General features: G+C 41.1%; 1 protein-coding gene across 1 annotated transcript; it reads right to left on the bottom strand.

The window, feature by feature from the left end:
- Positions 1-17,690: 17,690 nt before the first annotated feature.
- On the bottom strand, positions 17,691-52,110 carry fgfr1a (fibroblast growth factor receptor 1a). The gene is made up of 17 exons (XM_037681171.1): positions 51,934-52,110; positions 37,946-38,182; positions 35,312-35,401; positions 34,015-34,187; positions 30,787-30,910; positions 29,644-29,834; positions 29,257-29,407; positions 25,297-25,487; positions 24,770-24,915; positions 23,853-23,974; positions 23,350-23,460; positions 22,200-22,390; positions 20,140-20,262; positions 19,955-20,025; positions 19,731-19,868; positions 19,032-19,137; positions 17,691-18,933 (listed from the first exon to the last, which is right to left on the bottom strand). The coding sequence occupies exons 1-17, from the start codon at positions 52,085-52,087 to the stop codon at positions 18,757-18,759; spliced, it is 2,496 nt and encodes an 831-aa protein (XP_037537099.1). The 5' UTR covers positions 52,088-52,110; the 3' UTR covers positions 17,691-18,756.
- Positions 52,111-72,089: the final 19,979 nt, after the last annotated feature.

The following is a 72,089-nucleotide window of genomic DNA, read 5'->3' as shown; positions in this document are numbered from 1 at the left end:
TGACATTAGTCCTCCAAATTCTCTCTGTGCAACCACGCTTCTCAAACCACAGGCCATGGTTTTAAGCACAACTTTAGAGAATACACAGTTTGAAAGATAGTGTTTGTGACATCGCAGCTGGATGAGCTTGTTGTCTGAGTTGACAGCTTTGTATTACGAACACAGACCTAGACAACAAAAAAAGAGAACATACCCTCAGTAGCCCATTAACATCAAGTTACCTGTGTCAAAACTAAAAACAGAGAGAAACTGCATTTTCTGCAAACACGTAGTGTGGAAGCTGACTGCTGAAGACATTTGTGAAGAAATGGAAACTGGGATGTTAAAGCCAAAACACAGTGTCTTGTTACACAGTGTGTAAATCTTGGTCATACACCAAAGTTAGTCATGGAGTTCCTCAGGGTTCAGTGCTTGGACCAATATTCTTTACTTTATATACGCTTCCATTAGGTAAAGTTATTAAACAGCATGGGATAAATTTTCATTGTTATGCTGATGATACACAATTATATTTGTTCATGAAACCCAATGAATCCAATCAGCTATTTAGACTACAAGCATGTCTTAAAGACATAAAAACCTGGATGACCCTTAATTTCTCCTTTTGAACACAGACAAGACTGAGGTTTTGGTTTTTGGATCTGAGCACCTTAGGAATTATTTTTTCAGTCTTTCTCCCTCCTTAGATGGCATTAATCTGTCCTCCAGCTCTAATGTTAAAAATCTTGGGATTATTTTGATCAGGACATGTCTTTTATCCCCCACATTAAAAAAGTTACTAGAACCACCTTCTTCCACCTGCGTAGTATCACTAAAATTAGAAACATCTTATCTAAAAATGATGCCGAAAAACTGGTCCATGCATTTGTTACGTCTAGACTGGACTATTGCAATGGTTTATTGGCTGGGTGTCCAAATACTTCTTTAAAATATATTCAGTTAATCCAAATTGCTGCTGCCAGAGTCTTAACTGGAGTTAGTAGGAGAGATCATAGCTCTCCAGTTTTAGCTTCTCTCCATTGGCTCCCTGTCAAATCTAGAATAGAATTCAAAATCTTACTTCTAACCTACAAAGCCCTCAACAACCTAGCTCCATCTTATATTATAGACCTTATTGTTCCATATTTTCCCAACAGAACACATTGCTCTCAGACTGCGGGTTTACTTGTGGTTCCTAGAGTTTCCAAAACCAGAATGGGAGGCAGATCCTTCAGTTATCAGGCTCCTCTCTTGTGGAACCAACTTCCAGTCTCTGTCCGTGAGGCTGACACATTATCCAGTTTTAAGCCTGCACTTAAGACTCTCCGTTTTGTTAAATCCTATAGTTAGGGTCAGCTTGGGTTTCCTGAGCTGTCCCTTAGTTATGCTGCTATAGACTTAGACTGCTGGAGGACAAACTGACCACAATTTTCACTCTACTACTGTCTTTACTTCCTCAAATGCAACTTCCAACAAACGCATATGAAGCAGACGACAAATGGTATTTTGACTTTCAGAAAATTTGATCTTGTCTTTTTATTTTTCAGTCTCCTAAATATTTGGATGCCTCAGTTATGGACTGATCGAGCCTTCCTCCTTCATGGTTTTACCTGCAAGAGCTGCTGCACAAGATGCAGTTTCTGTTCCTATTAGAACAAATGTTCAGTTTTGCACTATGCAGTGCTTGTTGGTTTTAAATGAAATAAAATGACGTGAGAAAACAAAGTGAAGGAGTTAGATATTCAAGTGTCACATTTTTCTGGAATTAAACCCTCATGAGTGGATGTCTGTGTATGGCACAGCATCCAGGTATGCTGGAATTTGCTCCATCAATGAAAACACTCTATGAACCCTTTTTGACATCTAAACATTGTGTTGATAAGAACACCATCTTGAAGGCAAATATAGTCCGACTAATACAACAAAAACAGCCAAAGGCGTTTTTAGTCAAAGTTTGCTGTGCTCTGCAGCAGCACAGAAGACAAAGTTTGATTATTCATTTGTTTTCTACAAACACCACAACCCTTCACACAGGTCTCAGTCTAAGTAGGATTAGCATATTTTAAAACCTCATTAAGAAAAGTTGAAGCTACCTGTCAGTCTGAGGGCTGAACATTAGAAGCAGCTCTTGTCTGGGTTCAGTTTGGCAAAAGTTAGTCATCAAACATTTGATGTTTTCCTGTTAGCCTCCAGACATATTTATATCCTCGGCTGGCTGAAAGGTACATTTGCTCTTCAAAACCTTTTTTTTACCTCTTCCTGTTTGGACACCTTTCATCCTCACATTGGCCTTCTGGCTGTGGAGGACAGAGGGAAATAAAATTAAAACAGAAGTAATCTAGTTGAACTTTTCTTCATTCCAGTGATGTGAAGACTGAAGTTAATCATGTAGGTACATGTAGCGGAGCGTCTCTCCCCCTGATGGAGTGCAGCTGCGTGCATTATGTCTGCACGCTCCCTGCACTTCTTTACACAAAGTGATTAACCGAGGTGGACAAGGGCACAGATATACAGGTGATTGTAAGGCAGTAAATCAAGAACTTATTCTTTGTACGTCTCCGGGACCACACTTACCAAAAGAAGCCAATAAATCATTTGTCCAAGTCTGAACACATGCTGACGTCAGACCTTATGAGTCACGACTAATGCAGCAGTGGATCCAATAAGGTTAAGTGTTTGTCTCAACACATCAATCGCATCGGATGAGTCTGTCCTTAACCTTGTGGTGTAGAACTGTAACCATGCTAATAGGAAAGATGGGCAACAACGTTTTTGCTTGTTTCTGTGACAGTGTATATCTGTTAGCAAAATATTTCATGAACCACTGGATGTATTTGAATAAAACCTGCAGAAAGTAATTATTGAATGTGCCCCTACAACTGATTATCTTTTTGAGTCAACCATTTCAAAATGGCCGCAGCAGCCAACTGAACCTAGAAAACACAAAAACGGCCATAACTCGGTAAATTTTCCAGTTGTGGGGCTAAAGCTTGGTGTTGTGGTGGCTGAGCATGACCCCCAACGCATACTCTAGTGCTCAAGTGCTAACATTATCTTTTTGAAGTCAACTGTGTCTGCCTGTTAGCAAAACAACTCATGTACCGCTAGGCCATTTTTAATCAAACTTTCAGAAAATAATCTAAAGCTGCACCTTTACAAATTATTTCATTTTGAAGCTAACTCAATTCAAGTCATCCACCACAGCCAGCTGACCTTAGAAAACAAAAAATGGCCATAATTCAGTCAGTTTTACTGATATCGTGCTTGTATTTGGTGTCATTGTAGCTGAGCGCCCTTTGTGATATACACTAAAAGAAAAAGTACAAAACCAAAATGGCTACAGCTCCATCATTTCTCAACATAAGATGATTTTAGTCTAAAACTCTAGCTTGAAAAGTAGCAGCTGCGCATGCTTGACCTTTACATTTAGACAATCATGATGGCTGGGAAATGAGGCTTCAAGGCTGTCAGGGACTCTTCAGACCTTAAGTCAACTCTCTCATGAAGGTAGCCTATCACATACTGCTCCAATGCCTTGCCATGCCAGGTCATAAGATGGTATTCCAGCCAACACCCCAGGATCAATTCAGTCAGACAGAGTACAAAGACATATGTCGCAGGGCAAGTGATATGATCAGAGTCCTGTGCTGTTTTGATTCATACCCTCCTTTGATTGGGCTCTTACAGTAGGCTGCAGGCTGGTAAAAACAAGCCAAGGACTTCTTCAGCTGGGCTGCTAGATCCTTGGGGGGCTGTAAACAGCTTGCTGAGCAATTTCTCTCATTCAGCATGTCACATTGTCACTGCCTCCGCAGTGGGGAAAAAAAACCCCCAACAACAATACAGTGACAGAGCGAAAACTACAAGAGGGATTCTGTGTTGATTAGCAATGTGACATTTCACTCAAGGGATGAGAAAATCCCTCCAAACCAGCAGTCTTGCAGCTATCTAATTCTTCAGTCTGCACAATGCTGAGGAGCAACACTCCAGTCATTCCTCCAATCACAGGCTGAGCTACCATAAAAGACAGGCGATACGCCTCTTGGGACGGGGATGTGTCGAAGGAATGCGTGTGCAGGTATTCTGCTGCCTGTGGGGACTGTGGAGAAAGGCCCAGCACACCAGTTGATCCTGGATGATAAAGGCCCTGACAGGCCCAGATTATATGTCTCAGCCTGGAGGAGGTATCCGTGTCTCATTCCTGCAGCGAAGAAAGTCGATCTGGTGGGAAAGAGGCGGGGCTGTGCCCACAGGCGTCAGTTATTGTGTGAATGCCAGCAGAAACCTTGTCAGGTGGACGCTCACCCCTCACCACCCCTCCGCTACTTCCACAGCAAACAAACACCCTCAGCCGTCTCATTTAACCAACCACACCCGCCCTGCCAGACACCGCAAATAATCTTTATCAAAATCATCATGGACTGAATAACGGAGATTCTCTGGATCCACTGAGCATTGCTGACACTAGATGCAGGTACATTTATGAACAAATATAAATAAAAATGTTAAAAAGACAAAAAGCATTGTTTTACATTTAGAACTGTATTTATCAATGAAGCCGTGAAAATTATCGTATTGTTTTACATTGTAACGTGTTGTATCTGATGGAGTGTACTTTTTTCTTCCAGGAATAGTTTATGTGATAAAGTTTTCATCAAATTTGATACCTCTTCCAGCCCCTTACGAGGTGAAACAATCCCTCATTATGATACTACCCCTACCCTTTCAGGGCTCTGATGCTGGACTACATCCCTGTCCTCTCTCCAAATACATTCCTTACTCAAAATAAAAACGTCACTTTTTGTTCGACAGTTTGAGTTTGGTGTTTTTCTAATGACGAACTACAATGAGCCAACACATGAGAAGGTTTTATGTGTTTCAAGGTTTTCTTTGTGACCTCATGAAGTCTCTCCTGGAACGGTTTGTGATGGTCGACCACTCCAGAGTGAGTTAGCGGCGCTCTTAAATTCCTGCATTTGCACATACTGCCTGACTGTGTGGACTGAACTGCAAAGTCATATTGGTGTTTAAATTTATATTTCCTTCCAAAGAAGACAGCTTGAACATGTGCAGGAACCTGCTTTGTTTTGAATTGTAATCATTTGTTTTCATTCCTGTCTCAAATCTTATCTTTCAAAGTTTTCCACTCTTGTTTCCCCACAGAGTAAATCTTGCACTGTAATTATCGCAGGGTGTAATATAAAGTGGTGGGTAAATATGTCTCCATGAACTTGTTTGTGTTCTTTGGTGATGTGTTGAAAGGCAGCAGTGAGACATCCAGTGAGTGGCAGGGCGTGCTCCAGGCTCACCCCCTCTGCCATGCCTTCTCCCATGGTGCAATAAAGCACCGGAGAGCTGTCATAAAGACAGCCTTCTCACAAACAGGGGCCCGGGCCCTCTGTGAGAACAGAAACATCAGCAAGCAAAAATCACAGATGAGGACAGGACACCAACTGTCTCCTGCTGTCAGCTCGCCTTCATGAGGCCAACAGCAGGTTCAGTACCAAGACTTTGACATTTAAAGACAAAAAAAAATCTGATTTTTAGAGTATTACATAAGTGGTTCCCCAGTGAAAGCAAAAAAATACACTCAAAACCACGGCGCCCGCATTCAGACCCAAAGCAGCTGTGCATCATCATCATAACTATAGTTAACATGGGCGGGGATTCTGTCAGAGCCAGCAAGCAACAGAAAATTAAAATTCTGTCTCTGTTGTGAAATCAACAATCTGCGGTGGTCTGGAGCTCGGCCAGTCTGCTGCGGTTAAGCCACACTCTTCGTGTCTCAGCTCTTTTCATGAACTTGGCTCAAGGACAGCGTGTCAGGACACGAGACACATCTTCCTTGTGCTCATGGACACTGGCCAGGATGACGTGAGGCTTAGTATTGCAAAGCTTCCCTCAATTTTTTTCATGTTCAATGACAAAACTTTCCTGCAGCCGCCCCACCCCCTCCATAAAATATTAATTTACTGTATTTTTTGAGCAGACGGATGCACAGCTGAACTGATCCATGTTCCCTGACCACATTTCTTCACTCTGCTGTTGTCTTTACTTGCTCTACTCTACCTGTTTGGAGTTGTAATTATGTTTTCCTTAACATGTTTTTTGTCTTTCTTCCAATAGAAAGTACACTTGGACCTACCATTGTGTATCTATTCCTCTCAAAGCCCAGCCGGTCAAAGCAGACGGCTGCACGTCCTGAACCTGATTCTGCTGGTGGTTCCTTCCTGTTAAAAAGGAGTTTTTCCTTTCCACTGTTGCCTTTGTGCTTGTTCAGGATGGGAGACTGTGTTGAAATGAAGACAACACAATCTGCTGGCTTCCATAGATTGATAATTTTTACTACAGTATTTTTTGCCCTATAAGTCACAGTTTTTTTGCATGTTTCATGCCCTGCGACTTATACACTGAAGCGACATATTTATGGATTTTTCCCATATTTATAAACAAATTTTTGGCTGAGATATGACCCTTTTCATTCATTCTGACTGAAAATATTGAACACTACTATTTTCAGCCACTAGATGGCAGTCGAGCAGTATGGTATGCCGTTGTATCATGTAATAGGTAAAAGTGGCTATTAATGACACAATCGGATTGCCATAGCCTACCATCTTTGTCCAGCTCGCCTGGAGCAATCGTCAAATCAGCTTCATTTCGCTGCACCGCTCCGGTGAAATGCAGCAAATTTGACCATTAAAGTACATTTATTAAGTAAAAGTTCAATTGAGACACACCTTTATTGTAAAGGTGAGCAAACAAATAATTGTTTTTAAGTGTTAATCTTGTTCAATTCTTGTTAAAGTCCTCCCGTGCACGCTCTGGTGGCCGCCATTTGGCAGCCAATCTATTTTTGGTACAACACCAGCCCACATTTCCGGGTCGTCAGCGGTGACGCGTACCAAACGCGACGCATCAGTGGTGATGCATAATAGATGCAACGTATTTATGGATTTTTCCATTTTTTTAGACATATTTGGACTGATGCGACTTATAGGGTGGTGCAACGTTTACAGCGGAAAATATGGCAATTGGCTTTTATAACGCATGTGAATGTTTATGTACAGTGATTTGAGATAACATCTGTTGTGACTTGGCACTATATAAATAAACTGAACTGAACACACAGAAACACACACCAGCACCAGTTCACCAACTGCATCCTCTCAAGACCTTTTCCACTGACTGCACCAGGCTGAATGGATCTCTCTGAAGACATGTCTCTTTTATAGGACAGCAGGGAGTTGAAGGACATTTCATCTGGCACAGCTTTCAGGAAATACACCAAGATTAATGGGCAGGATCGGGCTTTCCTCTAGATCCTTAACTGGAATAAATCAAACTATGTCTAGTAAACAAGAGCATGAAGTAATTCATCTAACAGGCGTTCAAGGAAAGATGCATTAGACTCAGCTTGCTTATATAACAAATTTTTAGAAAACCTTTCCAGATAAAGATTTTATTCTCAGCAATTGTGTTACTTCTGGCTGTTATTAGTGTCCAGAGACCTGCTGACAAATGGCAGATGCTAAGACACGGCTAACATAGCATAACCTCAGCAGATGGCCATAATCACTGAGCTCCACTAGATGCAATAATATTCCTGACACAACACAGAAATCTTTAACAGGTTCTCCATGGGTCAAGACCACTAACATTCTTGTGTTTAATAGCTCTAGCTACAGCAGACATCTGGAAAAATAAAATTTAAAAGGAATATGAAAATTACACAATTGCCATAAAGCTGAAGAATGCAGTTAAAATGTTTGGTTAAAAATGGAAAAAACAACCCTAAATGTGCTAAACAAGCTTTTTATTTGTGTATTTTGTTAACAAGGAATTTCAAAGGCAGCACGGTGGCGCAACTGGTAGAGCTGCTGCCTCTCAGTGAGAAGGTTGCCAGTTCAAATCCTGGTCCGGGGGCCTTTCTGGGTGGAGTTTGCATGTTCTCTCCGTGCATGCGTGGGTTTTCTCCGGGCACTCCGGTTTCCTCCCACAGACCAAAAACATGCATGTTAGGCTGATTGGTAACTCTAAATTGTCCCTAGGTGTGAGTGAGAGAGTGACTGTTTGTCTCGTTTGTCTCTATGTGTCCCTGTGATGGACTTGCGACCTGTCCAGGGTGTCCCCCGCCTCTTGCACAGTGATTGCTGGACATGGGCACTGGTGACCCCCGTGACCCAAAATGGAAGAAGCGAGTAAAAGATGATGATGGATGGATGGAATTTCAATGTCTACATGATAATATCATTAATATGTTAACATATAAACAACATAAATTTACACTAATCTGTCAAAGTGTGGGTCACACTGAACATCTGAAGGTTTGTTCCAGTATACCTAGCCACAGATCAGACTTGTCTGAGTAGTTTGATGGGGTTAAAACTTACACAAGTTGTTTAGCATCGTTGCCTCGAAGTGACAGTCACATGTTCAACTCCCAGCTGGAGAGTTTGTCTGATCCTCTTGTGTGTGAGAAGGTTTCTTTAGGTGCTCCAGTTTCCTCCCAGTCTAAAAACAGACATGTTAAGTTAATGGGTGTCCTGTGATGAATTGGTGCACCCCTCCTCTTGCCTGTTGACCGCTGTGGACATGCACCAGCTCCATTTGACCCTGAACAGGACCAGCTGGGTAAAGAAAATGAACGGGTGCAAGGATGGATGAACTGGATAAAGATTCAGAGTATGTTGTGTTCCTCAAATGATTTATTACGGTAATCTTTTATGCAATGTGCCTGACAGGATGTAGTGTAATAATGAATGGTCAGCATTATGTAGAGCCTTTTCATTCTCAGATAAGTTCAACAAAGCTCTTTACATGTTTTTCATTCACCTACTCACAAACAGAGTACTCTTTATTGTATACATGTGCAAAGGATTATATCAGAGTCAAGGGAGGGTAAAGTGTATTGCACAAGGCATCAAACTAATGGGAAAATGATCACTCTAACTTTGAGAAAGGGCTGTATTTGGTGGCACATTTTAACATACATTCACATAAAAGGCAGGACACACATTTTCTGTGCAGAACATTGTTCAAAGCATCAGTCTACTTCTCTACTACTTTTCCACTTCCTGTAGTGCATCACAGACCCACATCCCTCATAGTTATCATTTTGACCCAGCAATTTCCTTAAACTGGTTCCTTTTCCCAATGTAATGCTCTTCCTATGTCTAAGACTAAGTCCGACCAACCTTCTTCACCATGACAGACCAGATGAACCCTGTCATTACTGCAAACAGAGCCCCAAACCATTGATCCATCTCTCACTCCATCCTTCCGTCCTTTGTGAATGTGGCACACAGATGCTTGAACTCTTTGGCTTGAGGCAGAGACTCACATACAGCCTGGAGAGAGCATTATAATTTTTTTGCTTGTTAAGAACCATGATCTCAGACTTAAAGTACATGAGCCAGCAGTTTCAAACTCAGTCGTGTACCACCTTGCTTAAGGTTGTCAGACTCCATGAACCCCAAGGAATCCTCAACAGTCAATCCTCAGTAAACCACACCTTCTCATTTTCATTGTTTTCAGTTAGTGAGGTTAATAAATTGTTAAAAGTTCTAGATTTAAAAAAATCTGCAGGCCCTGATGATCCTCCACCTTATTTTTTAAGACTGGCCACTCGTATCATTGCAGAACTGGTGTCCCACATCTTTAACCTGTCCATAAGCCAAAACTCAGTTCCTGATGCTTGGAAAACAACCTTTATTCTACCTTTGCTGAAGGGAGGTGACCCCACCTCAATGAACAATTATTAGCCAATCTCTAAACTCTGCATTTTATCCAAGGTTCTAGAAAAACTGATAAACTCTCAAATCAAAAAGTATTTGGACTCATTTAACATCTTACTCCCCCATCAATCTGGTTTCAGGAAAAAAACACAGCACAACAACTGCTTTACTGAAGGTTGTTGATGTTGTTGAATGCTAAGGATTATTGTGCTGCACTTTACTTAGATCTGTATAAAGCTTTTGACATTGTGGATCATAACATCTTATGTCATAAACTCTCAGAAATTGATTTCTCATATCACTCAGATTGGTTGGTTCTCTAACTATCTCTCAGATCGGAGGCGATGTGTTCAACATAATAATACTTCTACAGTTATTTGACGGTTACCAACAGTGTACCACAAGGCTCAGTATTAAGACCCATGTTCACAATCTACATAGGTAATGGAGGTCAGATCATCCCTGATGCGTCCTTATATTTTTATGCTGATGATACAGTTGTTTATGGTCGAGCTAAAACAGTTGCTGAGGTTTTCCAGCTTTTACAAACCGTATTGACATCATCCAGTCAGATTTGTTCCATCTTAAACTTGTACTAAATACTGACAAAATCAAAGGGATGTTGTTTTCAAACAGGAAGTCGGTCCCAGCAGTCCTTCCCTCGACTTTATCTTCAAATTGTGTTCTTATCGAGTTTGTCGATTCCTACAAATACTTGCGTATCTTGGTCCATTCGCATCTCTCTTTTAAGCTCCACATCAAAAACTTGGTAAAGAAACTGAAAGTTAAAATGGGTTTCTTTTTCAGCAATAGATCCTGTCTAACTCTGAATGCTAGGAAACACCTTGCAACTACTAGTTTCCGTCCCTCCATTGCCTATGGTGACATTATCTACATGAATGCTCCAACAAGCACCTTGCAGATGTTGGATGCTGTCTATCATGGTGGTCTAAGTTTTATAACTGGCTGTAACTACTGTACCCACCACTGCACCCTGTATTCACTGGTTAACTGGACATCATTAATTTCAAGCAGACTCTCACACTGGTACATTTTCATCTTTAAATCACTTCTTGGTCTGTTGCCTTCTTACATCTCCTCCAATATGTCACTGTGTGAGTGCAGCTACAGCGTGCGCTCTCAGGACATTATTACATAGAGTGTTCCCTCAGTGTGGACTGAACTAGGCAAAAGGTTTTTCTCCTACTCTGCTCCTCCTAGAATATCTTGCAAAAAGATCTGAAGCTCTCGACCTCTCTAAGTGGCTTCAAACAACTGGTAAGTTCATGACAAAACCAATGCAGACATGTTCTTGTTTTTAGTTTTCTATACATTGCTTTACATGGCAGCTGTTTTTGTTTTGTTTTTTAATATTTTCTTTCATTCATTTTTCCCAATTTATATGCTTTCTTTAATGATTGTCTATTGTTGTCTTTGTTGATTACTGCTGTCATCACTCTTTGTTAAAAACAGGTCTCTCTTGTCAATGTGTCCTCAAGTCTCAATGAGACTAACTTGTATAAATAAAAGTTGAACGAATGAATGAATCTGCATGGACTAAGAACTGGTCCATTGATCCATGACTGGGAAACAACTTGGGAGCCCACAGGAGGAGAGAGTGTCGTTTGTGAGACGATTGTCTGGCTTTCCCTCCTAGATCTGTTTTCTTCACAACCTAACAACAGAGTGACAGAAAATGAACAAAAGACTGTATTTGTATCATTTGCACCATTTGTATTTTCCTCGAGTTCCCACAGGCATGAATATGTTAATGATCAAAACAAAGTTTATACAAAATAAACTAATCCTAGGAGCTCTTGTTTTGTGTTGATCACTGAAAAATTGCTTGACATTCTTCTGCAATTGGATTACAAAAATAAAAACTTTAATTATCTTTTTCATGAAGTCAAGTGAGTTGCAGTAGATTAGCGGGACCAGCATTGTGCCATGGAGTCTCCGGAGAATTAACATACCAGTTAAAGGTGGATTACGGCGGTAATTCCAGTATTCCCAAACCAGTTTAAACTCTTCAGTCACACATTTAATTGTCTTGTTTGTTTGTTTTTCTAAAGTCCCCTCCTCTGTCAAGCCTGTAATTAGAAACATTTTAAACTTGATTCACTCCTCTGCTTCATTCAGAACAACCAACTAACACTGTCCTCAGCATGTCCTCATCTGAGCGGAACACAGACCTCATAAACCACAACTCGGAGTTTATTTAACTGTTGCCATACTGGGGAATAAAGAATGAACTTTGCTCCACCAAACTCTTCCTGTGCCATCTGTCAGAAGTGATAATAACCACGTAATGGCACCTCTGCTCCTTCCTCAGCCCCATTAGCAGGTTATAAATCAAGACCTTGCCTGCCCTTTTTATTCTTAAATACAGCTCTTCATCGTCACCTCAACCACAGCACACATATAATACTTTATTGCTCCATGTTTCCAGGAGCTGATGATATTTATCTTAAAAACAATTACATCATTTTGTATTTGTCTGAGTCTTGGGATGTCATCTGGAAATCTAAAGAGGGTTGTTAAGGCATACCTCAGAAGCTCTGACTTGGATTGATCGTTTTCATTTAGAAATTCCACACACTCAAATATGTTGATGTTTAGGTAATATGTGTTTTATACACACCCAGTTCTAATAAAACTGGGACGTTCTGTAAAAAAACTAAAGCAATTTAAAAAAAAATCCCATAAACCCATATTTTATTCACAGATGGGCCGTGCAAGCCAAGCATCCTCTCCGTTTTTTAAACAACAGTCTATAAACATCTACTGTAGGAGCTGAGACCAGCTGCTGGAAGTTTTGGGGGTAATGTTTTTATAAACATTCTCATCTTATGAAAGATTCTAGCTGTTTAACAGTCCTAAATCTTTTTTGCTGTACTTTCTGTTTTATGATGCATCAAATGGGGCAGCACGGTGGCGCAACTGGTAAATGGTAAATGGACTGTACTTATATAGCACCTTTCTATCTTATTTCAAGATACTCAAAGCGCTTTACACTACAATCTGTGTCCTCATTTACCCATTCATACAGCACTCTACTAGAGCTCTACAAAGCTAAATGAACAAAATAATTCTAAAGAGACTAATCAGAGCTTTATCACATTCAAACACCGATGGGACACACATCGGAGGCTATGAGGGGTTCAATGCCTTGCCCAGGGACACTTTGGCATGTGACTGCTGGTGGATTCGAACCCCCAACTCTTGTATTGGAGGATGACTGCTCTAACCACTCAGCCACAGCCGCCCCAAACTGGTAGAGCTGCTGCCTCTCAGCGAGCAGGTCCCTGGTTCAAATCCCGGTTCGGGGGCCTTTCAGGGTGGAGTTTGCATGTTTTCTCCGTGCATGCGTGGGTTTTCTCCGGGTGCTCCGGTTTCCTCCCACAGACCAAAAACATGCATGTTAGGCTGATTGGTAACTCTAAATTGTCCCTAGGGGTGAGTGAGAGAGTGAATGGTTGTTTGTCTCGTTTGTTTCTGTGGTCCTGTGATGGACTTACGATCCGTCCAGGTTGTACCTCGCACAGTGATTGCCGGACATGGGCCACGGCGACCCCCGTGACCAAAAATGGAAAACGCGGGTAAAAGATACTGGATGGATGATGCATCAAATGGTAGGAGGTCTGGACTTTAGGCAGGTTAGTTCAGAACCTGGACTATTCTGCAATGGAGTCATGCTGTTAGAATGGATGCATTATGAGGTTTAGCATTCATCCATTCATCTAACATCTTCTGCCTGTTCCGGAGGTGGGTCGAGGGGGGCAGCAGCTTAAGTAAGGAAGCCCAGACATCTCAAGGTGTCCTCAGGCCAGCCAAGAGACATAAGCCTCTTCTCCATGGGTGCAGCTTTACTCAGTTCGCATCGACTCAGCATTGGCCAAATGTGTCTCCATTATCCATTCCTGCTTGGTTTTTGGAACAGCCTCAGCCATGGTTCCAAGTGAGATAAGCCGAGCAACCAGTTTTGACATCAGCAAACTGCAGCAGTTGACTGGTCTGTGGATTGGACATCACTGGATGAACCAAGGCGATACTTGCAAACTCCTCCTTAAGTGCCATTTTCAATCTGATTGTTGAGTGTATGTGTACGTGGCTGAGATGGAGAGCTGCATATCAGGTTATTTCATGGTTGACTGATGAGGCGCAAACCTTTTGATCAATTTTGTCAGTCGAGCACATACAGTGTGAGCTCGACTGAGCAACGAGGAACGAGCAAGTTTGTTTTTGTTTTTAATTACTTTATTTTACCAGGAAGAAATCCATTGAGATCATCAATCTCTTTTACAAGGATGACCTAGTTTACCGGGAGATGTCAGAGAAACTGGTTGCCCATGGCTACCCTCGCACATATAAACTGTGCTGTGACAATTTTTTTTAAATTAAGTCAAACTACTGGACAACATGGGCATATTATTAGTGTGTTTACTAAATAGCTACTTAGCAACATATGCTAGGAACATGTTAGTTAGCAACACATGCAAGACCAGCGTTCCCACCCACTGACACTCCTGCTCACAATCCCGCCCAGTGAATGAGAGACGCTCTCAATGGCGACACACCTACACTAAAGTAGAACTGAATAGAAATGAAGCAGTTAGAGTGGTACGTACCAGTGGAGAAATTGTTAAAATCTCACCAGTATGTATTGGGTCTTCTTGGGACCTCTTCCCAGTCTGACATGTCTGGAGCACCTCACTAGGGAGGCACAGAGGGGGCATACATACCAAATGCCTGAACCACCTCAACTGGCTACTTTTGATGTGGAAGAGCAGCGGCTCTACTCCAAGTCTCTCTCAGATAAGTGAATTTCTCACCCTATCTCTACGGGAGAGTCCAGCTACTCTGCAGAGAAAACATTTCCAACACCTGTATCCGCAATCTTGTTCTTTTAGCCACTACCCAGAGTTTGTGGCCAAAGGTGAGAATAGGAACATAGACCGACTGGTAAACAGAGAGCTTTGCCTTATAACTCAACTCCCTCTTCACTAAAACGGACTGGCACAGAGTCCGCAATATTGCAGATGCTGCAGCAATCAGAGGCTGAACTCCTCCACTTGAGGCAAAACCTCACTCCCAACACAGAGGGCAAGCCATTCTTTTTCGACTGAGGACCTCAACTCAGATTTATAGGTGCTGAGTCTCACCCCAGCTGCTTCACACTTTGCTGCGAACCATTCCAGTAAGAACTGAAGCTCATGACGTGATGATGCCAACAGGGCCACGTTATCTGTAAATAGAGATGAAATCCTGAGGCCACCGACACAGACTCCCGCCACTCCCCGAGTAAACCAAGAAATTATGTTCATAAAAGTTATAAATAGAATCAGTGACAACAGGCAGCCCTGGCAGAGTCCAACTCCCATTCTAAAGTGGTCTGACTTTCTGCCGACTGTGCAAACCAAATTCTCACACTGCTTGTCAAGGGACTGAATGGCCTGTAGCAACAGGCCCCAGTCCCATACCCACAGAGCACCCCCCACAATGTACCTAGAGGAACATGGTTGAAAGCCTTCTCCAAGTCCTCAAAACACATCTAGACTGGATGGGCAAATTCTCATGATCCCTTGAGGACCCTAGTGAGAGTAAAGAGCTGGTCCAGTGTTCCACACCCAGGACAGAACCTGCATAGTTTCTCCTGAATTCGAGATTCGACCATCGTTTGGACTCTCTTCTCTAGTACCCCTGAAGGAATGCTAAGGATAGTGATGCCTCAATAATTTGAGCACACCCTCTGGTCGACCCTTTTTGAAGATGGGAACCACCACCCCAGTCTGTCAATCCATTGGCACTGTCCCCAAAGTCCAGGCAATGTTGCAAAGGTGTCAACCAAGACAGCCCCACTACATCCACAGCATTAAGAAATTCAAGGTGGATCTTGACCACCCCTGGAGCCATGCTCTCGCAGAGCTTTTTAATTACCATGGCGACCTCAGCCCGTTATGGACAGACCAACCCCGATGTCCCCTGACTCAGCTTCCTCCATGGAAGATGCATTAGTGGGATTGAGAAGGTCCGAGAGCATTTCTTCCACCTCCCGACAACGTTACTGGTTGAGGTCAACAGCAACCTACCCTTACTCAAAATGTCCACTACAGAGTTCGAGGACGGCCACCATAATAAGCACAGATAACCTTGCAGCCATAGCTCAAGGCAGCTGCCTTGACAATGGAGGTGCAGAACATGGCTAGGATGCAGCTAAAGCACTGTCAAAGGTGTAAGTTCAAAATCTTTCTGACAGGCTCTTTTGTTTTCCCAGCAAACCTTCACTACACATTTTGGTATACCCGGCATCTTCCCCCACTATCTGATCCAACTCACTCAACTCCTCTCTTCACCAGTGTCCAAAACATATGGAGCTGGGTCATGCAAGCAGAGCATGCAAGGCCTTTTCTTTAAAATACTAATAAAATAATAATCTGAATGGAAGAATTTGTTGTAAAACCTGCATATGCCTTTCTAGATGTGTAAACTGTTCGTACCATAGGTGCCAATGCACCCCCATACTATCATCGAGGCAAGCATTTTGAATCATGCATTGATAACAGGCCATAAGGTCCCTCACGTTTTTAATATGGAGGATGTGCCGTTTGTTCAGACCAGTTTTTCATGCAATGCTATCTGAAGGTTTAAAGTTCACAGGTATCCAGTAGGTGTGCATGCCAATTTATCGGCCCCGATTTCCTTAATTTTGGGAAATTGAAAATTGGCCGATACTTGCATGAGAAACCGATTTTTTTTTGTTTTAACAACAATTGTCTGAACTTCATTTATATTTCAGAGCACTATCCTCATGACCAGTTAAACAAGTTTGTATTGTTTCTAGGATCTTGTTCAGGGGTATGTTTTTCAATAAAATAATACTGGAAAATTGAAGGTGCATTGTGACATTATAACATCTGACAGTGGCTTATAAAAAAAATTTGGTATCGGCCAAAATCGTAATGTCAAACTTTTTAGAAATCGGTGATCAGCCAGAAAACGGCAATCTGTGCACCCCTAGTATCCAGTATTGATTTTCAGCCATGTCTTTTGAGCTCAGATTTTCCCTGATTCTTAAAATCAATTTTTCAATCCTAAAATCTTTTGCTGATTGTGAAATAGTCGACGTATTCTCATTTTTTGTTATTCTGAAATTGTTCCACTATTTTAGGCAGTTTTTCTGACAGGTAGAACCTCTGCCCATGTTAACTTCTGATTCAACCTGCAAATTTTTTTTATACTCCTCTTACTTACCTGTTACCAAATAACCTATCAGTTACAAAATGCTCCTACAGCCGTTTCTTACTTGTACCAGTTTTTAGCCTTTTGTTGCCCCTCTTCAAAATTAATGTTTTGCTGCCATGAAATAAGATTTTTTTTTTTTTTTTACATGTGATAAAATACAGCATGTTTGAGATTTTTTTTTAAAATTACTAAAAGCTTATATTTTACACAACTCTTTTTCAGATGCCATTTTTCTCAGAATTGGGAGTTGTATTACCAAATGCATACAGGTAATTTGCTGTAATTCATCATCTACTTAGTTGTGATTGCAATGACCCAAGCTTTAAGGGCCGGCTTTTAGAAAGGGTCAAGTGTGAGGAGAGTTGCTGATTTTAGCCTGTTGCATGGAGACTGCAATCCAGGTGATGCATCAGCCAATGGCAGGAAGCCAGAGGATGGCATCAAGGTTGGTGCAGCTGATGGGAGTGTAGGACCAGCACTTGCCAAGCCATTCACACAGTCATAAATTATGCGTTTACTGCCGGCTGTGGCTCTTTGTACTTGCCAACATTACATTTGACGTCAGCAGCACATCATCATATCAAATCAGACCCAAGCAACCCATGTTAAAATGATGGGAAATCGAAGTGGCAATCACTTCATCTCTATAAACATATTTTACAAAACAAACAAAAAAAACTCAATATTTATAAACTGGTTTATGGAGCTAAGTTCACACTCTAAAAGCTCAGCTTGTTTATCAATAACGTTTTATTTAAAGTAACCCTTTTTATGGTGACACGTGTTCTGCATCATCAGATGTTAGACAGCAGCAAATGCAACTCCCGGTGAAGCATTTACAGTAAAGTTCATCACATGAAGGTCATGCACAGCAAAGGTGCATGATGTTAACTGAAGCAAGCTTGGTATCCAACTAATCATATTTACAGCTGTGACCAATCTTGACAGAAACTACAAATTTCCACATGCATATGTTGCATTCAAGTAAACACTTGTACACAGATGGAAACATTTTTATAAATTCATCTTCTGCTCAAAATAAACCTCCAAACAAGTTGTGTAATGAAATGATTTTACAAATAAAAATATCCAATCTACATTTTTCCATTATTCATTCAGTAAATTCAGTCATCAAAGCTGAAAAACTGCAGGAAAAGAACTGGCCAAATAATCCACAGCATTTCTTTAAAAAATACCCTTGTGTAACAACTGTCCCTATGGATTAGACTAGAAAATAGATCAAACAATATTATCCTTGTACAAAAGACAATAAAACAATTATGGTAATAAAAATAAGAGTATGTATAGTGTAAATATATATTTCATATTCTTAATTTTTTAACTGTATTTACAAATTAATGGTGTAATGGACCGTGGTGTGGCATGTCGTAGCATTTTCTATGGATTTGGCCCCCAATTTAAAAAAAGTAACATTTATGTTTTCCAGAAAGAATGAAATGACCTTGGAGAACAAAAGCTGACCCAAACTTTGTCCGTCTCTTTGATTCTCCTGACCAAAAACTGGAATGCCCAAAGTGAAGTAAGAGTACCCTTTTTCCCCCACAGACACTGCAACAAAGCGTCACTCGTTAATACAAAGTGCCCCGCAAAACATCAGTGCCACCAAGAACTGGGAAACAGCTGCAATAGCAGTCCATACGATCCGACAAGCTCAGCAGTGTCTCTGAGCTCGCCTCTCAGAGGATAAGTGTTCGTTAGCTTCATCTCTGGGAATGTGGGGAAAAGTCCAACCCCTTGAGACAGGGAGCAAAAGAAATGTCTGAATGAAAATGAGGTTTCAACGTTTTTTAATGGCTGCCCCATTGGAGTGAGGGGGCAACTTTGGCAGGCAGGGCTCCTCTGCTCCAGCATCGTGGGAGAAAACGGAGTCTTCGCCAGAAGAGCAGGTAGAGCTCCGGGTTTCAGGGTAGCTTGGAGAATATTGGTCCAAGGGCACAGAGAGCTCCAAATATTCCTGTAAGAGGACATGGAAACAAACAAAAAAAGATAAGAAATCAACACTGTCCTGTAAGACTTGCTGCTTCCCTATTGACTGTGACGAGGGAGACTGACCTGGTTGGATATCATGGCGAGACATCGATCCAGGTCTTCTACCAGCTGCTTGAAAGTGGGTCTCTGAGAGGGAACAGCATGCCAGCAGTCCCTCATCATCATATACCTGCAGAGTTCATAAAGGTTAAAAAAAACAAGTCCTCATGAATTATTTCCTACAGAAAATATCAATCATGATATCTCTTGTTATTTACATCCTTAATTCTGCTATGGAGTGGCCAAAAAGCAAAGGCTCAGTTTTAAAAGATAGGCGAGAAACTAAACTGAACAATATGTACCAGCTGTACCACTTAATGCTGCAGAGCATTTTATTTCACTGATCACCCGAACACCGTCAGGAAACATTATTGTGTTGCTAAGCACCTGGGATTTGTCTGATATACAACAGCATGGGTAAAATAAATATTGATGCCAACTGTTTGGACTGACGACGAGGCACAGTTTGTGACCAAGCCAAAAGTGAGGTTTCACACGCTGAACAAATGTTTATAACTTAATGTTTACTCTTAAAAAAAAAATTATATATATATATATATATATATATATATATATATATATAATTTAAATCTAAAATTACTCAAATCTGTAATATTGACTGAGCACTATTATCTACATGACCTTAATAAAACCAGATACAAATATGATGTAAATATTAATAGTAAAATGTTCAGTCTGCAGGCGAGTACAGGGTTTCCTTACAGCTCGTTCGTGCACGTTGAAGGCTTGTCCATTCGGTGACCCTCCTTTAGCAGCTTGAACAACTCCTCCACTGGTACACCCGGGTACGGAGAGCCCCCCAGAGTGAAAATCTCCCAAAGCAAAACCCCAAATGACCAGCTGAAGACAAGAGACCGGTGTCTTGATTATATCTTTTTTTCCCTCTACACTTTAAGAATAAATGTATCAAGCGACAAGATACTCACACATCACTTTGGTGTGTGTAGATCCGGTCAAACAGAGCCTCAGGAGCCATCCACTTGACTGGTAAACGACCCTGTGAGAAAAATGTTTGTCGTTACTTTGAGGTACGTTCTCCATAAAACTAGCATTTACAATTTTTCTTTTCTTTTCATTTTTTAACCAAAGCACAAGCTTTGAGAATACTCACATTTGTGGTCTTCTTATAGTAGTCAATGTGGTGGATATCTCTTGCCAGGCCAAAGTCAGCTATTTTCATCACATTGTCCTCAGTTACCAAAACATTACGAGCAGCCAGGTCTCTGTGGATGCACTAAAACAAAACAAGCACATTATGAAGACTGAACCCAAACACTCAGAAAAGGGTATCCTGATGCACGCTCAATAGTCCAGGTAGAAAAATCCCAAAAAGTTCAGTCAGGTCTTCTGGATGGGTTCAAAAAAATAAAAATAAAAATTGTAGAAACGTTTCGTCTTTCATCCGAAAGACTTCTTCAGTCTTCTTCAGACTAAAGAAGTCTTTCTTCTTCAGTCTTCTGAAGGAGTATTTTCTTCAGTCTTTGGACTGAAGTCTTTCTTCAGACTCAAGAAATACTTTTTCAATCTTCTTCAGACTAAAGAAATCTTTCTTTCTTTCTTCCATAGACTGAAGAAGTCTTTCTTCAGACTAAGAAATACTTTTTCAGTCTTCTTCAGACTAAAGAAATCTTTCTTCTTCAGTCTTCTTCAGACTGAAGTCTTTATTCAACTTGTCTGCTGGATTCCTTAGATAGAGAACTTTACTAATTGTCTTTTATGTGAATGTTTCTGTAAAGTGCCCTGAGACAACTTTGTTGTGATTTGGCACTATATAAATAAACTGAACTGAATTGAATTTATTCAGACTGAAGAAAGACTTTCAGTCTACTTCAGACTGAAGTCTTTCTTCTTCAGTCAGACTTCTTAAATCTTCTTCAGATTGAAGAAGTCTTTCTTCAGTCTTCTATAGACTGAAGTAGGGCTTTAACAGACTACTCGAGTAATCAACACATCGATTCCTAGGACATCTATCGAGTTTTTAAATTTCACGTTGAGTATTTGTGGTGACGTCATTACGTTGCCATTACGTCATTGCGTCACATGTCACGTGATCCGCACTGGGCGTGGGTTACAAAATAGATTCCTCCAAGCAGATAGATGGAGCGGAGCAGGCCCAGTCTTGGCAACAGATAGAAATGCATCAATAGTCTGGAAATATCTCACCAAAGATGAATCTTCTGGTTCAACTACGTAAGGAAACAGAAAATGAATCAACTTCCTGACTGGTTGGAGCTCGTTGAGAACTGGTGTTACACCATATTTTGTGACAGTAGGGAGCAGTGTTGCATGCACTGTTGCAGGTCACAGAATATGGTGTAACACCGGGTCCAGTTGACCGAACCAGAACCAGCTTCCTCTGACCTTGTTTCACAAACAAAAAGCAAAAATATTAATCTATAAACCTATAAAGACATGAATCTCTAAAACTAAACCTAATGCGCAGCACAGCTGGCGGTGGTGCGGGGTGGTCGACCGTCCCACTGTTTTTAGTTTCATTTTTTACGTGCCGCACGTTTCTTTCACTTTTGCAGCTTAATAATAAAAACTAATAGTTTTGTTTTTCCTGTGACTTATTTGCAGTGTAATAAATGGTAGGAGCATAATATAAGCTCCCAATGTTTTGTTGGTGTTTTTTGGTAAATAATGACCTTTTTTGAGATTTTATTTACTTGTTTTTGCATCTTCAGATTCTATGACGTCATCAAGTACTCGAGTTCTACTCAAGTTTTATTATGTTCATGTCGAGTTTAAAAATGATGTAGTCGTTCAACCCCTAGACTGAAGAAGTCTTTTCTTCAGTCTTCTTCAGACTGAAGAAATCTTTATTCAGTCTTCTTCAGACTGAAGAAGTCTTTCTTCAGTGAAGAAGTCTTTCTTCAGTCTTCTTCAGACTGAAGAAGTATTACAAAGAAGTCTTTCTTCAGTCTTCTTCAGACTGAAGAAGTATTACAAAGAAGTATTTCTTCAGTCTTCTATAAACTGAAGAAGTCTTTCTTCAGACGGAAAAAGTCTTTCTTCAGTCTTCTTCAGACTGAAGAAGTCTTTTGTATGAAAGAAAACTATTTTTGGACTCAGAAAAGGGGTTTAAGGCAAAAGGGCTGGCCTGATCTATGACTCAGTCTAAATGTAAACTTATCAGATTTTTGCCTGTTGGCTGTATTATGTAGTTACCTTTTTGGAAGCCAAATACTCCATGCCTCGAGCAACTTGGTAAGCACAGGACACCAGGTCTTTGATGTGCATGTTCTCCACAGGAACCTGGTCTGGGTTGTAACAGTACTCCATGCCTGGGGGACGCCGGGCTCGTAGGTACTCCCTCAGGTTGCCCTTGGATGCATATTCAACTATGACATACAGGGGACCTAGAATGTGTTAAAAGCAAATAGAAAGAATTAAAACAGAGAAAAGTTTGTTTCGTGCAGTTGTAACGAGGGTTAATAAAGAGACTACAGATATGAGAAAAATACTAGAGATGACAAGCACAAAACCATAGAAAACCTGCTTTTAGCTCATAATAAAAGCTGTTTTGTTTGGAACTGGATCAGTTTGACAACCAGCTTTTGACTGGACTTATTTCCCAGCCATAGTTACATTACTACATCACTTTATTTGCCCAATAAGACGGATCCTCCCCCTATAGGGTGTACTTGTTTTTTTAGAGGACCATAGTCACAAATTTGTGTCTAATTTATGAAAGCTCTACTAAAAATGTATTTGTGACTGGTCACTGCAATATTTACTTGCTTTTTTAAAATTTTTAGAATGGTAAAGTATTTTGCAAATCAAGCTGCAAATGAGATATATACTCCATTTCAGGAAGGTATAAAAGTCATCTGGTCACATGAAAACATTTATAAATGAATTTGGGATGGTTAGAAACAGCTTGTTAATGTGAAGGATCAAGCAACGTTCACAAACACATTCAATTAATAAGTTTTACATAGCAAAGCTACAGGCAGGTATAAGAAAAAACAGCACTTACAGACGGATGCTAAAATAAATACTTAAAAAACAAATTCACAGTTGTGCAGACAGTCAAAGTAGGACTAAAGACTTTGTTGCAGCTATGTACACTGTACAGTCAGAAGTTAGCTTTCCTCATTTTTTTTAAGTTTAATGTTTGGAGAGGAAGGGTAGCAGCTGTTGATTCAAGCTGTGAGCTCCGAAACTGGTGTCAGAATCATTTATGCATGCTTTCCTACACATCCTCCAGAGTGAGGCTCACAGCAGCCCTCTTGTCTAGGGGACTGACAGTGAATGTGTGTGCTGGTCTGTGTCGAACTGAACGGTCTGTATCAGGCCCCTACTCGTCTTATCCTACCATCCTGTGTGCAGGCTCCCAGCAGATTAATGATGTTCTTGTGCTTCCCAATGATCTTCATCATCTCCATTTCTGAAATCAAGTCTGACAGGTCTTTCTCTGTGGCATCAGCTGTAAGGAAAGAAAATAAAGTAATTAGTCCACACACTGCTGCTGAAAAAACCAAACCATGACTTCACAATTACGATTGCAAAATATAAACAGCAACACTGCAGCTGTTTAAAAACAGGCTGGTGTTTGCACTATGCACCCTGGGGACAAGCACTTCAAGTACAGACAATAAATGCTACTTGCATGCCATCGTCGCTCCTCTAAGCAGTTTAATGAACACTGTTTTATATGGAATGTCAAGGGTTCTCATAAATTTTTACTCCACTCTCCCATTTGCACAATGGCAGGAATCCAGCAGAGGAAATTGTTCATCCCAGTTCAAAGCTTTTATTGTCCTTAAAACCTGGACATGGAGCTACTGTATTACTTGTTTACTGAAATAATTTACTTACGTTTCAACATTTTCACTGCGACCTTGGTCACGCGATTTGGCTTTTCTTTGTCCAGACCTATTGCCTCCCCCATCACCACCTGACCAAAGCAGCCTTCTCCCAGTGGCTTTCCTAGAACAAGTCTGTGAGCAGGAGGAGAGAACAGTGGAGCAACTCAAAATCTGCAAATTTGTTCAGTTGTTTCCTCAATCAGTATGGTAAACATTTCAATCCCTTGTCTATCCCTTTTCGGACAAGAAATATATAAATGAGCAAAGTTTGAATAGCTACATTATTTGTTAACGTAATAACACTTGTCTCAATTTTCCTGAACAGCTGTTCAGAAGCCTAATTGACCTGTTGCTGCTGTGTGTGGATGTTGACATGATGCCATCAGTCAAAACTTTGGGTTGCAAAATGTTACAAAATCCAAACTCCAATGTCAAAACATCAAAAATGTTCAAATATGACAAATATATTTACCGGTAGTTGCTGCCTGAAGGGCTATTTGAAAGGGGCTTATATTTATACAGATATTTAAGATTTAAAGATCCCAGTTTGCATCAAGTGATACATTTTGAAGCAGCCATAGAGCTATCGCTAGCACTTCAAGTCAAGTCAACTTTATTTATAGAGCACATTTAAAACAGAAGCTGTTACCAAAGTGCTACCAAAGCAGTCTCAACTATGTAGATGTGACAAAAGCCTATAGTCTATGCTTCCCCACTAGTTACCTTGAGCTGGAAAAGACTGACAACAAAAGTAATACAATCATTGTATAACCTGTAGTTATTTTTAAGCAGGCAGTACTGGTTGTCTTTTGGAAGACTGTATACAAGTCTGTCTTTTGTAAAATGGATTTCCAAAGCAAAACACAGGCTAATACAAGTCACTATGAAAAAGTTTTAAATTGTTACATTAAGTTTCTTTGAACATACTTGTCCCTGGGAAGCTCCCATCGAGGATCCTGAGGTAGTTCATACTCAGATACTCCAGACAGCATCGGAGTTCCACTGGAGGAAAGGCGGGAAGGACGGACCAGCATCACTCCTGAGTGGATGGAAGAGCTGGAGTCCACTGAAACCTGAGGTAAGAAACAGGAACATTACTCTTCTCAAAGTGGAACAGACACCAGTAGCAGAAGTTTAGTTAGCTTGAAGCCCACCAAATAAAAATGTAATACGGTTACTGTACTTCCTGAAATTCACAACATTTTGTAGTTTGGGGTTAGCACTCCTCAAGTACTTACCCAAAAGTCAAAGACCATCAGTATTTATTAAACCTGAAAACTATACAAATGCATTTCCCCCACACAACAACAACGCCAACAAGTCTGTTGTTGAAATGTGCACAAATCAAGCAAGAATTTGTTTAGACAAAGCTTTTGATTGACCAGAATTAAAAAATATAGAAGAAAAGGTGGGAAAGTATAAAAATGCCAAACCCCCTATCTACTTTCTGTTACCTGTCTGCGCAGCGGGATGCTTTTGGCCAGCTTGTGGACAGCCAGCTGACTGTTGAAGTCACCCTTCTTTGAGGAGGAGCGCATCTTGACCATTATGGCAATGGCAACCATGGTGGCGATGATAAAGAAGCCCACACAGTAGATGACCACCTCCAAGTAGGTGGCGCTGGCTGGCGGGTAAGGGGTGGCAGCTAAATGAGGGGGCAGGTTGAGGTAGGGTAAGCAATCATAAAATAAGTACATATACACACCCAAGTACACAAACAAACTCTCAGCAACACAAAACCAATACCACCCATCACACTCAGTCACACACACTAATATCTATAAGCCAGAGCTTTGATCTGTAGAACAGAAAAACACTATTTTTGTATTTAAAGTTTTATGTGCCAAGGATCTGGCTTTTAAACAGACTATCAATACATCACACAACTGTACTGCTCAAGTAACATTTCATGTGTACTGATAGGGCCGAAGCAGCATGTCAAAAATGGCATGTGCTCAGTGCTACAATTTTATAGCTTGTCTCGACCCATGCGATATCTGATGACACATCACTTTTCATAAAGTAATTTAGAGTTTTGTTTGCAATATCATTTTTACGTGAAGAAAAAAAAAGTTCCAATTGAGATGTTTTTTTCCTCCCACTCAGTGAAAACACCAACATTTATTTAAACCAGTTGAAGAGGTGCAACAATTCAGAAAAAAAATATTTGGTTTGGAATACATTTTAGTTTGAGAGGCAACCTTGTGCACAGGAGTCAGAACTCAGATACTAATAGTTAATATTGAAGACATCGGCTCTCACTGACGTGGTCGTGAGACTTTTCAGGGACGATTTATACTTCGGGAAAGTCTTCGTAAGCGCTCTCACTGCAGCACATGCCACACAGAAACAGAAATGGACAGCACGATTGGAAAGTGTATGTCTAATTTTAGTTGGAGGAAGATTATCTGGCATTTCTGCCATTTATATCTTTTAGTTCAATTAAGATAGGTATTTCTGTCAGTAACTGAAGAAAATAACTTTTTTTATTTGACGTGAAGAGATCGTTTCCGACCAACGGTGTTCCGACGGTTCCCAGCCTAGGCACACTCCCACCGACAGCACAGCCATGGAGTCACTGCCACCGTCTATTCCATGAAAAAAAAAGAAAAAAACTTGTTCAATCTTCTTCCACAAGCTCTTTCACTCTCTTTATAAATTTTATTTGATTATCTTTAAAGGTTTTGCTGGAAGAGTTGTAAAGATGGTGATATTTTCTAACTGCCGCGGCCGAGTACTTGGAGGAAATGAGAGCAGTGTACCGCAGCCACTTTTCAGTATTTACACGCCTACCAAGTTCTGACCAATCGCAATGTGTGGCGTAGACCATTTATTTTGTTGATCAAAATGTTTTATACAACTCTCCTGAGTTAAAATGTTGCTGATCAATTTGAATTTATTATTATTTATTGATTATATTTCATTTTATTTTCCAGTATTGAATGGTCAAAAATGTTTAAATAAGGATAGATTTTTTTTATTTAAGGCAAATTGATGTACTTTAAGCCTTTTCTGTTACAGACTAAAAAACGATGTCAATAAAGTTATTATTTGTTGTAAGTTGATCTATATTTCTTTTTTGTTTTCTTTAATGTTAATAAGGATACAATGTTATGCAGCTGTGTACTTATAACAATTTCATAGACAAATTATACTATTTACAGTCGCGGCGGAGAGTTGAGCGGCGCGAAATGTTTACTTCTTCCTAGTGGGGGCGTAACAGAAAATACAGTAGTCCCTCGATACTTCACGGTTCGTTTATCACGGATTTGCTCCATCGCAGTTTTTCAAAATAAGATTGGACATGACAGACAATTGGCTGATTGATGGATGAGCCACACGATCAGCATGACATTTTTATTTAAAATTAATTTTTTCAAATTATTTAGCACCTGCTGCACATTTGTGCAGTCCAGAACTGCAGAAAAAGCTACCTCCTGCAGCTTTGTGCAGCCCATACTACTGCAGCATAAACTTCCTGTCAGAGTTAAACAGCTGATCAGATGTTCAGGTGCAGAGAAGTGGGCGTGGCCAAGAGCACTTGCAGGTGGCAAAGGAGGCAGGGAGCTGAAATCATGACATTCTGTGCTCTGTTAGAGCGTTTAGAGTTTAGAAACATTGTTTAGAATATTGCAAGAGTGTGGGAAGGGTTTAAAACGCCTTAATATATATCTTTATAAATAATAAAATATACCACTATTTAATACTTGTACTACTATTCCTACTTTGAGGTTTTTCCACTTATGACGAGTCTTCAGGGTATGGATCCCCTGCGATAAACGAGGGACTACTGTAATTGAAAAGAACTGCTTTTTGCAAATGACATTGTATCTTAAACTACTTGTGCTGAAAGGACTCCACGTTGCCTCTCAAACCATGTATACAACCTGAAGCGCAAACCACTAAATACAAAACGGGCAACGCAAGTGGGTTACACCTGTGTGAAAAGGCTGATCGACAAGCAGCTTGATAATTGAAGGAATGTCCATTCCAGTATCCTGAGAAATGAGACATCCACTGCAGTGAGCCAATTATCAAAGCCAGCCACTGTGTTAGCAGGAAATGACATAGCAATAGATGTCATTTACAGTCTTGTCAAAGAAAAATCAGCCTTATACACTTTAAATGCAAACACCCATTAAAGAGCAGAAAAGGAGAGACAAGTGAAATCTGATCAGTGATGCCAAACAACGCTTAAATAAATTTAAGCTGCCTGGATGAAAACATTATGATTTTTTTAGTTTTGTTTTAAGCTCCAGATAGCTTTTGGGCTGTTTGGCATTTGCTGATTTAATTGTAGAAACAGCAGAGCATGCCTCCTTCTCTACCCCATCTTGAGAATTAAGATGGAGCTGAAGTCATGCTGAGCTCAGAGACAGGGGAGAGTTTTAGTACTTGTAATGTGCCCTGGCTTCTTTTCACATTTATCTCCAGAAAATGCAGTAAAATACACTTTTCTGGTAAATGAAGACAGCCAGGCTTGGGACGGAAAAAGGGAAATTTTGAAAATGTAAGAGACAGAACCACTGATACCTTCCAAAACGGTCAACCATGCAGAGTGATGAGAGAACCCGATAGAATTGCCCGCCAAGCAGGTATACTCCCCAGCGTCATCAAAAGACACATTTCTCAGTTGAAGAACTTCCATTTCCTTGTCCGTGGTGTTAAGGCCAGCAGTCTAGAAAATAAAGGAAGTAGACCAAACAAGGTCCAAGAGGGAAATGGGACCATGAGCAAAGAATTCTGAAAGAGAAGTGTTCTCCTCAGTCCAACACCATCTGCCCAAAAAGTAAAACACCAAAAGTTCCTACAGAGGACTCTGTCAGAAGAGCCCTTCAGTATCTTGTTAGTGGAAAAACATGGTCGGGTTGAGTCTGTCTTGTTGACCTTGACATTGGGTCACACCATCACCACATAAAATACCTCAGTTTCATCTCTACATGCAAGAGATGGGCATGGAAAACTCCACAGCAGAACAGGGCACACTCAACAGTCAAACATAAGCTACTCTACATAAACAGGAAAACAAGTAAATGTTAAAAAAAAAATAGAAAAAGATATGGGGCAAAAGAAAGGAAAGTACGGTAAGTTTGAGTGCAGAGAGGGTTTTGATGGGCATGGAAGCAAGAGTAATAGAAGATGGCAAGAGAGGCCCTTTTTAGGAGGGCAAGGCAAAGGCTTGGGGCAGGAATGAGAGTGGGTCCAACATAAACCTGAGACTAAACACTTTCAACTGTTCTGCTGGGAATTTTCCATAGCGTCATTTACAGTCAGGAGCTCTGAGGAGAGAGGAAGGGTGAAACAGAGGGAGGAGAGAAACAGCTGAGGTTGTCTCCGGTTGTAAGACTAGTTTTTCCAGGTGGTCCTAGAAACGCTTCCTTTGTGTCGTCCTGGTACTGCTGCGTGGTGGTTACCTGAAGGGTCATATCTGATGACAGTCAGCCAGGCTGACTGATTGGCCTCTCCTATATAATTGGACACTTTACAAATATACTCTCCACGCTCCTCCTCAGTCACATTGTAGAGGGTGAGCACCTGAGCGTCCGAGCTATTCACCCCTGAATGCTAGATATAAAAACAAGTCATGTGCAGGACAGCAAAGTAAAAACAGCAGACAATGCACAGTGGGTTTGTGAGAGGTTTGGAAAAGAAATTAAATCCTCTTAACAGGTAGTTCTGGACAACAAACAAGAAGGATTTGCATATAGCAATAAATGAAAATTATAAAATCATTCCATGCAAAAATCTGTTTGCAAGAAGCATCACTAAAACTGTAAAAAATAAAAACAGACAGCTCCTACCTTGAGGACGCGGACGTAAGGTAAACCATCAGGTCCAACACGACTCCCATTAACTTCTATATGTTTGAGCCACTGAATATGAGGCTGAGGATCACTGAACACCTTGCACTCAAACTCCACATCGCTGCCTACCACTGCTGTGCGATTTGCTGGCAAGCCAGCCTGCAAGATTGGCCGATGGGGGGAGCGCTCTGCACACCAGAAAGTAGCAGAAATAATTTACAATAAAGTAGCAGAAATAGTTAACAATAAACAAATACAGATACAAAGATTACTAACTAAATAAAACCTTTGTCAAATTGAGGCTGGAGACAGGAACTCGCTAGGGCTATGACCAACAAGTTGACTGAATTATGAATAACTGCGCAATTTCAGAAAACCAATTCTGAAGGTTAGAGAAAGTTGAACTAGATGGGTAAACATTTCAGCATCACACCACTGTAAATTTAAGCTCCTGTAGCTTTATTTTGATGACCAATTGCACTCTGAAGCAAACTTACAGCCCAAATAATATGCAAGAATGTCTGTCGTGTGCAAGTTTTTATTTTCACAATGACATTCTTCAGCACTTAGTAAGCACTTGTAATCACACTTTCCTCCAACTAAACACACTCAGTGCTCATCTGGCTCGAGACCTAAGCTTGGAACATGGAAAGCCCAGTGGACAGCAGCAATCGAGGACGTAGGACTGATTTATAAGACCAGCAGCACAAGAGCGAGTCGAAGGGCAGGCCCAAGAGGGGTAATTACTTCTCTCTTCTACACAGACCCATCACTCAAGTCCATCAAAAACTGTACCAACACTGTAACTTTATGGTGCTGGGATCACATTTGTCTGGTACGTTACTTTCAGAGGTTTTCCATAACAAACTCACCAAAAATCTAGAGCAGAGATTAAAAGTTCTTGGAAAAGAATGTACAATTATGTTTAGAAGGTCATGGATTCAATCCCCAGTTTGGACCTGTATGTCCTCCTCGTGTTTGCATGGGTTTTCTCCAGTTACTCTGGTTTCCTCCCACAGTCCAAAAACATGCACGTTAGACTGTCTTCAGACCCAGGCCTCCCTTACAAAAAAGATCTGCGATCTCAATGGGATTTGCCTGGTTAAAAAAAAAGATAAAATAAACAAATCTTTAACTTACCGACTACATCGAGCTGGTAGGTGTGATTAATGCTGCCATACTGGTTTTCCACCACACAGGTATAGTTACCCTTATCAGAGGGTACTACAGATTCCATGATGATGGTCCACACATGGTCACGGACCTAAATACAAGAGAAAAAAATGGGGATGAGGACAACAGTTCACTGTGTGAGAAAGATGAAAAGGGCTATTGGAAAAAATACACCAATGTAAAACACAACCCTTCAGCTGCCTAATCAAACAAAAACTACTAGAGAAAGGAACATGTTTTAAAGGTATGTGCCCCTACCTGTCCTATTAGCACCAACTGATGTCTGGCTTCTTTTTTCCAAGACATGTTACAATTTTTTTTCCATAAATCTGCCAAGACCGGCAGTGTGTGATTTGCCAGCAAACCTCTAAGGCAATGGTAACATCAAACATGCATACACACAGGCTGAGCCATACAGTCTCCCTCATTTAGCTAAAATACGTGATGAGGGACTCCAGCTGCCTGCTGCCAGATGTGTTGTGCTTGGCTTCATATACATGTGGTCTACATTACTCCATCACTCCTGCACGTCTCTATTCAGACGATATGAATGGAGGCCCCGTCATAAAAGCAAAAGCGTGGGAGGGGTGGTGGATGACTTTTAGACGCTCACGTGGACCTTTGCACCTTAACTGAAAAGTGGAAAAAAATGAAATGAAAGAAAAAATAAAAAAAGATCTGCAGCCACTTGGTTAAATGTGCAGACTGGCTTGGTGGAGGTTTTAGGGGAGATAAGGGCAGCTAAGAGGAAACTCCTAAATGTTTTCCAGCTGTGGAGGGATATGGCTGGGGAAGCTCAGCACAAGACCGGATTAGCCTCCACCTTGATGGGAACAGCAGACGTGCGGAAGAAGGTTATTGCTTTGTTAGACACCGAGGACACATCCCACAACTGTAAGCAAACTACAGCTGACTGCAGCTTCTAAAAAAAATAAGAAAGAAAAAGATTCTGGTTTGGGTAATTTTGTAAACGAATTAGGTTCTAATGCTTTTGAAAGCATAAACTGAATAACAAACATTTCATGGAAATAAAGATAGACAAGTTTTTAAAAGAGGAGCACTTGAGGGATTATCTATACCGTAAATATCAGGATGGCATTTGCAGTACACAGAGTAATGCAACAGACCCTACTCAAAACCCATGCATGTCGCTTGTACGTAAATCCAGAGATAGGAGTTAACAATCTTATCTACATTTCTAACTAACAGACTTTGGAACGCCTCTGAATACAGGCTGTCAGCAAACAAAGAAACTCGGACACAAACAGTAATCACATGTTACAGGAGGTACCATGGTAAATTCACTACTGCATGGATGTAATTACAGAGACAACGATCAGTGACACCTGGAATGAGGGCAGTCAGTGTTTTTCTTCAAATGGGGAGCTAGAATTGCCCATGTACAAATATAACTGTGGCACAACATTCCTCCTGGTGGCATAGGGTTTCAACTAGCATTGTTTCTCAGGTCAACTGTGAAACCTGCCTCTCCTTTTCATTTACAGAAAGCATTTTTAACTCAAAGGGAAAGGGCCTACTCCACGCTACCGTGGAGATGAAATTATAAACAAATCCTTAATCATACCTGCAAACTCAGAAGGGATAAAAAAGGTTACAAACCTAGCGCCTGCCTCTTTCATGCCCATTGGTGTCAGAAGCATGTGTAATGTTGGGGGGCAGGGGGTTCTTTCCCAGAAATTTTTGAATAAAGTAGATGCCATTTCAAGCATTCTAGTGTATTTCAACAGGTTGTTAAACATCTACGTTTACCTACATATGTAAATACCTGATTCAACTATTTTAGAGAACAAAACAAAATTGTCAGGTCCTCTGGACGGATAAAAAAAAAATATATATATATTTTTAATTATTGATCATGCATCAGGATATTTTAGAGACACTACATTCAACTAGTCCATATATTCAACTAGTCCATATATTCAACTAGTCCATATAGGCATCATCCTGTTTTTAAACTCACTCCTATGGCTAAGATAATGAAATCAATGCGACAATTTATCACAAACAATGACTTTAGGGGTGGACTTGACTTTTATTTTGTTAAATTTTTTATTTAGTTCTATTGTAACAAAAGCGCCCTGCGATGGACTTGCGACCCGTCCAGGGTGTACCCCGCCCCTCGCACAGTGATTGCTGGACATGGGCACCAGCGACCCCCGTGACCCAAAATGGAACAAAACGGGTAAAGATAATGGATGGATGGATGTAACAAAAGCCACTGTGCTAAGCAATGGTGACACTGAATTGCATGTTTATACAACATTAACTTAAACGAATGAACAGGTGACATTTTAATAAGCACAAACAGTGAATTTAGGAGGGCATTTTACTGTTTTCTGATTTAATGATAGACCTGCTCATAAAAGAAAATGACCTGGCATCATGCAGCCTTCACAACTCTAAATTACACTGTGCCAAGCAATAGTGACACACAAAAAACATGTTTAGTCAGTTTTGTCAACCTGCATGTAATTATTAAAACAAAATAATTTATAGGTTCCTACATTGGTGTCACAATTTCTACACTTCATAACTTTTATTCTCCTTTCCTTCAGTCCACTTGGAACAACATCCATCCCCTTCTCTCATTGTTTTCCTTTCCACATTTCCTTTCACATCAATGATTTTATCAATTTTATTTTCCAGAAAACTTGTGTTACTTGGGTTCTTTTTCCATCTTTCTCCTTCAATCCTTGAAGGTATTCCTCCATCACCAACACCATCAGCTGAACTTTTCAAATCTTAAGGAAAAAATCTTGCTGCGCAAAATACAGACGCGCTATCTAAGATGCTACATGCTCTGTTTCTCTCACATCCTAACCCCGCCTCCCCGCCGGTCAACAACTTTCCGTAAGCTAGCGCGCAACACGGAGGTATCTCCCCCTCTTCCCCTGCCCGGTCGACAAAAAACCCCGAATAGATGAGCACCTGCTGAACCAAGTGACCGAGGAGGAACAATATGTCTTAAAGGGAAATGATGCCATCCACCACATCACTGACCCCACACCCCTAAAAACAAAAGACTCTTTGGAGCCAGACGATTCACGGAAATGACATATTTTAGTCTGAAATAGACTAATTTTGCCAAAAAGCTACAAGTTTATAGGTATGCTTAATCTAATCTAGTTAAAAATGTGCTTGGTAGTGTTAATAAAAAGAACATAAAACATTTACCTTGAATCCTCCAATGCGATGGTCTCTCTTGAACTCCTTCCCATTCTTGAACCATTTTAGAATGGGAGTTGGGTTCCCACTGGCCTGGCATCGAAACTTCACCGTCTTACTGGCTGGAACAGCATGAAGCTGCTTCAACATTTTTTCTGGATGAGCCCATTGTGGAGCCATCGCTAAATAAAATAAAATATATATATTTATACACATTTTTTAAAGAACACATTTTTAACTTTAATAGCACAAGTAAAATCAAGTTAATAACACTTAACCCAAGATTTGAAAAATTATACATTAACAAAAATACACTTATAAAAAGAAAACTTAAACGCTAAACACGATCATCTTGAATTAAGAACACAAATGAAGATGCTCATAAATCAAAGTACTGTTACTAGATGTAGCTGAAATGCTGGGCAGCAGTTGGACCACAGGAACCTCTTCTAGGACAGAGTCTTTTGTAACTCTGCTTGATTATCCATTTTCAGTGCAAGAACCAGGCGCTAAAAAGGGTTTCTCTGGTGAAATGATCTCAACTTTGAATTATTTTGCAAGAATGTCTGTGGCATTCAAACGGCGTTTGCTTTTAGATTAAAATGTCCCTTCAGCTGCTTCACAGTCTCAGTCATGATTGTACTTTCCACCTTTAGATTTTTTAAGATTTGTTTCATTTGTTCCTTTCTTTGGAAGTGCAGCTGACATTTGAATTAAATCTAGGGGTGAACCCAATCTGCTGCAGGTTTGATGGGACAATCGGGACTAAATAAATTTATATTCAAATTTTATTTACTGGTAAAAAAAAAATAATAATAATACAAGTCAATAATTTAACTGATGATAACCAGGTGATTTTGTAAACTAACAAAAATAACTTCAGAAACTGGAGCTGTCAGCCAAGATGTGATGTGTAAAATTCATTGGGAGATAAGGGAACAAACTCAAGGTCGGCATGCTTTTCATGCTTGGCAGCTTCAGGATTCTTTGTTGGCTGAATGGGAAGTAGCAAGAAGATGAAAAAGCCAAAGTATCTTAATTACACTATAGACAAATTGGGGAACATCCAAGGTTAACCATGATTAGTCACTGCAGGGACATTAATCATGTGAAAGCTGTCACTGAGGCAGTAAAGATCCCGATTCCAAATGAAACCATTCATCCAGTGGTGACCCACACACACGGCAGGCCTATAATTGAATTATGAAGCACTGAAATCATTGAATATTTGTAACAATTCCTCAGAAACCTCACTTTTGGTCAGTCAAAAACCACAATGGTAACTTGCAGAGATGTGATCACTCACGCATAAGTTTTTGACTGGCTAGCTGTTTGTTTTCCTCTGATGAAGACTCCTCCTCGTCATCATCGTCCTCGGATGAGGCCAAGGCATCAACTAACAAACAAACAAACAAACAAACAGAGAGCCCACGTCAATCTTTCAACGTCTTGCCGTTATTTAAAACAAAGTCAGACTGTACAGACACACTCAAAAAAAAAAAGTTTACTCTAAACTGAGCAACATGCCAACAACAGCAGCTTTTTTTGTTCCAAGCTAAATAGATTTTTTAAAGGAGTAAATGTTTTGGGTGGCAAAGCTTAATGAAAGTTTTTGTAAAAGCTTGTGAATGTTTGAAACACACCTCTAAGAACAAACCTACAGTTAGCAGATATAGATTAGATTTCAGACACAATGTAAATGTAACTTGTGTTTTTAGTCTGTGTTGCTTAATCTTAAAAAACAACTATACACAAACAAATTTAAACTAAAAAGAGCCTCACAATTGGCCACAAAAAAGTGAACAACGCATTTACCATAATTGCCGGTGTATAGAATGCACCTGACTGTAAGACGCGCACATTTAAAATAAAACACAATTTTGTACATAAATAATACGTGCTGGTGTTTAAACTGTGTGAGTCCAAAAATTATTATTATAAACTGTTCAAAGCTCCTGGTAGAGTGTGCAGCTCTTGTTTGAGTGCAAGAATGATCCGCCAGTGGACGTTTCCTAGAAGTTGATTTGCCTTCCACACACCGACTGCGTGATTCTCACAGGACTTCATGATGGGACGCTCTCTGACTCATGGTTAACGGTAATCTACAACGGTTAATAACCATTCAACCCACAGAATGAACATAAACTAGTCTAAGCAGAACACACTTCCAGTAATCACTGGAGAGAACAGTGCTAAACACCTACGTAACAGAAATTATTTTTAAAATGTCCATACCAGTAAATTTTATGCACAGATCGTAATTGAGGTCATGTGACCGGCAGTACCTGGAAAAATGCTACAGTACGGTAAATCTATTAAACAAACTTACTGCCATGGATTTTTATTAAGCACATTTTGGTAAGAGCTGCTGTTTTTAAAATGTGCTTTCTGCTCCGCAGCGCACGAGTGTCAGAACATAGTGAAGTCACGGAGAGGGGGAAACCCCCTTCCCATTCCCTCTCGCTGAAAGCAATATTTACCTTAGACAGATTTTTAAAAAACTTTTAAATGCCGTATGTACCAGTAACATACCATAAAATGGGCTACATGTGTAAATGTTTTTTTTTAATGCCCTTAACACAGCTGTTAAAAAAAAGGTCAGATGGAATTTTCCTCCTCCTCGTAGTCTGAGGTGACCGCGACTACGTCCCCTTTTGGACGAATGTCGTTTCTGTGGCCATTTTTAATTGTATGGGGTTTTCCAGTCAGAATATGCAGGGTGCTGCAATCGTGCCGTTTCAGGTTTTTAATTTTATTTTTTACTTTACGGGTATTTCAGTTCAATTCAGTTTATTTATACAGAGCTAAGTCACAACAGAAGTTGTCTCAGGGCACTGCACAGGAAACATTCACTTACATAAAAAGTCAGTTAATATGTTATTTATCTAAGGAGCCAGCCGATTTTTTAAACAGAAATTCTGATAAATGCAGGTCTATCTTGGGGGTGAATTTACGTAACTCAGTGAGTACAGTACCATGAGTGAGATGTATCTGTCAAGAGTACCTATGGCAGGGCTATTCAACTGAACTACTCGGGGCCACAGTTACTGAAATCCAAGAGCTCAGGGGCCACACATCCAGCACTTATTCTTAATGAGCATTTTTTTTAATGGTTTAAAATGCAGTTTTATTTAAACCATTGATGGGACGAAGCCAGTTGAATAGTCTATAGCATTACTGTAACTCTGTATCACAAAAGTCCGCCCCTAAGAGGTGTTTTCATTCAACCTTTATTTAGACAGGTAATCCCATTGAGCCTCGTTACTAAGCCACAGACTCATTTTGTGTCAGCTCTCCATTAAAGCGGAAGGAGACGCCAACTAGAGGGTTGGAGGGTGAAGTGTTTCAGTGTCAAATGCTGCTCTGTTGCTGTTCATTAAGTAAGACTGGAAACTGTTAACATATTATTTTGTTGGCTAAAACTACATTTTATATATTTTGCACTGTTTTGCACTACAAGCAAGAAGCCGAATAGTTGATTTGTTTATTACTTAAAAACTCTCTGGACCTAGTAGTGGAATTTTTTTAATTCAAAATATATGATAGCAAAAGGACACCCTATGCTTTAAAAAAAATTCCTATTAAGTTTTATACCCAAAACATATCGCGATATATATCGTGATATGAATTTTATGCTATATCACACATTCCTAGTAGGAAGCTTGGCAGCCTGCCAAAATAAAGTATAAAAATAAAATGAAATATAATATAAAAAATAATACATAAAGTAGCCGTTCCTTTATATAAACTGCAGGGCCCAAAGCGTGAGAAAAAAGTAGCGACTTATACACTGGCAGTTACGGTAGATTAAAAATACGTAACTGCAAAGTATTGAACAACTTTCTTAAATAGGATTTTAGAACACAACTAGAAAAAAATATATAAAGGTTCAAGACAGAAGAAGGCAACAAAGTAAATTTTCTAGTTTTTACAGCTTTACCTGTGATGTTAAAATAGACGCTATGGTTGCCAAATGTTGTGCATCCATACAAGCCAGAGTCGGTCAGCTCCACGGTCTCAATCTCCAGCTGCCCACTGCGGATCCTAGTGTGTTCTCCATCTACAAGAACAACATGGTCTTTGGTCCAATTCACAGTTTGAAGGGAATCCTTGAGGGGGCAGCTCAGATCCAGGCGATCCCCAGGATAGAGGGTGAACAGCTCGGCTTCCGTAGAGACTACAAAGAAAAGCAGACGTTTGTTAGTGACTTTTTAACAACTCATGACACATTTTGCATAACTTTAATCATCCACTCCAAGAGCCTAAAGCCAACTGGTATTTTGCTGTAAAAAGAAGAAAAACAGCACCCATGTGTTGTGCAGACAGTGATTCAATTTCTGTGAATACAGTCACGGCTGGATCAGAGGCACAACAAAGGCATGAATAGGAAAAGAGAAGGGGAAAAAAAAGGGGGGGGGGCTTTATTTTTGTTCAAACTAAGATGTACTTAGTGTATAAGACAAATCTTTAAGAAATGCACAATGATTCTTAAGAAGAAAAAAGTTGGTTTAAAACACAGAAATGCACATGTACTGTAAAACAAAAGTAAAAAAAATACACAAAAGTTCTTTCTTAATTTCCTTCTACCATGTCTATATAAACTCTTTGAATAATTAAATTGCATCTCAAATTAGTAAGCCTCATATTCAGCTAAGCAAGGAGCTACTTGGGGAAAGGAAGGTGAAATTTGATTAAAAGAATGAAAAGATAGGTGTTGAGAAGGGAGACACCTGAGCCCCTCTGTTCCAAATGACTACATAGGCTGGGAGGAGGAGGTAGTAACCCAATTATGCTGACACACTGTCCATCACAGCGTGCCGTTTGTCTAGTTACAGGCGTGAAGATCGTCTCTGACCAACTTGCTTGTAAATGAATGTAGAGAATATGCAGCAATGATTAAATAGTGTCCAAATTATGTACAAAGCGGCTTCTATAGATGTTTTTATGAAAAAGGGAAAATAAAAATTCTAAAGCTCAAGGCGACTACACTTGGAATCCATACAATCAATATTTTAAACTAAAAAAATATATACATTTAAGATTATGTAGTGTCTTCCCATTTAAAAGCTGAAAATTTGACTTTGTGGAAATAATTTCAACCACAAATGTACATTAACCTTACACTGTCTGAACAATCTGTTAGTTGAAAACCATTTCTCTTCTAGCTGATTGTTCCGTTTTAGCCAAGGAGCTTCTCCAAAGTCCCTTAAGGCAACATTTAGTGTGTCCTCTTTTCTCATTCCCTACATAGCCCCTTTGGCATAAACACAAAAATTGAATTGGATAATCAGATACCACAGTGGTGAACAATCCTTCAACATATGATTACTCTGAACCATTTTCAAAGAACATGTTTTTTTTTTTTAATCCACTTCCTCCGATTCACAACAGGAAGCACATCTTTACAGAATAATATCAGGACAACATCAGCAAACCTGGCTAATCCCTTCTACCATGACAACAAAAGGACTTCAAACAATACAGGGGAAGGGAAAACAAGAAGAGTAAGTCAGCGTCAGCGAGCATGTGCGCAGCAGCGAGAGCGGGCTTGCAGTGGCAGGTTCTAGTGCCAGTTGCTATGGTGACCCCACTTGGGCCTAGTAAAGGTATTTCCTGGATCACATGTGTCTGACAGGCCCTTAATCCCAGCAGGAAAAAGGGGCCAGGGGGAAGGATCAACTTTCTCCTCAAAGTCGAACTATGAGGGGAAGAAGCTGCATTTAGAGCCCATCTACATCAAGCTGTTTAAATTTATAAAGGAATGATAGTATAAAGAGGGAGCCAGGGGGGATGGACTGTGCTTTGCAATTATAGTAGAAAGTCTGAAGTCGCTTTTATCTCTCTGGTTTCCAGACCAGAGAGGAGGGGGGAAAAAACAAAACAACCAATTAGATTCTTTGCTTTCCACACAAAACTGAGATGAGGTCAAATAAATACATCCTACATTCTGAATGGCATTTTGCTGACTACTTAGCTTTTGATGTTTAATGAACTGAATGTGGGGTGTACCACAAGGCTCAGTCTTAGGACCCATCTTCACAATCTACATAAGTAATGTATGTCAGACCATTCCTGATGCATCCTTACATTTCTATGCTGACGACAGTCGTTTATTGTCGAGCTAAAACAGTTGCTAAGGTTTTCCAGCTTTTACAGTATGCATTTGACATCATCCAGTCAGATTTGTTCCATCTCAAACTTGTGCTAAACGCTGACAAAACCAAAGGGATGTTGTTTTCAACCAGGAAGTCAGTACCAGCAGTCCTGACTTCTATCTTATCTACAAATGGTGTTCCTACTGAGTTTGTTGATTCTTTAGAATTTTGGTCGATGCACATCTCCCTTTTAAGCATCATGTTGAAAACTTGGTACATGCTCCTGCAAACACCTTACAGATGTTGGATGCTATCTACCGTTGTGTGCTAAGTTTCATAACTGGCTGTGACTACCGTACTCATCATTGCATTCAGTATTCATTGGTCAACTGGTCATTAACTTCACGCCGACTCTCAGACTGATAGATTTTCATCTTTAAATCACTCCTTGGTCTGCTGCCTTCATACAGCTCTTCCTACATGTCACTTCATCAGTGCAGCTACAGCGTGCGCTCCCAAGACATTACCTGCAGTGTACCCTCAGTGAAGACCGAATTTGGCAAAAGGGCCTTCTCGAGGTATTCCTGTAACCTGAAAAACCTTGAAAAACTATCTGAAGCTCTCAACTCTGACCTCCTTAAGGGATTTATAACAACTCTTAAGTTCAATGCAAAAATCAATACAGACATGTTCCTGTTTTTAGTATTTTACACTATAATGTACAATGTTTCTTTTATTTTGTTTTGTATCACTTATTTTATTTACTTGTCATTTTATATGCTTTTATATGATTTTGTATTTCTGTGTGTACCTCATCTGTGTCTTTTATTTATAAACAGGTCTCCCTTGTAAATGAGTCCCTGTAAATGAGTCCCTGTGACTCAACAAGGCTAACCTTTATAAATAAAAGGTTGAATGAATGAAAAAAATAAATAAATCTACAAACTTAGGCTTGTTTATATTGTGACCTGTGTTTAAGTAAGTTTAAGTCCGCTTGTCTCATGCATTCTCCCACAGTCGACAACTGCCGGCACTAACGTAACGTTAAATAAGCGTGACTCACAGATGTGTCCTGTGTAAAGTAAGAGTAAATACGTCTTTACAGAAAAGTGCAATTGCCTGGATTTTAAACTAGATTTGCCGTGTCCTGGAAGGCTTAGAATCTACACAAACATTTAACCGAATTCTAGTAATAGTCCAAGTATTATAATCAGTGACGGCTCATGGAGTTTCCACCGGGGGGCTATAACTCCAAAATAGACTAATATATATTCTCTTCAATGTGCTGAAACACCTTTCTGACTCTGCAGAAGTCATCAGGGTTGTGATGGCTATTTGATCTGTGACATCATTAATATAAAGTATTTTGTGAAAAAAATGGTTTGAGAATAAAACCCAAATAAATTAAATACAAATAAAATATTTGTATTATAGATGCAATAATGTCTTGTAGATATGCATTTTATTCTCAAAGTATCCACGGAGAAAACTGGGTCACAGCTTTTCCCGAACTTATAAAAAGAGACATAAGTTTGACAGCAGTGGGGTGCAGGTGAAGCAGGTGGAGACACGCAGCAGGACCGGTGGAGCTCCAGTCTGCCCAGGATAGATCTCTTCCTCGTATGAAATAGGTGAAATGGATTTATTTCAGAGACTCTTTATTTTCCTACGTAAAGTCAAATCAGTGAGAAGATAGTTTTGTTTGGTGTTAATTTTCATGAAGGAGAGTGTGAATGGCAGATTACTTTGAAGTTTCGGTCATTACAACAGATTTTAGTTTATTAAATACAGCGTGTCCTCCTGCACTTCTGAGCTGACATGTCCGAGCGAGTTTTATTTTACTGTTGTTTACAAATTGATCTTTAACATACTCATATTTCTAACCTTTGAAAAATAATTTAAAGAACTCTCTTGTGCGTGTATAAGCTCCGTTTAGACAGGGGTTTGTTACAGCAGGTCCATCAAAGAGAAGACGGCACGAGGTGCCGCTGCGATGAGCCCAGATTTTGACCAGTGCACCTTTTGTTTTTATGCAGATTAAACAGCATTCAGTTCAACACTCGTCTTCTGGTCATCATTAAATACAACACAGAGTAAACTACAAGAAAAATAAAAACAAACTGACAGGTTGATATTATTTGGACCGAGCTGAATTAATATCCGGCCAAGTTCAGCACGATACACAGCTGTCTACACCAAACCACGCCCACATACACTCGCGCTGAGGCACGTTATTGTATGTCCATCCTCATTGGATGAATCCTGTGGGATAACCCTGGGCTGAACAAAATTAGCCCCAATGAGCCGCAAACTGAGGGGGCGTGGCCAGACGGCTGTCAATCATTCTGAACCACGAAGGAACAGTAACAGAACGGAGCTGTCAGAATTTTGCCCTTTGGAACGACCCTGGGATTTTTTCCAGGTGGTTTGACACCAGTTTTGTTGTAAATTTAACAAAATTTGTTGCATTATTTCTAAAATGTATTTTTAAATTGTTTATTTTACCATCTTTATGGTAAATGCCAGACAGGGTGGGCTTAGCCCTCCTAGCCCATTGATACCAGCCATCACTGATTATAATTACTAGTTTATTTGAAAAAAAGCTAGAGGTGTAATTAAGAAGTTCAGCTAAATGTCTCTGCATCGTTTTGTTTACGTTCACAAACAAATTACCAATAAAATTAAGCCAATAAACTGTTACTCAAAGGCATTTCTGCACTGCTTGTATTGATAAAACATATTGAATGAGCACAATTCAAGGTTAGTGGATAAATATTAAGAGCTATACTTTTTTTAAAGATCAGTTGTGTTTCATTCCATTTGTAGTCAGATTTTCTTTTAAATATCTGGTAGGAAGGTACAAATGAATGCCACACAAAGTCACTTATAACTCTGAAAGTCAAAGACTTCACAAACCATAAATAAATAATGTAATTGTTCACCATGTTCAAACTCCACTCATCTTGTTAGTTTCTCTCACATATGAAAAAACTGTAGTGTGCTGCAATTTTTTAAACCTGGTAAGGTTTAAAATCTACCTTTTATGAACGCATTTTAAATTCTGCACATAAAGGCTTGCTCTAGTCATTATTTTAAAATCTAAAATAAATTAAAAGAAAATTAAGAATTCAAATCCACGGTTTCAACAAAAGGCAACAGGTTTGAAACAGGCAACCAGTTTAGCCGTCTTAAATCAAGTCTTATGTCAGGATGGGCTAAAATATTAATACATTGGATGACCTGGGAAAAACCCTAAACACAAAGTCTGTATAATGTGTGTTTAGCCTCCAGTATGTCTCTGTTCCTGTTTGCAACATGGAGATGATAAAACTGTGTCAACATCCCGGCTGTTAATCTGCCTCCAGACATCATAAAACACCCATAAAAATATATATTTACATTTAAGTGTTTCTTCGTTGACGCCAAAGTCAGAAGAATGTTTTTTGCTCTAGAAAAACAAAACAAACAAAAAAAAAACCTAAGCAAACTATAGCTAAAAGTTATGATTTAAAACACCTACACACTGTTCTTAAACATGAACACAAATATACGTTCACTTCTTCAGACTAGGTGCCAAGATTTCATACTCCCTTTGATAGGGGGCTGTTTCATGTCAGTTAATCTTCCTTCAACTATAAGTGGATTAAAATAGATTAAAAACCAGTTCCAGAAATAATCCATCTGGAATGCCCCAACATGGGTGCAGTGCAGTCATCCATTTATTCAAACTGATTGACATCATGTTTAATCTGCCTAATTACAAAAACCTCAAAAGAAAATTTTGATGCAGGGCACAGAGGATTAAAATGGGTGTAGGTATAGGAGGGCACAGTAGTCTGTTAAATGCAGGACCAACTAAAAAAAAATAAAACTTAAAAAGCTGGCAGCAGTCTTAGGAACTGTCTCTGGCTTCAACATGGGAAGCAATATGCTGCATGAATGACTTCTGGGATTTCCTGCACTCACTGGAGTGATGGTTGAATTTAGGGGCCGTTTACACGGCGCGTATTTTGAGTGTATCCGCTCCTTTCTCTCTGCGGTTCTGCGATCATTTACACGATACCAGTAGCCCCCACTCTTTGAATCCGGTTTCTGAACCCACCTTCCAGAGTGGATGTTTTTCGCTGACCGCCTGCTGATAAAGTAAACATCTCCTGCTGAGGCCTTGTGTTAAACCACATACACACGCGCGGACCGACGCTATATTTCTATCAACATAGCGGTGGACACAGTGCTTTCTGAACGACGACTGATGGAATATATTTTTAATCTCATAGTTAATCTACGTCAGATTCCAGGTGCTGTGACCAACATCTGTGTTGCAAGAGACACAATCTGATCCAGTTCTAATATCACTGTTTATAGAACGAGGCACATGCACACGTAACATACAATGTGCTAAATAAGTTTAATAATAATAAACAGTATTTATCTTAAGTTTGCGATATATAATGAAGCTATGTGGACATTATGTAATTCAAATTATGGGATTAAAATGATGCTAAACATATTGCATGTTATTAAAGTTGAAAATGACATCAGGTTTAATTTTTATTTTATTTATTTATTCAACACCACAAACTGCATGTCACACAAACACTGATAATTAAACTGAACACACGATTAAAAACAAGTTAACTGTAAACTGCATTAATGAACTGGACTCTTGTTTTCATCCTGGATGTCCCACGTTGTCCATCTGGCTCGTTCAGGCCGTCACTCCTTTGATTAAAGCAACTTCAAACATTGAATGGATTGAATAAAAGAACTGAGGGGAATTTTAAATAAATAGTTCATCCAACATCTCTGTCTTAGATGTCCTCCTGCAGTTCATCTGGGCCGAGCCTCGTTCAGAACCGGTCTGCCTGGTGGAAGGACAGCTCCTTCTTCTTTCAGGAAAAATAAAAACTCAGTTTGTGTTTACTTCGGTTACAAAACAACCAACCAACATTATTAAGAACATTTGATTTACCTGCAGTAAATCAGATACTGATTATCTCGGAGTAAAGTCCAACATCGTCGACTCGGTTCTGGTCCACTCAGCGACCGGTGTGGAGCTGTTAGACGAAGCGGTCCCGCTTGGCGTCAAATCTGTCGACTCTCATCCAAAATTCAGCTTTAACTTGTTACGTTGTTGTTAGCTGATTAGCCCAGAGGAAAACAACGTGCCGAGGCAGAATGCATGCGCATTAGGTGAAGGTACAAAATTCACAGCGCCATCTAATGACCCGGCATGGTAACTACAGCGGATTCGGGAGGGTGGGGGGGTGGGGGGGGGGGCATTCTCCGGATGCATGTAAACTTAAAATCCGACCGTGTCAACGCAAATCTTTTCCTCTAATTAACATACGAAAAAAAACCTACGTTTCCCCCCATCGTGTCCGTGTAAATAGGGCCATAGAAAAGCCAGGCTGATGGGGATACAAAACAAAACAAAAAAATCAGCTCTGCCAAGTTTTCTTTGCTGATGCGATTACTTCAGTGTGAAATGGGTAGGTGATGGGCAGATAGCAAACAAAAAGCAGCACTGGCAGGAAGCAAAAAACAATGCACATTAGCAAGCACCAAAACCATTCAAAAAAAGTGCCCTTCTTAAAAAAAAACATTCAGCTGGAGGACCTTTTCATTCTTAAATGAGCCACTAACAATCAGCATGGATTAGCACATGGGCGCCACAAGGGCTACTGTGTCTTTCAAATGAGCTCTGCAACATTTAGCTTCACATTATTTCTTTAATGGACAACCGCAAAGCCAAAGCCATTCATTTCTACAACCTTTTTGTTTTCTGTTGTAACCACTACTCTTGTTCTTGTTTAAGAAACTCCAGCAAATTAAGAGTAATACATTAAACACAAAGATCACAAGCATCACTGACCTCATCTGCGTTCTGAGGTCAGTCTAGACTTTAGACCCCATTCACACATGAACAATCACCTGGAAATTATACATTGTTTAGATGCCGATTGTGAAAATGTTACAGGTACACAAAGCAGTGATCATCATTGCCGTTTAGATAAAACCAAAAAAAAAATCTTCAAGCTACTGTAGTTTCCATGCCTGGTCTCTAAATGGTGTGGTGATTTTTATATTTCAATGATGCACATGGGTGCAGATAATTCAGTCTCAGCATGAAAACAGTTGCAGGCCCATTCAGTAATTGTAGAATGTGAGAAATGCTGTGTCCCAAGAGATGTAGCACATGTTGAGAAGAGGATCTGATCAATTTGAAAGGGCGAGGGGGCCCGTTGCTACAGGCTGTTCGGCCCCTATACAAGCAGTGTGAGGGTTTGGTTCGCATTGTCGGTAGTAAGTTGGACTCTGCCAGGGCTGCCCATTGTCACTGATTCTGTTAAAAACTTTCATGGACAGATAATGTTCAGTCAGGTCATCTGGATGTTTTTTCTTTTTTTTTGTTGAGATGTTTCAGCCTTGATCCAAAGGACTTAATCAGTCTGAGGAGCCACAAACAAACTGAGTCCCACAATCGGCACACATTCCACTATGGGAGTGTGTTGCTTGTGGGACTCAGTTTGTTTGTGGCTCCTCGGACTGATTAAGTCCTTTGGATCAAGGCCGAAACGTCTCAACACCAAAAAAAGAAACCATCCAGATGACCTGACTGAACATTGTTGGATTTTTACCTGAATTATTGAGCATTAGCTTTAAAATGTCATGGACAGAATTTCTCGATGCAGCCAGGGGGCAGAGGGAGTCCCTTTGGTGGCCTCAGGATTCCTTCTCTGCCATTTACAGATAATGTGGTCCTGTTGGTATCATTGTGCTGTGATCTTCAGCTCTCACTGGAGTGGTTCGTAACAGAGTGTGAAGCAGCTGGGATGAGAATCAGCACCTCCAAATCTGAGGTCACAGTCTTCAATCGGAAAAGGGTGGATTGCTCTCTTTGGGTTGAGGGTGAGGTTCTGCTTCAAGCGGAGGAGTTCAAGTATCTCAGGGTTTTGTTCACGAGTGAGGGAAGAATGGAGCGCAAGATTGACAGACTGATTGGTACAGTGTCTGCAGTATTGCATAATCTGTACTAGTGTCTTGTGGTTTACAGGGAGCTGAGCTGTAAGGCAAAGCACTCTGTTTACTGGTCAGTCTATGTTCCTACCCTCACACCTATGACCACAAACTCTGCGTAGTGACCAAAAGGGTGAGACTGCAGAGACAGGTGGTGGAAATTAGTTTCCTCTGAAGGATAAGGTAAGGATGCTTCCTGGGTGCCTCCCTAGGGAGGTGCTTCAGACATGCCTGGCTGAGAGAAGACCCCAGGGAAGACCCAGGACATGCTGGAGAGATTATGTCTCTTGGTTGGCTTGGGAATGCCTTGGGGTCCTCCCAGAAGAGCTGGAAGAGGTGGCTGTGGAAAGAGATGTCTGAGCCTCCCTGCTCAATCTGCTGCCCCCACAACCTGACATCAGAACAAGTGGAAGCTAGTGGTTGGATGGGTGGAATGAAAAGCGCGAGTAACACAAACAGCACTCTGTATCCACCATTCTTATTGTTCATCGTCACACAAGCAAAAAAACTAATGACTGAAGTTGTTTGTAGTGCAAATGCTGCAGAGTAAGTAATAAATCAGTCCAAGAACCATAAAGTACATGGTTCTCAGACAGTGTTTTTAAAAAACAGTTTTCCCAATTCTTTAATAACTTACTTCTGCGTATCGGCTTTTGAAACAGCTATTTGACCTTCAAAATGCATTTATTAAACAAAAGTTAGACTGAGACACACCTTTACTATAATTTTGAGCAAACAAGTAATTGTTTTTAAGTGTTAATCTTGTTAAATTCTTGTTAAAAGTCCTCCCATGCACGCTCCCATGGCTGCCATTTGGCAGCCAATTAATTTTTAGCATAACACTGGCCCACATTTCTGAGTTTGGCCCACATTCCCGGGTTGTTAGCGGTGACGCGTAACAAATGCGACACATCAGTGGTTACGCATAATAGATGTGACGTATACGGCCAAGCAACGTATTTATGGACTTTTCCACTTCATTTGACATATTTGGACTGATGCGACTTATAGGGCGGTGCGACGTGTACGGCGGGAAATGCAGTGAGTTGTACAGTAGTCTCTCGTTTATTGTGGGTGTTAGGGATCACCCCCCAGCAATAAGTGAGAAACCGCTAAGTACAGTAGTCCAAGTTCAAGTAAACTTTATTGTCATTACCATTTCAAGTGAACAAAATTATGCACACAAGTAGTAGTAGTAGGAGTAGTAGTAGTTTATTTTAGTATTTACTGTATGTAGTGTTCTATGGGCTAGGTTAGCTTCAGAGCTTCACTACAGTCATATTTAAAATAACGGGTTCTCTCTTTTTCGAGCCAATTACAGCCATGTGACAGAGGTACTGTGCGTAGATGGTTTAATCAGTGACATGAGACGTTAATTTTCTTTGACCCATCAAAATAAATGTGGTCATTTATTAACAAAATCAAAATTTAACATCAAAACATTGTACACTTGATTAGACTGATCTGGTTCGATTAATAAAACTTGGCACGTTTTACTTAATAAAAACAACAGACATTTCTGAAGGCTTCTAGATTAATTACTGGCAAGATAGAAGAGTTTTAAAGATGGGAAATATGGAGGAGTTTAAAGGGAGATGTTGAAGGAAGATGTATGTCTGTAGACCAGAACAACACGCTCCTTCCAAACGCAGTTCGCCCGCGGTACACTTCGCGTGAAGCTCGTGACGACTCTTTACCTTGGCAGAGGATGGGTCTGCTACGGTCAAGAGGTCCCTGGCACGCTACCTTTCAGCGTCTCCTCAGGGCGGCTGCGACTCGGCAGAAGTCGTGAGATACTCCGTTCAACAGAACAAACTTCCTCAGAAGTTGTCGGGCATTCGCCTGGTGGAGCCACAGTGAGGCGCCGTGATCACAGCAGAGATGGATGACTCCATCAGACTGGAAAACTGAGTCTGAAGTTCCACTCAGCAGTGGAAAAACTCCAGAACTCCAGAACAGCTAGAACTCTCCCAGAACCTCAGAAGACCCAGAAGACATTACTCCAGCAGACTGATAGTTCCAGCAAGTGTCGACTTTTAAAGAGTTCTGCTTCCGGTCACTTTAGTAAGTCCTGATTGGTTGAAGCAACCAACAGGGGTGTGGTTCTAGTGATGTCAAAGGGTTTTTACAAGTCAAGAAAACAGCAAGAATGTTTTAGGAACACAGAAAAATGTTTTGGCGAAGTGAGAAACACTGCAGGTGCCAGTTTTCTTATTTACTGCCAGAGTTTTAAAAACATGACAGCCTGTTCTAACAACTTGTCTCCGACTTTTAACCGACATCACTCTTTCTCATTTCAGACAGAAAATCAAAAATGCATAATTACTTTGTAAAATAGATATTTAACTTGATTTCTAATTTAAATGAGGATTAAAAAATCATTAATACTGTTTCACAGTTGATTTAAAATGAGTGGTTCACTTCAACATTTAAAAATGGTATGAACTAAACACACTTTTGATTTATCAAGATATTGTAAAATAGTGATGATAATATAAAAGAAGAGTGTTCTTTCAATTGATTAGTTCAGGATACAATTAGAAAGTCTCTGGATGAGCTAATTTGTATTTCTGGATTCAAATCAATGAAATAACAGTTCCTGTCCCATGAAGGTCTTCAGAGGCAGGTTTTGGTCGGAGGCCTAGTCCACTACATGTAGTAGTATTAAGGAGGGAGTGGTGGCACAGAGGTTAGAGAAGGTGGGCCTGTGATCGGAAGATCGCTGGCTCAACTCCCAATACAGATAACGTCAAAATGTGGGTAGGACTGATCATTTGCCCCACTCTGAGACCTTAAGCAAGGCTCTTAATCCCCCCCCCCCCCCGCCCCCCTCGATACCAGCCCTCTGCTCCACACAGAGGGCTGTGGTAGCTCAGTGGACTGTGGTTGCATCAGGAAGGGCATCCGGCGTAAAAATAATTGCCATGTCTCCATGCAATTTATTTATTCAAAACTTTGACAGCTTTACATTTTAAAACCCGACTGCTGAAAGCTCTGTGGCTTTTCTGCTCAGGCTGATAGATTTCTTATCAGCCAAAAAAAAGACAAATTAGACTCCCGGGATGAACGTAAACAAACCTGAGCACCCAAAATGGACCCGTGCCAGGTTTTAATGATGGTGGAGACGTTGCTGCACTCCCTGATTGAGCTACAGGTAATACAGATCATTTTGAGCTCTTTCAAAGTTTCTAGGAGAAATGTTGTGTCGCTCACTGACCAGTTTTGCTTCTCTAACATGCTAACATTGTTAGCATTAGCCAGGCAGAAATATGTCAGGTAGACATTGGTTGCACATGCACAGTCAGGTCAGTTTTCCACAATTGGTAAAAAAATGATCAGATTAAGTGTTTACATGGACACCGTTCAGATTATGAATCTGCATAAACCACTCGTCTCATTCCGATTACAAATTATTTCAAATCGAGCTGAATCTACAACGAATAATCCGAATGGGGCGTTTACATGATGCATATTTATTCCGAATGGCCGTTTAATCCGATTATTTAATCAGATTATTTATGTCCATGTAAACATGGCTGATGCATCACACCAAAAACAAGAACATTTACATATAACCGTTTTGTCTCCCCACCTAAGACAAAAGAAACAACCAAATGCCTCTGCTGTGATTGTTTGCCGACAGCTGGAGCCATCCGTCACACAGCAGGGAAGCGAGAGAAAGTAAAGCATTCCCAAGCAAAGTGTCAGTGGGGGAGCAAAAGGAAAAGGGCAGAGGAACATAGTACCTGGCCATTTGGTGATCAAGAACTGGGTGTAAATGCATCATACTTCTCCCCCCCAGCCAAGAGAAAATTTATGGCTCACCTTAGAAGACAAACACTTCCTTCAAAAAGCCTATCCTCGAGGATATAAGGAAGGGTTTAAAGTAGCTTCCTTTTCAATTCTTAAAAAAAAAGGGATAATTTATAGTTATCTCCTCTCAGTGACAACAAATCCCTTTTCATTACAAAGGAGGAGAGAAGCAGGGGCTGCTAGGTAGTGGAGCTGCCCTCAGGCTACATATGGGAGTCATTTACTCCTCGCCGTCCCAGTGCTGGCTTAAACACAGACACATAAAGTTTATTTTAGGGCTCAGAGTCCAAGAGAGACCCCCTTGCTCAATTACTTCAATTATAAGGCTCAACTTTATCATATTCTTTTGCTGTTCTCCACTTCCGAGTGTAGCAAGTAAACATCCAAACCCATCTACCCACAAGTCCAAGGAGCTATTACACTGCTGGATGGTTTCCAAGAACACATTTTTAAGGATAGATTTCACTGCCTTTTTCCCCTTTTCAGAGCTGGACTAGTGAAACAGGCCTAAACTCTTTATAGTAGGTCCCATTGATTAAAAAAAAAACACATTCTTAGACAATAAATTGTGTCAGTAAGAGCAGTTTTGAATAAATGATAATGAGAACAGAAGACATGTTTGTTGATTTGGCTGAAGAAAATATGTGAAGGAGAAACTGATAAGCAGAGTCGTGGTACAACTTGCCCAGAGAAGTGCACTCAAAGAAAACAGTCTCGAGCAAATGGGAGTGGCAAGAGAACATTGACACTACAAAGAACAGACTTCACAAATGTTGGGATGACATTCCTGTATAAAAAACAAAAACTTAGCTATCAGTTAACTTTTTCTCAAGGCAAGAAACAAGATAAGCTAGACCTGACAAGTTTTCAAGTTCAAACAATTAAAAGATAATACGTATTATTTAAAACCAGAACAAATCTCTGCAAGTGAAGCCAGGTTAAATTATAAAGAAACCGCCCAGAGGACCTGACTTAACTTTGTTGGATTATGACAACCTACCTTCATCTGTGTTGGCAGGCCGGCAATGGGTCCTTAAAACTTGGGCAAAGAAAACCAGAAACAGAAGTACACTTGGCCTCATCAGCATCCTGCTGAGGGAGCTACAACTGTTGGCTTTTACACGACTGGAACTCCATTCAGATCCTCGGGACATTAGCTGCACGTCATTCACAGAGCACCGCTAAAAACAAAACACACACCAAGCAAAATTATTAGAGATCACATTACACAAAAAAAGAGAAAACCAAGGATACAAGTTGGAGGTAAACCAGATTTTAGTCTGCACAGTGGCTGTTTTAACCACTTAAAAAAATCTGCTCTTGGCCGTGCATTAACATACATAACCAACTATCAATGAGGAATATGAAGATACAACAGCTGTTCAACCAGCTCACTGTAGCCCACAGTTTAGTTATTCAAGCAAGAATGTTCTTTTATATTATACAAGTGTGCAAGTTTCAAGGTTTTGTCAAACAAATGTTCACGTTAAGCAATTGTTGTTATTTTTATTAAATAGAAAACATTGGCAAAAAATAAATAATTCCATCAGCTGCTTTATTTTCTACAGATGAGCATCAGTCATAAAAATACAATAGTGGTTGCACTCTGGTACAAGTTGATTAAAAAAAAAAAAGGATTATTTGTCTTTATCATAATGGAAATAGATTTTGACAAGCAAGAACAACGTCAGGCTTAAATACAAAAAAAGTAAATTAGCTACAGTATTGGAAAGGCAGAATAACATTTTCTTAAATAAAAACGCAAATTCCTCTCCAAGAAAAAATATTCTGCATGTTTCAGGGTTCAGGATTCAATGCGACTATTGTCATTCACATCACATAGTACATGAGGTGAAAAAAAAATAAACAGTATAAAAGGATCCAAGATATACAGTAAACAATAACAATGTCAAATACAGTGTAGTAAACAGCAGCCTGAATACGAGTCTGTTGTGACTCGTGAGCACACGGGTATGAATACAACAGCTTATGGGTAAGAAATCAGCAGCATGGATAATCAGCAGCACAAATAAAGTGATAAATCTCCAATTAAAGTGGCTATATGCAACCCCCTCTACTTTAGTTCAACTGCAGCGAAATGATGGACGTCACTCAGGAACTCAGCCTCAAGATTTGGGATGCACCACTCCACATTTTTTAACTTCTGATTCGATCCCGATACCTAAATTTGGATGTCGGCTGATACCGATACTGTCCCGATATCATATTGATTTTATATGAGGCTGTAATAATCTCCTCTCAAGTACAATTTGTACAAATATATGCATGCATGTCCAAATAGGTAACATGAGGTAAGTTTTATGAATGTTGGATAAGTTTCAAAGTTAGAATTAAATCCTGCTAACAAAAAACATGGTTCTTTTTTATTCCTAGCTTTAAAGTGGATATTAAAGTGATTAGATGGCTTCAAACATCTAAGTTCATGGCATAAACCAGCACAGACGTGTTCCTGTTTTTAGTATTTTACATCGCTTTATAATGTAGCTGTTTTTTTTGTTTTTTTTATATATATATCATTTTCTTGTATCTTTCAATTCATATGCTTTTTATGATTGTCTACTAATTGTACTGATACATATCTCGTGGAGGGTAAACTATATCTTGGCTGCAAGTATCAAGCTGAGAAATCCTTTGTTTTCTACAACTGGTAGTCATGGTCATTAATTACGATGAAGTTTAGCGACTTCTCGGTAAACTTCGAGCTCCGGGGCTTCAGCGGTGTGTTACTGTCGTTCAGTCCGGAGAAGGCAGCCTGATTTCGGTCAGCCGCGCTCAGTCTGCCCCGATGCCCAGATGTTTTACTTGAAGACAGACATGCATCATGGATCAGCAATCTCTGCAGGTTGGATCGGAAAAATCCGATACGTAAATCGTGCTGGTATCGGAGCCCGATACAGATACTGAATTGGATCGGCCCCATCCCTACTCGAGATCTTTATTTCTTTCAGCACATCACTGTTACAGAAAAACAAAAGTGTGGTTGTGGTTTCCAAATGTCAAGGCAGGTGCTTCAGCAGTTATGCCTGCTTGTACAAAAACAATGATAAGAAACTGCAGACGACCAGACTTCCTCTGATAGCTTAAACAAAAAGATACACCCTGCTTATTTCTTGAGAATGACATGTTCAAAACTTTGAAGCTACGAAGATCTAAACTTGAAAAAGGTCATTATGCACTGGTGTTTGTTTTCTCCCTTCCGCTGAAGGATCCAAATGACCTCAAAAGAATAAAAAAATAAAACCTTTAACATTCACATCTGCTTGAATCATCCCTTCAGGAGCATCTGGCCGCAGAGATTAACACTTGGCCGTAAGTGGGAAAACCACTCCTCTCTCTCAACCTTTAAGAATTTATTTAGACAAAAAAAATTACCATAAAACTACTGGTTGTTGTGGCACTGGCACAGAGAGAACTGCCTAAAATACTATTATTTCTATAGAGAGATCTTTAACCCAACAGTTGCTTTTAGTTCATAAAACTACAATGACCCCCTCCCCAGCTCAATTTACTCCCTGGACATTTTTAAGAAACACAAGCCTGAGCGAACATGACTCACCAATGGGATGGAAACAAATACAAAGTTCTGCCAGTTGCACAAACACAAGAGCATCATCTGTAGATTAAGGAAACCCCATCTCGATTTTCACATCAAGTCCTGCACAGATGCGGTTTTGATTCTTTTTAAGACAATCACATTTATGAATGTTCCTTTCTGAAACGGTTATTGTGTTTTTCTCAAAACCAATTCAATTTCACTTTCCAAGAATGGTCCAGTGTTCAGCAGCTGAGCTGGATCAAGGGGTGGTCTAAAGGGAATAAAGGCGCTCGGTCATCTCTGCTGCGTAAGCTGTGAGTCAGAGTTTGGGAAAGTGCAACCACTCATGGCCCTCGTCACCACATCAGCCTTCAGTGTTTCTAAGATGAGGAAAGGTTTTTGTTAAAATTGTGACACCGAGTCATCTCTTACTCTCGCATAATCAGAGCTGTAGTTTCATCTCCTGGAGCACACATCTTAAAACTAGGGAAGATTTGTAAACAGAGACCTAGCAGGCTGTCAAATAATATTGTTTTATAAAGATTAATGTACCTCCTTATATTTTATTACACACCACAAAGACACTACAAAAATAGAAATGAGTAAAATTCAGGCGTTTTTTTGGTAACAGCTGCTAAAAAGTTAAATTAGACAAGTGCCTCATTAAATGTTGAAAACAATTTCAACAATTTAACAGTAATAAAACGCATAAAAAATAAAAAAATGAAAACATAAAAAACAGTTTCAGCTCAACCAAATTTTTCATGTTTTAATAAGGCGTTTAAAAATCTGCCTGCAAGTCATTTATATTTAAAATACTTTCTGGGGTTTTTGGACAAAAGTTCTTCATAGTTTGAGTAGAACAGCTTATTTTGAACATACAGCTACAAGGTTTTTAGCAAAGCTTCTATTACTGCATTCATTCAGAAGTCCCAATGAAGCAGCCAGAAATGTTTCTCTGTCCTGGACTGAGGCGTCTTGTGAAAGAGCCTTCAACAGCTCTTTGAACAGCCGCTGTTTGAAAATACAAATTTTAGGTTTAGGCACATCTCAAGTTAGGATTTAAGACTTGCTCTGGCAGTTTTGGCAGGATTTCTGAATTAACTGAGGCAACATGGTTGGGTTGAAGCTAACTAAATCACAGCTCATTAATGTGATGCAATGATGACTTACAGTCTGTGAGATCACGTGGCCAAAACAACAACGATGAATGGATTCATTATAGAGCAGAACGTTGATGACCCACAGCAATTATGCATTTAGGTAAGTAAAAAAAAAAACTTGCTTTTTAGATGGCTCTTAAAAGGACCTCAGTTCGGCCAAATTGAGTTTTTGTCCAACGACACTGACAAGCTAATGGCTAGTCTGAACACAGTCAAGACCAAAGTGGATTGCTGCCATTTTAAAACAACTTAAATCTCAAAGTTTTCTCACTATTCATGTTTTGAAAAAGGTTTCATCGCTGTCATTTTTGTGTTACATGGTTACTTACATGAAACTTAACTTTTTTTATGCTCGTCTGTGCTTCTGGTGCAGCCTGGGGGCACTTCTGGCAGGAATATCATATCAAGGTCAAGATCAAGGTTCTATGTCATATAGGCTTCGCCCTTTAAGGCTGTCGCTGATGGGTTTATCCCGTTATGCGCAAGCATCGTACTGAAAAAATTAGTCCACGCCCACCTGCTGTGTGGGCCCCACCCGATCCGTATAAATTACGTTAAGAGCGGGTAATCTGCTCCCAGTTTTTCTTCAGCAAGCATAATAAATCAAGAATAAACTGACCTTTTTCGTCGAGATGTCCAGCTCCAGCACCATCCGTTTGTGTCCCTCGTGCAAGACCGGCTACTTGCTTAGCTTCGACCGGCACGACACCTGCGAGGGATGCCTGGGTCCCCGCCACGTCGCTCGCGCTTCCTCCTGCCGCCTCTGTGACGAGCTTCCACCGGAGGAAAGGCAGAGGAGAGCAGCCTTGTTTAAGGCTACCATCGAGGACTGCCTGTCCGTGGCGGGAGACTGTTCGCTGGACGACGCCATGGATTTCTTCGACGCCGGCTCTCGGAGTGAATCGGATGATTCCTCTGGGACCGGTGACGCTAGCAGCAGCCCCGACGCTCGTTCCCTCCCGGGGAGCGGAGTGTTGGAAAGAGGGAGGCCGAGCGGATGCTCGACTCCCCCGGGGTTTCCCGCCTCAGCGACCACATCGCTCCCTGCCGTGGGCGCGCTCCTCTCGGAGCTGCCCGCCATTATCCGGGAGGCTGCTAGCGTTAAGGGGCTCTCCGTCCCCTCACCCCCCCCGCTCAGATCGGATGATCTTGCGGGAAGGTTTGGCTCCACGCCGGCTCGCCGTCCTGATCCCATTTGGCCTCGTTTTCCTGCGGTGACAGCGTACTGGAACGAGGCCGCAGCCGGTCCTGGTAGGTTAAGGGCGCCCGTCTCCACTTACGCCCCCATCACCAGAGTGGAGGGGTTCACCGAGCGGGGCTTTCCCTCGGTACCCCCCCTTGAGCCAAGCCTCGCGGAAGCCTTCGGAGCGAAGATGTCCAGGCTGGAGAAGCGTCCCGTCCCTCCGGGGAAACACGACCAGGTGGCGACCGCGCTCTCCAACAGAGCCCACCAGTGTGCTTTTCAGGCGGCCGCGGCTAACAACAACGTGGCGCTGTTAGCATTTAGCATGTCGAAGAGGCTAGAGGCCTCAGGCCTGCCGGAGGAGACGAAGAGCTCCCTGTGTAAATCGGCAGACGCCGTCCTCAACATGTGCGCCGCTTCCACGGTTTGCCTGTCGAGGATTGCTTCATGGATGACGGTAATCCAACGCTCCATCTGGCTCCGTCACTCCCCATTGCTGCCGGAAAAGCTGCACAAGGACCTCATGGAGGGCCCCATCTCATCGGACGCGCTGTTCGGAAGCAGCTTGAAGACCATGCTGGCGAATTCCAAGCAGTCGGAGGAGATGTCGGAAGCGGTACGTCATCTCATCAAGCCGCGCGGCCCATCCCGTCCCCCAGCTCGCTGGAAGGATCGTCGAGAGCAGAGGCAGAAGCACCGACGCTCCACGGCAGCAGCAGCTTCGTCTCGCCCAGCTCCACCACCAGCCCCGCCCGCCAGAGACCACCCCTCCTCAGCCCGGCAGCCTGCACTCCAGCGCTTCCCCAGAGATCGCCTGCAGACGGCGCTCGGGTCAAACAAACCGCAGAGCTCACGAGGGAGAAGGTTTAAGAAATGACGGTCTGCGGGGGATGTGTGTATGAACGAAACAGGAAGTGAAATAAATGATTTTTCAAAAATCAGAATGCCTGTTTTTAGCCAGTCTGTAAGTTCGGATGAGCTCACAGCCGCTACACACACATCCTCCACACAGAGAGAGCCGGTGGCCTTAAATAAAGGTTTTTTAAACCCACCGCCGCTCCTTCACATGCCCAGACGCTCACGTGACACCACGGTAAGCGAAATATCTTGTTGTCAAACAGAACCGCACGATCACCACTCAAACGGTGTTAAACGCGCACCCGAGCAAAAAAAGCAGCGTCCATCCAAACGGCACTGTGCCGATGATGCACACACAGCTGCCCGGCGCTCACCGGCTCACATCGGGATAAATGTGGGACCGCAGGCCGGGTCCGGTGGAGGTCCCCGCTCTCAGCAAAACAACACACGTTTTCCCTGAATAAACGCGAACAGCCGTCATCCATCGCGCCTCTGCGACCAGCAGCTCACGGCGACATAAGCGTGAGACAGCTGACTGAATCCAATGACGGGCCCCGCCCTCAGCGAGAGCGGCGCGCGTCCCTCCAGAGAAAACGTGCGCTCCCGCGAAGTTCACAACCTTCACTTCGACAGCACGGCGTTGATGACGTCACACCCTCCACCTCTCAACGTTCGCACAGCGACGTTAAACGTGCAGCCTCTGGACGTCACCAGCTGACACACGCCTCGCCTCAGCGCACACCGCCCCGCCCGGACATGAAGGTTGGTCCGCGATCCAGTCACAGCGCACGGGCGCGCGCAGAACAGCCCTTTCGAGAAAGCCTCGCCTTGGGTCACGCGGAAAACATTTCCGCGACGCATGACGGCGGTCGAGGCGGAGGTTTGGATGACATCCGTTCAAAACACGGCACATCATTTAAACGCACGTCCACTCCACGAACGTCACGCAGAGTGGTTAAAAACATGCTCACCGGACAGATGGATGGACAGAGTGTTATGCAAGGGTTACACGCTGCAGTTTGCAACCCGACCCCCTCCGTTCGGAGGAGTTATAGAGACGGTCCTGTCATCACCAGACCAAGTCTCAGCCTTAAATGCAGAAGTCCAAGAGCTTCTGATAAAAGGTGTAATCTCAAGAGTTCCCAACGAGGAGGAAAACACAGGGTTTTACTCACGCTACTTCCTGGTCCCCAAAAGGACCGGAGGGATGAGACCGATTCTGGATCTGTCAGCTTTCAACAAAGCGATCATGAACAGACCCTTTCACATGTTGACGAACAGACAGCTGTTGGACAACATCCAGAAAAACGACTGGTTTGTTTCCATCGATCTAAAAGATGCTTATTTTCACATACCAATCATCCCAAAACACAGAAAATTTCTGCGTTTCGCCTTTCAAGGGATGAAGTACCAGTACAACAGGCTGCCTTTCGGGTACTCCCTCGCGCCTCGTACGTTCTCAAAGTGTGTGGAGACAGCCCTGCATCCACTGCACAGAGCAGGGATGAGAGTTTTGTTTTACCTGGACGACCTGCTGCTCCTGTCTCACTCCAGACAGGAAGCATTGATACAGGCTCAGGTGTTGACGTCACATCTGCTAAATCTGGGTTTCGCCATAAATTGGAAGAAAAGCTCGATTTTCCCGGCCCAGACAATTGTTTATCTGGGAGTGGAATTAAATTCAATTACCATGACGGCTCGCTTATCACAAACAAGAATCGACACTCTAAAAAACCAATTACGCCACGTAAGACCTGGCAAAGTGGTAACAGCTGTCTCCGTCATGAAGCTGTTGGGAATGATGTCATCAGCTCACACAGTGGTCCCGCTGGGTTTGTTACACATGAGACGCCTCCAGAGGTGGTTTACGCGTCTGCGTGTGGATCCAGTAAAACAAAAGAGACGGATGATCACTGTCCCTCCCTCCGTGAGAGCAGACCTCCGACATTGGGGAAACACCCTGGCTCTGTCAGAGGGAGTCCCCGTCAGCAGACCCACGTCACATGTGTCTGTCTTCACGGACGCGTCTCTGTCAGGTTGGGGGGGGACATGCCTATCTCAAGCAGTAGGGGCGCTGTGGCCCCACCGCACATCAGCCCACATCAATGTTTTGGAGTGTCGCACAGTGCTGAACGTGATTCAGCATTTTGCTCCCGTGCTACAGAATCAACACGTGTTGATTCACACAGACAACATGGTGACTGCTGCGTACATAAACCGCCAGGGGGGTGTGCGTTCAGCCCAGATGTTACACATTGCACGGAAGCTACTGTGTTGGGCTCACCAAAATCTGCTTTCCATCAGAGCGGTTTACATACCCGGCGTTCTGAACAGAGGAGCAGACGTGATGTCCAGGGGCGGTCCACGTCACGCGGACTGGACCCTCCATCCAGACCTGATGTTTCAGACGTGGCAGAAGTTTGGCAAAGCAGCTGTGGACCTGTTTGCGACGCGAGAGAACGCTCAGTGTCAGTTATGGTTTTCCCTGAGCCCTCGAGACGATCCACCGCTGGGGGTGGATGCATTTGCCCACAGCCCGTGGCCCAAAACGCTTCTGTACGCGTTCCCTCCTCCTCCTCTGATTTTACGGTTCCTGAACCGAGTTCAGGAGGAGGGACTGACAGCTCTCCTGGTAGCTCCCGAGCGCGTGAACGCACCATGGTTCCCGGTCCTGCAGCGTCTGTTGTCAGGTCGCCCGTGGAAACTACCATGGAGGGAAGATGCTCTCCTTCAAGCAGGAGGAGCGATCAGGAGTTACCCGGAAATAGGCCAGCACCTGTGGGTCTGGCCGCTGAGCGGTCCCGCTTAGAGAGGATGGGTCTCCCTCAGGAGGTAGTGCGCACAATTCAAGATTCACGTGCTGCATCTACCACAGCCCTGTACACATCAAAGTGGACGGCTTTTCAGCGTTGGTGTACAGAGAAAGGTTTGGAAGCCACCTCATGTCCATTAGGTGGCGTGCTGTCCTTTCTTCAACAGCTGATGGATAGGAAGTTGGCGTTCAGCACGATTAAAACGTACGCGGCAGCCATCTCTTCCTGCCACGAAGGGTTCGGGGACAGAACAGCTTTTAACCACCCGCTGATGAAGCGGTTTTTAAAAGGTGTACAAAGACATAGACCGGTTTCACGCCCACTCGTTCCACAGTGGGATTTAACACTGGTCCTGCGAGCCCTGATCAAAGCTCCTTTTGAACCTCTGGATCAAGTTTCACTGAAATTCCTGTCTCTGAAAACAGCCCTGCTGCTGGCTTTAACATCCGCTAAGAGGGTGAGTGATTTATCTGCCCTCTCTGCCGCTCCGTCATGTCTCAGAATCCAGGCTGACGGTAGTTCAGCTGATTTAAGACCAAACCCAGCCTTTATGCCTAAAAGCATCACGAGCTCTTTTAAATCGAGACAGATATCGTTGGAGGGATTCTTCCCTCCCCCCCACAAATCAGAAGAAGAAGCATCTTTTCATCTTCTCTGTCCGGTGCGGGCGTTATCGTGTTACATAGCGCGCACAGCTGCAATGCGTCAAACTCAACATTTGTTTGTGCATTATAGAGATGCATCCGCAGGCCGCCCGTTATCCACCCAGCGCCTGTCACACTGGCTGTGTGAGGCCATTTCTGAAGCCTACAGAGCATCAGATCTAGAGCCTCCTGTCAACCTCAAAGCACACTCAACCAGGGGTATCGCATCTTCGACTGCTCTGCATAATGGTATGTCAATGCAGGACATTTGCACTGCGGCTGCATGGTCATCACCCTGCTCATTTATTCGCTTTTACCTACGTGATGTAACGGCTCGTTCCATGACACATTCTGTCCTTAGTGCTTTAACAGAATGAATATTGTTGTTCTCATGGAACTCTGTTTTTAAGCTCACATCTGTCTGCATGCATTACAGTGTGAGATGTTGTTATCAGCCACAAGTTGTGTCTGTGATTCGGTTCTATTGTCACTAATCAGTTCATGACTATTGTTACCAATCAGTTCATTTGTTCAATAATCAGTTCATTGACATTAATCTGTTTATACTGTTCAATCATGAATCAGTTGCTTCATGCCCCCCCCCCCCCCTCCTCTTCTCAATATCTTCCCCGTTGAAGTTTTTCCGGGGCATTCATGCTGTCAGAACGCATAGTTGCAACATGCGTCTGTGCATGGCACACAATTACGCGATGCGTAATTATGCACATGGGGAACTGAGTGGCAAGACGTTTTTTGGGCAAGCTTCCGCTTCTTACTGGGTTCGGATGGACCCAGTGAGGCGAGGACCACATCCGCTTCGCCCTTAACCCATCAGCGACAGCCTTAAAGGGCGAAGCCTATATGACATAGAACGTTGGTTACGTACTGTAACCCCAGATTCTATGAATATAGGCGTAGCCCTTTAAGCGTCGGGCCTCACTGGCTCCTGAATAGCTGAAGAAAAGAATAAGCTATTTGGGAGCAGATTACCCGCTCTTAACGTAATTTATACGGATCGGGTGGGGCCCACACAGCAGGTGGGCGTGGACTAATTTTTTCAGTACGATGCTTGCGCATAACGGGATAAACCCATCAGCGACAGCCTTAAAGGGCTACGCCTATATTCATAGAATCTGGGGTTACAGTACGTAACCAACGTTCTTTAGCGTTCGGATCGCATGTGGTGGAACAAAATTGTGCACGCAGGTTCCCAGTTACATCCAACAAAAGTATAAATTGTAAAGAAAAACAGTAATAAGATCTAAGATATGAACTAAGACATACACTAAACTAAGAATGCCCCACAGCAATTTTGTATCTAGGTAAAAAAATTAGTCAACCATAAACACAGTCATTAAACTGAGGTAATCATATTTTGAAAATGGCCTGAGGGAGATGTCAGTCACATTCAATATGTGGGGTTTCACACCGACATAGCTTTCTGCTTCTAACCTCTTTTGGTTCCTCGAAGCTTCTTTAATTTCTGAAAGCTCACATCTATGTGGGACGTGGCCAATTCCATTATTGATTAATGAACGGCCAGAAGCAGCTGAAATATGGACAATTTTCTGAAAATGCCTTTTGGTAGTACATACAAGCAAACAGCTAGTTCAAATACAACCAAGACAAAAAAGTGGGTTTTTATGGCCCTAAAACTTGAATTTTCTCAATTTCCAAGTTGTTCATGCACTTATATAAACCTATAAATCAGTTCATTTTACAAGACAATTATTACAGCAGAAATATGCTGCTGATCTCATGCTGCTGATTTCATGCTGTTCTATTCATTCATACTCATCTGCTCACACAGACTCATGTTCGTGCAGCGGCGTATTGTTTTTGTACTATTAGTGCTTAGTGTATTCTTACTATAGTTTAGCATAACAAAGTTCATGATCAATTTCTTAGTTCATATCTTATATTTTATTACCGTTTTTCTTTTAAGACTTATAGTTTTGTTGGCTGTAAATGGGAGCCTGTGTACACAATTTTGTTCCACTACATGTGACGCAAATGACAAGAAGCTTGACCTTGATATGATATTCCTGCCAGAAGTGCCCCCAGGCTGCACCAGAAGCATCGCAGCTTAGTTGTGCTGCTGTCTGTGCTCACAGACAACCATAAAAGTTCAGTTTCATGCGAGTAACCATGTAATGCAAAAATGACAGTGATTAAACATTTTTCAAAACACGAATAACGAGAAACCTTTGAGATTTAAGTTGTTTTAAGATGGCAGCAGCAATCCACTTTGGTCTTGGCTGTGTTCAGACTAGCCATTAGCTTGTCGAGTGTCGTTGGACGAAAACTCAATTAGGCCAAACTGAGGTCATTTTAAGAGCCATCTAAAGCAAGTAAAATTATTTGTGCACAACTTTTCAACAAAATCCCACAATCGCAAAAACCTGTTCCTACATTTAATTTAGTGCTTTGAGGAATCTTCTGACACCTCCTCTGAATAAGTTTTAATATAAAGGCCGAATGATGACTAGCTCATAAAAAACACGTAGCCATAAATATTCCAGCTATGACACAGTTGACATTTTAATTCTTAACAAAAAGGGGAACACAATTAAACGTCTGGTCAGAATCCCACTTGTTATCCACACTTGAAAGAAATTAGTTTCCTTGGAAATCAGCCAAACTAAAGAGGGGTTCGACTAAACTGATTAGAACATGCACGACACATTTAGCTTCTCTCATTACACAAAGACAAAAGTTACAGGCCAGACTCATAACATGGCCTGCACCATAATTACTGTTCACTGGCATCCATGCATAAAATTCCTCAGCTCCCCGATTCTGTACCACCACCTCCCCACCCTTTCCATTTTCGTCTGCACTTGTAGCCAGACACAGACCAGTCTGCACATGGCTGCAGTTCAGTGGACACAGGAGCATCAGACCCGTTCCCTTAGGCTACTGTTTTCACAAAAACACACACCTCACTTGTCTTTTTTATTTCCTCCCACAGCCACTCTATCTGAAGCAGAGGTCCTCCAGCAGCAATGTCGTAACAGGATACCAGGTGTCATGTGATTCCGCTAAAATGTAAAGGCAATCAATTTCATGTGATGCTCCATCACTTAAAGCTGAATGCTCATATTTTAAACTGCTCGGTACCAGAGAGTTTGTTCGCTCTAGGAACACCTAAAAAAAAATTAGCCAAGACATGCTATAACGGTGAGAAGCAAGTTAAAAGCAAAACTTACATATATTTGCAAAAAGTTGATTTGTGTAGGGGTTGAGAAATAATTTAATGTTTGAAGCCTTCATTAATCAAAGCACTGCAACTCAAGTGTTGGGGGAGCAGGTAAATTAAAGGGTATAGCAGGTCTACACTTCTCATTATACACTTCAGAAAAAAACTAAAATTCCTCTGAACTCCCTGCTACTTTAACCACTCATTTTCTCCCTCCCCCTTGAAAACAACATTTAGAGGTTTAACTAACATTAGGGCTGGCCCTGCACACCCAAGCTTCATTAGATGCAATAATGATCAGCAAGAGATGTCCACAGAGTTTTAAAATCCACTTTCACATCATTTCTGGGTGGGGACTTAACTTTATTGCAGGATGCCTGAGGTTGGGGAGGTAATGAATATGTTAAAATGTACAAACGCATTGAAATGCAGTTTTGAAAACTACAAGGACTCAATAAAATCCAAAGACTTATGGGATGGTGTGCTTTTTATGCCCTCTTTGAAATATATCCAAAATCAACTGATTGATTTGTGTTAAAAGGGGGCTGTTTTGACAGAAAGCAGGACTGAGATTAAAAATAAATGAATAGTTTAATTTCAAACCACGTGAAGTTTAAAAAAAAACAAAAAACAGAACAAAAAAAATGCATTGAAAAGCTAGAACAATAAACACATTCTGGTTCAAATCCAAGAACTTTTTTCGTTTGTTTTCATTTAGTAAGTGAAGTCCTTTAATAACATCAACTCACCACTTTAATGGTTAACCCCTTTAACGAGTAAACAAACAGGAAAAACGAAAGGAATAAAAAGTTCACCTTGATGAGGAGCCCTGAAACAGCCAGCGTTGGTCAGATGAGTCCTCAGCTGAGATTAGATGCAGAAAAACTTCCACGAAAAAAAGTTACATCAAAATAAATCGTGTAATCCAGATTTTAACGTGTTAACGAGACTCTCACGCGCTGAGCTATCGACGTTTAGCTAACAAGTTTGCGCATTTTTCACACAAACTTGTGCGGCAAAAAATATAAAAAAAAGTCCGCCCTGAAGAGAATCCCGAATATCCCAACAGAACAGAAAACAAACTAGTTTACTTTGTCGGTTCTTTTTGTTTGTTTTAGCTTTAGCGCTTTCTTTTATCTCACCTAAGCTAACCAGGTCCGAAGAAACGGAGCGAGTGAAGCTGGTTTTCGGTAATCCCTTCTCGCACGCGATGAAATCTGCGGTCCTCACTTCTGCGAAGTCGGTTCTGTAAAGTTTTTCAGCCTCACAAAACATCCGAGAAGAAACACCGCGCGGAGAAACTTTGTACGGGGTAAAATTCAGTGCTCAAATAAATTTAGGAAAATTAATTAGACCCTTCAGAAACGCCAGTCCGAGCGGCTCAGACCTCCCCCTCTTAAACCTGAGAGAATGCATATTCTTCTTCTTCGCTCTTCAGGCATTCCGAGATAGCACAACACGACTTCCGGTGTTTGGTTACAAAATAAAAGCCCGAGTGAGCGGTTTGCCAATTTTGAATAAAACTATAAAAAATCTTTAGGTGCACATCTACAACTGATTACGTCTTGAAGTTATATTCAAGATAATCAACACAGCTAATCTGCATTAGTGAACAAAAATATCTATAAGTTTTACAGATTTTTTTTTACATGGTGCAGCTGTAATATGGGCTGAAACTTATGCCATCAGAAACCAAATGTAAATTTCTGTTCTTCAAAAGATGTGATCCAAGTGTTAATTTCTCCTGTCACTGATCCAGCCATTTCCAGGAGGTTTAAGTCCAAATGCATTACTTACTGATATGGGTGCAAGCCAGCCGATTTATCAGCCCCGGTTTCCCTAATTTTGGGAAATCGGAGATCGGTCGATACTTGCACGAGAAACCAATTTTACCAATTTTTTTGTTTGTTTTAACAACAATTGTCTAAACTTCATTTATATTTCAGAGCACTACCTCATGGCCAGTTAAAATAAGTTTGTATTGTTTCTAGTATATTGTTCAAGGATATGTTTCAGTGATATAAGATGGAAAATTGAAGGTGCATTGAGACATTATAACACCTGACAGTGTCGCTTATAAAACAAAATCGATATCGGCCAAAATCAGAATTGGCAGATCAGACTTTTTAAAAATCAGTGATGGTGATCAGCCAGAAAACTACAATCGGTGCACCCCTACTTAATGACTCAGTCAGAGAGCAAACTTCAACTAATGCAATCTAAAGTGATTGAAACAAGTAGGATTTTAACTTAAAACTGCCAGAATTAAAATTTTCTTCAAAGATCATCAGGGACAAAGCCAAGTGATGACCCGTGTACTCCGTGGGGTCGCCAACCTCCGGTCAGGGCCAAAGCCTGGCTGTAACTCCTCACACTCCTCTCTGAAGGCTTTTAGGAGGCAGCAGGAAGGGAGATACTCCAAAATTTCATGTTTAGCTCAGCTTGTGAGTATTTTGGGCACTACGTAGACATAGAGAGATTCTACTGCAGTGGTTCCTAACCCTTGTCCTCAAGGAAAAGTATCCTGCATGTTTTAGTTGTTCCTCTGCTCCAACACACCTGATTCAATGATTTGATTACTTACTCAAGTTCTACAGAAGCTTGTTAATCTCCCATTCATTCAAAACAGGGGTGTCAAAACAGGGAAACAACTAAAACATGCAGGAAAGTGTTCCTCGGGTAGCAGGCAGTGGTGTAGTTTACATTTTTGTAGTGGGTGTAACGCAGTAAAGTTAGTTTTACTTTGGACACTGCTGAAGCCACGAAGCGTGAAAGTCCAACGTAAAACTAACGTTACCACGGTTGATCTACACTGTGCTTAAAGTACACCCATTAGTACAATGTAATCATCAATTTATTTTGATTTTAAAGCATATTGAACATTTCCAATTTTTTTAATGCTTATATTTGAATAAATGAACGACAAACTTTGTACAATAGCTGGCTTTGTATTAAAAACATGTTGTCAGAGTAAAACATGTTCAAGTATTAAGTAGTAAGTACAGAAGTATTGATTATTCAATTTGCTGGATGAGCAAATGTAATAAACAAGCGCTGCATACCGATAGATTGTTATGGAAGTGTTTAACTGCTGTTTAAATATCAATGACACTTGGCTAATGGTATGTCATGCATCACTGGCCACTTTTAAGTGGATATACTGAAATTCTTAAGCTTTAGTGGGTATACTCCGTGTACCCGCGTATCAGACTATACCAGTGGTACCAGGGTTGACCTATTGCTCTACTGTTTTTAACCCCAACTCAACTTGTATGTCTTTTACTTTGAAGGGTAAACGGCAGAGCTTCCGTTCTTTGTGCTGCAACTCTTCACCTTGTTGCAGGTCTGATGTGCTTTGAAGGAGCCTGGCTTCCCCGCCATCCAACGTTGCTCTCCAGCAGAGCTCCTCCAAACTAACCCGCGCGCGCGCGCGCACGCACGCACGCACGCACACACAGTTCTTTCTCGCAAACGCTAGAGAAGTAAAACAAGTCCCTTCAAACGCACCCCTGATCCCAAAACAAAACTAAGAAGATTCATATGAGAGGAATCTCTCATCCGTGTTCTTTGTCTACAACAGGTCTCTCTTGTAAATGAGTCCTTGTGACTCAATGAGACCAACCTGTATAAATAAAAGTTGAAATGACGAGAATCAATAATAAACTATATGAACCCCAAAGCAGATTGCACTGAATTTCATAGCTCCACTTGGATTTTATGAGAACTGTTCTCATGCAGCATAGTTTCCTTAAATCCAACTTTGATAATTATGGTAAATGTTTGGTCTTCTTACACTTTTGCGCCTGTGCCATGTTGGATAGAGCTTTATAGTTGGCTCAATGTGTGCAGCACTTTTATCAACTTCCTGTTCAAGGCAACTATAAATATAAATGTTGAATGTATAAGTACTGTATTCCAAAAAGAGCTTTAATGTGCAGGCCTAAAGACTTGGCAGGATTTCAAAGAGCAGCAGAATTTCAAATGTGTCAGCCAGCTCAGCTCAAATGCAAAGTTTGCTCTGACTGATCAAACACTTGGTTCATATCTGGAGAGTTCATGTGGTCTTTGATTTCCTGTCAGAGTTGACAAATGACTGACAGCTGAAGCTGCAGAGACACATGACGCCCGGCTTTGTAGCTGGATTAAAAGAATGGAGTAACAAACGGATTTGTGTCTCGACATGTGCTGGCTGTTCATCCTCCATCTTTAGCTTGTGTTGGGGTCACACACAGGGGACAAACCTTAATGTCATTGTTTTCCTCCCCGACTTCTACAAAGAGCAAACACTGTTTTACTGCTGCTAGATATATGAGTTCTTGAGTAAAGCCTCACCCTGAGCTCCTATCAGCCACCTGGAGGATGACGTTAGAGGCTGACCTCTGTGGATACAAAACAAATGTTGCATGATGATTTGAAAGTGTGACTTGAGATCACAGCAGTTACTTCAACAAAAATCGGTCTTGCGTCAAAATGCATCGTCATAACTTTCCTCAATGTGCGTGTCTGTTTTTAAAATGTCTCATGAACCACTGCACAGATCGTAACGAAACCATGAAAATACTCACAGGAAATACCTCAACAACTGATTAACTTTAAAAGTCAAGGATTAAAGGAATCAAGGTTCTTTATTTGTCATTCGCACCAGTTACATCCAACAAAAATATAAAATGTAAAAGAAAAATAGTAGAAGCACAAACCAATTCAAGATGGCTGCCAATCTAGCTTAGCCAACACAAAAATGACTAATTTTTGAACAATTTGTGTGCAATATCTGTAAAACAGTCAGTTTTACAGATATTGCACACAATCTTGTACCTTGGTCACGTAATAAAACCAAATTAGAGTTTTGGTCTCTTTAGGTTCTGTTGAAGTGTTTTGTCACTGAGGAGTGAAACCAGTTCTCTTGAGCTGGACCTTGTATTGGCGTTTTTGTTTTTTAATTTGAATTTTTATCTTTGAAATGGTGTGCCACCTTGACCAAGACTTCCTTAAAAAAGAGGTGTTAATCCAAAGGGTGTTTGCAAAAGGTTAAATATTATTCCATCCATCCATCTATTGTTTTTACCATAATTTTTGCCATATAAGTAGTAGCTTTTTGCATAAATTTGCAGGCCCTGCGACTTATATGGTGAAGCAAATTATTTATGTTTTTTTCTTGATATATTATTCAATTTTTGGCTGAGATCTGACGATTTCATTCATTCTGACATGGAAAATATTGAACACTACCATTTTCAGCCACTAGAGGGCCGTAGAGTAATATGGCAAGCCAAGTGTCTCATGAATAGGTTAAAGTGGCTATAAATGAGACACTTGGCTTGCTACAGAGGCCACCTTCATCTCACTCAGGAACTCCTGGAGCAAACGTCAGATCAGCTGCATTTCGCCGCGCCGCCCAGGAGAAATGCAGCTGATTTGACTATTAAAGCACATCTATTAAGGAAATGTTCAACACACTTGGCACAACACCGGCACACATTTATGGACGGTCAGCGGTGACGCATAACAAATACGACGTGTCAGCGATGACACATGTGACTTATATGGCGAAGCGACTTATTTATGTTTTTTTTTTCACTTTATTAGACATTTTTGGACTGATGTGACTTATACGGCAGAAAGTACGGTACTCGCTTCTTCCTTTTTGTGTCACAGGGGTCACTGGTGCCCATGTCCAGCTATCACTGTTTGAGATGCAGGGGACACCCTGGACAGGGCTCCAGTCCATTCCAGGGACACATAGATGGACTGGACCTCACACCTAGGGACAATTTAGAGTTACCAATCAGTCTAACATGCATGTTTTTGGTCTGTGGGAGGAAACCGGCACACCTGGAGAAAACCAATGCATGCACGGAGAGAACATGCAAACTCCACCCAGAAAGGTTTCTTGACCGGGAAGTGAACCAGCATCCTTCTCACTGAGAGGCATCACCTCTACCAGCTGTGCCATCATGCCGCCTAAATATTAATTAGCAGAATAAAATAAAATTTGATGTGGTAGTAGCTGAGAGTCGTCCTCCATGCATACTCTGAGTGTGACATCTAACTTCATTCTCAAGGTTTGAACAAAATGGTTTTTTAAGCCTCCATTTCTCAAAATAACATGATTTTAAGTTAAAAACCGTGCTATGAAAGTCAGTAGATGTCAAATTATTCTGAGTGCTAGCCTTTTACCTTTTTATGTTTGTCTGTCTAGGTCAGACTTTTGAGTTGTTGTATGCCCGGTCATGAGTCAGAGCTGTGCAGGCGTTTTGGTTATTTTTCTAACATTACATAGTCTTTTTGTTTGTTTTTGACTTATTTTTTCATTTAGGCTACATTATATAACATTTACCACAACAATTTTGATGTTTCTGCACAGTTCAGTTAATCTAATATATTTTATTATTGTGTGAAAACAAAGGCATTTTATTTTAAATTAAATTCAGTTTAATTCAACTAAGTTTATTAGCACCAAGTCACAACAAAAGTCATCTTAGGACACTGAACAGAAACATTCAAATATAAAAATAATAATTTAACATTATTTATCTGAGGAGCAGACTGCTTTGAATTTAACTCCATCACAGGCTCTCATCTTGAGCAAGCATGAAGGTGACAGTGGAAAGGAAAAACTCCCTCATGAGGAAGAAATCTTTAGCAGAACCAGGCTCAGGACAAGCGGCCATCTGCTTCGACCGGCTGGGTTTGAGAAGAACAGATACACAATGTCAGGTCAAGAATCATGTTAAGATAGAAATAATGTCAAATGAAAACGATTTAATTTTAGCAATTAATTTAATGAAATTAGGTCAATTTGTCCTCTAGTAATCTAAGCTTAAAACAGCATAACAAGCTCATCCTAATTATAGAATTTATCAAAAATGAAAGTCATAAAACTGGACAATGTGTCAGCCTCATGGACAGAGACTGGAAGTTGGTTCCACAAAAGAGGAGCTTGATAACTGAAACATCTTCCTCCCATTCTGCTTTTGGAAACTATAGGAACCACAAGTAAACCTGCAGTCTGAGATCGAAGTGCTCTGTTAGGAAAATATGGAACAATAAGATCTGTAATATAAGATGGAGCTAGGTTGTTGAGAGCTTTGTAGGATAGAAGTAAGATTTTGAATTCAATTCTGGATTTGACAGGGAGCCAATGGAGAGAAGCTAAAACTGGAGAGATATGATCTCTCCCACTAACTCCAGTTAAGACTCTGGCAGCAGCATTTTGGATCAACTGAAGACGTTTTAAAGAATTATTTGGACACCCAGATAACAAACCATTGCAATAGTCCAGTCTAGACGTGACAAATGCATGAACCAGTTTTTCTGCATCATTTTTAGATAAGATGGTTCTAATTTTAGTGATTTTACTCAGGTGGAAGAAGGCAGTTCTAGTAACGTTTTTAATGTGGGGGATAAAAGACATGTCCTGATCAAAAATCTTCTTCTTCTTCTTCTTTCAGCTTTTCCCTCTTCAGGGGTTGCCACAGCGAGTCATCCTCCTCCACCTCACTCTGTCCTCTGCATCTTCTGTTCTCACTCCAACTACCTTCATGTCCTCTCTAACTGCATCTATATATCTCCTCTTTGTCTTTTTCATGGCAGCTGCATTTTTAACATCCTTCTACCAGTATACCCACTGTCCCTCCTCTGGACATGTCCAAACCATCTCAGTCTGGCCTCCCTAACTTTATCTCCCAGTTGTTCAACATGTGCTGTACCTCTGATGATCTCATTCCTAATCTTATCCAA

This window comes from Nematolebias whitei, chromosome 8, assembly GCF_014905685.2.
Source record: "Nematolebias whitei isolate Nwh7 chromosome 8, NemWhi1, whole genome shotgun sequence".
Lineage (NCBI taxonomy): Eukaryota > Metazoa > Chordata > Actinopteri > Cyprinodontiformes > Rivulidae > Nematolebias > Nematolebias whitei.
Note: the sequence above shows the minus strand (reverse complement) of the source record. Positions and strands in the feature narration are given on the sequence as shown.

Excerpts from the sequence above, each read along its gene's own strand:
- fgfr1a (XM_037681171.1), bottom strand. The coding sequence starts at position 52,087 with ATGTCCCGAGGATCTGAATGGAGTTCCAGTCGTGTAAAAGCCAACAGT. Across the intron at positions 30,911-34,014 it reads ATCGCATTGGAGGATTCAAG|GTCCGTGACCATGTGTGGAC; the intron begins GTAAATGTTTTA and ends TCTTGTATTTAG. Across the intron at positions 29,408-29,643 it reads CTTACGTCCGCGTCCTCAAG|CATTCAGGGGTGAATAGCTC; the intron begins GTAGGAGCTGTC and ends TTTTATATCTAG.